The sequence below is a fragment of the Vigna unguiculata genome, chromosome 10 (genome assembly GCF_037176805.1).
Source record: "Vigna unguiculata cultivar grain cowpea cultivar isolate G323 ecotype 2 chromosome 10, ASM3717680v1, whole genome shotgun sequence".
NCBI classification, from domain to species: Eukaryota; Viridiplantae; Streptophyta; class Magnoliopsida; order Fabales; family Fabaceae; genus Vigna; species Vigna unguiculata.
In genome coordinates this window covers 5260366-5332454 of record NC_140801.1, presented here as the reverse complement: position 1 = coordinate 5332454, position 72089 = coordinate 5260366, and the positions used below count along the sequence as shown (strand labels likewise).

General features: G+C 30.1%; 2 protein-coding genes across 2 annotated transcripts; one reads left to right on the top strand and one right to left on the bottom strand.

The window, feature by feature from the left end:
* Positions 1 to 22104: 22104 nt before the first annotated feature.
* On the bottom strand, positions 22105 to 25527 carry LOC114166974 (transcription factor bHLH62-like). Its single transcript, XM_028051857.2, has 8 exons — positions 24264 to 25527; positions 23872 to 24087; positions 23716 to 23781; positions 23553 to 23621; positions 23366 to 23437; positions 23035 to 23265; positions 22636 to 22738; positions 22105 to 22510 (listed from the first exon to the last, which is right to left on the bottom strand). Exons 1-8 carry the CDS (start codon positions 25185 to 25187, stop codon positions 22473 to 22475), a joined length of 1719 nt encoding a protein of 572 aa, XP_027907658.1. The 5' UTR covers positions 25188 to 25527; the 3' UTR covers positions 22105 to 22472.
* Positions 25528 to 40496: 14969 nt separating this feature from the next.
* On the top strand, positions 40497 to 44754 carry LOC146882037 (uncharacterized). The gene is made up of 2 exons (XM_085667855.1): positions 40497 to 41490; positions 44687 to 44754. The coding sequence occupies exons 1-2, from the start codon at positions 40905 to 40907 to the stop codon at positions 44752 to 44754; spliced, it is 654 nt and encodes a 217-aa protein (XP_085523981.1). The 5' UTR covers positions 40497 to 40904.
* Positions 44755 to 72089: the final 27335 nt, after the last annotated feature.

Below are 72089 nucleotides of genomic sequence, written 5' to 3'. Positions count from 1 at the left end.
TCATAAGAGTTTCAGTATATAAATTATCCAAATTCAATTTATATAAACCATCATAAAGTGTACCAGATCCAATCATAAAAGTACGCTTAAACAAACTGAAACAACCATTCCCAAACTTAAAAGAGTATCCAGCAATATCAAGTTTAGACAAAGAAATTAAATTCCTAGTGATACTAGGTACATAAAAAGTATCCATAAGGTCTAAGTGATATCTAGTGTCGAGGATTAAACGATAAGTCCCGACCGCTTCCACTGGAACTTTCTCTTTATTGCCCATGAAGACAAACTTCTCATTTGGGTTTATGGTTCAGGTTGTAAGAAATCCCTGCATCACATTAGAAACATGAGTCGTACATCCAGAATCAATCCACCACGTATTATGGGGAACTTCAGTTAAGTTTGATTCAAAACATACGTAAGCATTATGCTCACCTTTCTTTTCGAACCAAGCTCTACGCTTTATGCAGTCCTTCTGGAAATGTCCAGACTTCCTACAAAAATGACATTTGTCATTTTTCTTCTGGATTTTGGTTGAGGACTCGTCAATCTTCAGTGGTCCTTTGCCTTTTCCATGTTTCTTTGCAACTTTCTTTTCAACAGCTCCTTGATTCTTCACATATTGAATAGAGTGGTTTTCTAAGTTCTTCAGTCGGGTCTCCTCCTGAACTAGCATACTGTGCAATTCATGCACATTCCACTTGTCTTTCATGGTGTTATAGTTCATCTGGAACGGACCATACTCAGACGGTAATGAGTTCAGAATGAACTGCACGAGAAAACCTTCATCCACTGCCATTCCTAAAGACTTAAGTCTTGCTGCGATATTTGTTATCTCGATCACATGCTCATGCATGGTACGTGAACCGTCAAACTTTATAGTGGTCAACGTACTCATCAGTGTCCCAGCGAGAGACTTATCAACAGTTTGGGAGCATTCTTCCACAAATTTCATAAATTCTTTTTCGTCATCAGTTTTGGGAAGAGCTGACTTTATATTGCTTGCTATGCTCATTCTCATAAACATTAAGCTAAGTCTGTTTGATCTTGCCCAAGCTTTGTAATGGGCTTTCTCTTCATTGCTACTAGCATCCGTGATAGTAGCCGGCTTTTCAACTTGAAAAGTTAGATCAAGATCCAACACACCTAAGTGAAATTGGACTTGCTCACTCCAGTCAGGGAAATTCAACCCATTAAAGACTGGAACAGACGAAACATGCGAATGTAAAGATACCGGAATAGAGACTGCAATTAACACATGCCTAACATCAATGCTTTGAGTCATAAAACTAAACGTAAAAACAGATTCAGATATAAACAATCATTCTATGCATATTAATGTTCTCCTTTGGGAGATCCAATAATATACAAACATAAACATAATGATGTTAATCATATTATAACGTTATTGATAATTAAAATATGCATCAACTAGAATCACCTACTACCTTTGGGTATATAAATAAAACTAGTGACACATACAAAATTATCTACAATCATGTTCATTAATTATGAGAATAATTAATCAACCTTTGGACGATCCTTAAATGTCTTATAATTAATGAATTTTAATTAACCTATAAATTTAATTATTCATAATTTAGCATCCATACTATGGCTAATTAAAATAAAAAACATTAATAATTTGAAATTATATAAACTTTAAAATTTTGGCCATTTTGGTGACTAACAAAATTTATCATACTTAATTTCAAATAAATAAATATACATACATTTAATTGCTATAAACTTTATATAGCTTCCTCATTAATTTTAATTTAACAATAACAACCATAAATATTATTGCAAATTAAAATAAAATTATTAATTATTTATATAAATAAAATAATTAATATTAATTTTATTGGTAACGTAAACCAATAAAACATTAAACTTTAATCTTAATTAACCATGTTCACACGGTATGAAATATGGAAAACTTTCAATAGGCACGTTCACACAATAATAGCACACGTTCACATAGTTTTATGCCATTCACTTGCATTCATTCCAAATCCACATGCACAACAGGAACGGTTTTCTAGACTTTCATTTACTTCATTCCAAATTAAATTAAACACTTTCATACTATACACGAAACAGTAACGACACAAATTGTTTGTGGCAGCAGCAGAACAGGATCTTTAAGAGTAACAGTAACTCAATCAATTTAAACAAAATATTCATAAAGCATTACAATTCCAAGCAGCAGCGGATGCAATATTTTAATGGCAGCATCATCATTCATAAAATTAAATTAGGGTTTATAACATTAGGGAAAAACATCATAAGGGAGAAACATCACATAATAGGAGAATCATAAATCCTACAATCTTACTCTGATACCACATGTAAAAATTAATTAAGGATCTTTAAGAGTTATGATTCTCACTCGATAAAACATAATAGAGCACTAACCTTGATCCATGAGAGATCATGTGAATATGCGTTCTTCAATTTTGTAATCTTGTGTGCTTTTCAATTCACCGTTTCCCAATCTATCTCTTTGCCTTTCTTTCTCTTTACACACGTTCTTGATGGGTTACTGTAAAAAGAACCTTATGGCCAGAGACAGAACCCCAATTCTTTTTTTATAAACCAACGTCTATCAAGTTGGTTTTTATTTTATCTTTATCTTTATTTTATTTTATTATCACTTCCCATAATAATAATCAATAAGTCTTTATATTTTATTAAATCACAATTGGGCCCATCATAATATTTCAAATGAGACACTAATAGAATTAATTCGTCAATTAATTCTTACATTCTCCCACTTGACTCATAGAATTAATAAGTCTTTATATTTTATTAAATCACAATTGGGCCCATCATAATATTTCAAATGAGACACTAATAGAATTAATTCTAACAAAGATTGCATAAGCAAGTAGAAATCACTCCAGCAACTTTGTACAAGAACATGATAATGTTATGTTATATGCTTTATACATGTTCAATAATTATGTTAATGGTATGATGTATAAAAGATAAAATATATAAGTGGTGGATCATAGTTGAATCATGAATGTGCATGTATATGTGTTGATATATATGTATATAAGGTTTAATCTTAGAAGGATGACCTAAATTGGTGGTTTGCATGGCCCTTCATAACTATTGTTTAAGTTGGAAATAAGAAAATTAACTCATATATGATAACACGGAAAAAGAAAAGCACATCTTACCACAAACTTAAGTTCAACATCATTAAAGCTTTCAAAGATTTTTTTTATCCATGCACACTTTTTTGTCTAAATGATTGATCAAATCTACTAGTATAATCATTCTTGCACTCAACTTTGAAGAGATAAGTCTTATCAATTAGGACTTCAAACTCTTTAGGCATATTTCCAACAACAATTTTTTATTAATAAAATCTTATTAAAAAACTACTTAACTCAATCAAAACGCATTGCTTTAAATAACAAAGATCATTTAAATCATTCTAAAAGTAGTCCAAAATCTTGAATGTGAAAATATTGCTTATTCATTTGATTGAAAATGATACAAAACATGAAAGTTCAAAGGCAAAAAAGAACAATAGATTTTAAAGTAAACCTTATCTTGTGAGTCAAGAATATCAAAGCATGATTTGTTCAACATTGTAGTTCCGTCATGATCAAATACAACAAAAGTTGTAGAATCTGTAGCATCAATTACACGAAGTCTGAGTTTAACCTGATAAAAAAACATTTAAGACATTATAAAATTTTGTTCATATATTCATATTTGTATATCCATAGAAGCAGGATTGTGGGATATTATTAATATTACCTAGGTGTAACCTTAATCACATGTTTATTACACTTTTTCACATAAATATTTTGGAATCAGGATAGACAACTTTGTTGCAGATACATGCGTGTACCACCAATCATCATGATCCATAACGTGTTTAATAGTAGCCTTCACTACAAAAGTACTTTCCTAGAACATAAATAATGCAACACCATCAATAAACATAATCGAGTCTATTGAACTCAAAAAATGTAACTACAAGAGAAAGAAAAAGAATGAGACCTCTTTAAAATCTTTAAGACCTTTAATGGAGCTTTTAGGATTGATTTTAATGAATTCGTCTTCTAAGCTTGCTTTTGAAGACTGAGACAATTGGGTCAGAGCTTGTGAAGGAGATTCAATACTATCCCACATCCTATAACATACAAAAAACATTAGTAAATATATTAAACATAATATGAACAGAACAAAATCGCATGTAAAATCTACTTACCTTTTTTTTTTCAACTTCACAACATCTTCATAATCATAGTTAAATATTATCTTGGCACAATTCATACAATTTTGAAGAGAAATTTTTTTCTACAAAATATATCAATATATTAATAACTTTTTATAAATTTCTAAAAAATGTAATAATTGGTGAAAGTGACATACCTTGGAAGGTCTTCACTTTGCAATAGTGTAGAGAAACGATAACATGTTAATCCTCTCTAGAGGTAAGAAATGCATTTAACATATCAACATGGTCTGCTTTGGTTAAGAATTTCAAGAAAAAAATTTGAAAAGCAACTGTGAAGGATACCTTTGACAAACTCAAAATTCATCAAAGGTTCAACCACACAACACACAATTTTGACACATATGCAGAGTTATTAATTGAAAATGGTAAAAATTAAAACTTTAACAAATTAAAAATAAATATATGTAAACAAAAAATTGGAAAATCCTTTTGCACATGCAGCCATGTTGTGAAAAAAAAGGAAAAAGTGGTAGACATGAAAAATAAATCAAAACCTAACAAACGTATTACTAACAAAAAAAAACAAATGTAACAAAAGTTACAATAAAAAGAAGAGAAAGAGTGAGAAGACATATTTGGAAGAACTTTGTGAGAGGAAGAACTTCAATTCTTGGTTTAATCCACTGGTGTGAGAGTAAAAGGAATGTTTTTGGAAAGCAAAGGAATGACAGAGAAGTGTGGGGTTAGGGTTTAAAGTGTAATAGTTGAAAGAGAAAAACTTGAATTACTACTACAATCGGCTGATTTAAGAGCAAAAGGATAGTTTTTGGAGATGAATGCAATGGCTTACACTTAAATCATAACAGTTGAGAGAGAAAAACGTTAAAATATATGTTTGCTTTCGATGTTAAAAAGACATGCTTTATCTTGTGCTTTTTGCAACTTTTGCAACTTCAAAACCATGTGTAAGCACCACACTTTGCCATATATTGCATTTATAGGTGAGAAGCATAATGGTTTTGATACTACAAGTAAAAGAAATGAGAGTGAGTAGAAATTTATACTTTAGTTAATTTGCTGTGTTTTGCTTTTTGTGATTTGAAGAGATGAATTTTTTGCATTTTGTGATGGTTTGAATTGTAATATGTATAGACATCACTAAATCATTGGTATGTGTAGTAATGACTTTGATCTTCTTAAGGCATTTTCTTCATATTTTATTGATGAAAAAAATGTAGTTGAAAGGGGTTATTTCACTAAAAATAATTATCTAGGTTTTCATATAAAAATTAATAATTGATGAAGCACCATTGATAACCAAAAACACATAATTATATATGGATTTACGATTTTTTTTTATCTTTATCATTAGGATACTCTCATATTTAGAAATTAATGTTAAAACATTAAAATTTGAACTAAGCTTGTAACTTAATCAATCCAAAATAGTGAAAAATAATCGGACCAAACTAAAATAGTGAGAATAAAAATGTTAAATTATATTTGGAAGACTTTTTCCACAAACTCTTTCCAATAGATAAAACTAATAGAAAAAATTGATTTTTTTTTTTTATAAATTAACTTATATACAAATTAAAAATAAAAAAAATTATAAAACTATATAATAAATTTTCTACATTTTTTACAAAATAATTTATATATAAGTTAATTTCAATTTATGAAAAGTATATTTTAATTTTTTCCCTTATATTTCTATCTTATAAAGGAACTTGTGAAGAAGAAGCTCCTTGAATGATGCCCTTAACATTAAACTAGTATGTACCCTTTTGTCCCACCACTTTGCAAAATTAGGCTTGTATGTACTACCCATTTATAAGGAAGTGAGCCTACATATACCTAACCCTATCTACATTTTATTCTATGCCTCTCAAACCCAAACTACCACACCCTTGCATCATGCAACCTCATATAGCATGTGGATTATTTCATCATATTAATATGTATACAAAATGCAATATTATATAAATATATCCAATCATAATAAAAAGAATCATAGTAAATCAATAATTCTTTATATAAACCTTTAAATGAAATGAAATAATATCTCATTGTGATAAGAAAATAAGAAAATATACTATAATTTAATATTAGGTATTACAAAATTCACGAAGGAAATCCAACTCCTATTATATAAGGGATTGTCAACATCTTCGTTAACTAATGTTTGTAGTAAATGAGGGGGTTTTGGCCCCAAATTTTTTAATATATGTATAAATTAATATATAAACAAAAATAATATTTTAAAATTTTAGTATGTTATGTATATAGGCATCTCACAAATTTTGTATACCTACAAATTTTTTTTTGACAATTCCAATATATTATTTGAAGATTCATTACTCACCATCTGCAATCCAAAATTTTAAGATAAGAATTTATGAATCTTTTTTTTATAAGATGTTTAATTTTCTCATCTTTATCTAATGTGAAAGTTAGGTTCATATTTTGATTCCCAACAAATTTTTACGAGTAATTACATGAAATATTTATTGTAGTAAAGTTAAGATACATGACTTCAATATCTAAAGGATTAATTAGTTGACAAAAATACATTGAGTTTAAAATCAAAACCTATATTTACTTTTTATTTACTTTTTGCAAAATATAGAGAAGTGTGTGTGTGATTAATCCAAAATCGAGGATTAGTGTGGTCTAAACGATTATTGATACTTTTGGGAATACCTCAAGTTTTATCAAAAAGATAAAGACCCAAATTAAGGTGGTTATGAAAAAAAAAATGACTCAAGTGTTTTGGATAATTCAGAGTTATAAGCTAAAGAATTCAAAGTTAATCAATTTCACTTTAAAATGTGAAGTAATTTGTCATTTAAACAATAGTATGATAAAAAAGAATGTTAATATGTAATTGTTTTTAAACATTTATAAATGTCTCGTAAGTTGTCCATCTTCTTGTTCATATTTTATCCTATTACGATGGAATAGAATAACTCTTAATAAGAATATTCTTCTCCAGTGACGAATATTCTTTTTTCCCTCTTCTTGAGGTTGATTGGATTTGAAATTTAATATACTCCTTTTCATAACGAAATACTATTGCCTTTTGCTAAGACTTTTAAATTATATAAACAAGTTTCGAGGTATTCAATTAATTTAATTAGAAATTTTTAAGGAGGAAAAAAAATTCCATCATATAATAAATTATCTTTTAAAACTAATAAAAAATATGTCGGTGGTCAAAATATAAAAATTTTGATTGGTTATTTTCTCTTAGAAGATTTCGTAATCTCCTTGTATTCGGGTCTTAATAAATAAAATAATTAGAGAAAAGGAAAGATGGAAGAGAATAAGAAAAGTTATAAAAAAAAATGGATAAAATGAAAAGGACAAGTAAAGAATGATAGAATAAAAAATTAGAAAGGAAAGAAGAAGAGGAGAATATAAAATAAGAAAACGATGAAGGAAAAAGACTTGATTAAAAACTAAAAATGAAAGGGCGTACGAAAGATTATAGAATAAATAAATTAAATAAAAATACAAAAAACATAAAAAAAGAAGAAGAATAAAATAGCCTTACTTGATCCCCTCACAAATTTAATTATTTAGAATTTCACACAACGAGTATACCAAATATTTGATGCATGAGAAGACACATAACTGGAGCAAAGAAACTTAAATTTGGGCTTAAAAACTCAAAATTTAAAAATTCACTTTGGGGTGTCAAATAGGAAATTGGGTGATAAAAAGAATTTTATATCGAGTTGTTGTCAGTATTTTAAGGTGGTGCAAATAGTAAATACAAACAAAAAAATACTCTAACCCAATTAAGCTTGTGTGGACTGAAAATCGATGAAGTAGGCTTTTACTTCCTGCTTTCCCACAACATCTTCGTGCACCCTCACAAATTTTCGAAATAACCATTTTGCCTTTCGAAAAAGTGATTTCCATATTACATATTTTGAAAACTTTTTAAAACAAACTTTTCGAAATTTTTGGAATAATATTTCCAAAACAAAATTTCTTGAACAGAATTTCTGGAACAAAATTTCCAAAACGTATGATATGTGTTTCAAAATAAATGTAAAAAATTGGACTCGAAAAATACACCGTAAATATTTCTCGTAAAATTACACTTGAAATATACAGTTTTATTTTATTTTTTAACTTTAACTTTGTGTTTGGATGGAGCATTTCAACAATGCTTAGAAATTGAAATGCTTTGCATTTGAATTGCTTGCAATTAAATTCCATTCAATTTTAAATAATTTATTTGGATAAGGAAATTAAAATACCTTACATTTCAATTTCTTGTTTGGAAAAAAAAATTGAATTTATTGTGAGATAAAATTTAATTTTAACAATATTTATTTTAGGTTTAATTATGTTTTGAGTTCATGATAAATTTGGAAACTCGACGATCAAGAAGGGCCCGACGACACAGACGAGTCTGGCGACCCGGACGGGCCCGACGACCTGGACGGGTCCGAAGACCTAGACGGGCCAACGACCTGGACAGGTCCGACGACTCGGACGGGCCTTCCAAACCGTCGGGCCCATCTAGGTTGTCCGGATAGTTTGACTCGTCCGAGTCGTCGGGCCAATCTGTGTCGTTGGGACCGTCCATGTCGTCGGGTTTGTCTAGATCATCAGGCTTGACGGTTTGAAAGGGTTTGTTTGGGTTGTCGAGCCCGTCCAGGTCGTCGGGCCCGAAGGTTTGGAAGGGCCCGTTCGGGTCGTCGGGCTCATTCGGGTCGTCGGGCCCATCTGGATCGTTGGGCTCGTTCGGGTCGTCGGACCCGTCTGGATTGTCGGGCCCGTTAAATCATTGGTCTTGTTCGGATAGTCTGCGCCGTCCGAGTCGTCGGGCCATTTTGGGTCGTCGGACCCGTTCTGGTCGTAAGGCTCGTCCGGGTCGTCGGGCCCGTTCGGGTCAACGGACAGGCTTGTCTTGATCATCGAGCCCATTCAGGTTGTTAAACCCATCTGGGTCCTCGGGCCCGTCTGGGTCGTCGGACTCGTCTGGATTAAGGGTGGCAAACAGGCCAGCCCCGCCCGTTTTGGCCCGACCCGTATGTGGCCCGTCAAAAAACGGGCCGGGACGGGCTGGCCCGTCAAATAGAAATGGGCCAATAGTCACAACCCGTCCCGTATAGGACGGGCTAACGGGCCGGGCCGGGCTGGCCCGTCTAGTTTTTTTTTTTAATTAGTTTTCAAATTTTTTAATTTGTTTTATTTTTTAAATTTGTTTATATATACATATAAATTATTATTAAAGTCATATTTAATCAAATAAAATATTATTTTAACTTTTAATTGATTAGTTAATGTTTTTAATTAGATAAGTTAAAATAATTATTAAATTTACATATTAAATTATTCAATTATAACTAATAATTCAAACTTAATTTGTAGGTGTTAATGATTTAAATTACAATACTATTATATATTTATACATTTAAAATATATAATCTAAAAAATTAATCTTTTTAATTATTTTTATTTTATTTTATTTTTTTAAAACGGGCCAACGGGCCAGGATGGGCTGGCCCGTACTTTGGCCCGTCAAGTTGACGGGCTGGACGGGATGGGCCAGAACGGGCTGACGGGTTGAAATCTTCAACCCAGCCCGTTCCTTTTAGCACGGGCTGACGGGCTGGCCCGTTGGGCCCAGCCCGTTTTGCCACCCCTAGTCTGGATCGTCGAGCCCATTCGGGTCGTTGGACTCGTCTGGGTCGTCGGACCCGTCTGGATCGTTGGACCCGTCTGGATCGTTGAGCCCATTTGGGTCATCGGACCCGTTTGAATCGTCGGCCTCGTTTGTGTCATCGGGCCTACCAAAGAGTCTAGAATGTGAGGTTGAGTGAGAAGAATTTCAAATTCCACATATTTTAAGGGTATTTAAATTTCTACTAATTTAGCTTATTGAAATCCCTCAAAAAAATGTTTGCATTTGAAATGCTTTTTAATTTTTGTTCATTACAAAGTAATCTAAATTCTTCAAAAAAATGAATTACTTCATTAAAATACTCTATCCAAACACACTCTAAGTGTTTTTATACTTAGATGTTGTCAATCTAAATTCTTATTTTTAAACAACACGTTGCCTTACTTGATCAAAGAAAAGTGCTATATCTTTTAATATTTCTTTTTGTTATTTATCATTACTGAAACATCTCATGAAAATTTTCATGATTCTACCTGAATTTTTGACTTAATTTCTTTTAAGAATGGATAGATTATTCTTATTCAAATAAAAATCTCACTACTAGTTCATAATATATATATATATATATATATATATATATATATATATATATATATATATATATATATATATATATATATATATATTATTTTCACAACTTTAAGATAGTTTTCTACACTCACATATTACCATCCGGCTCATAATAAACTTCAATACATTATCATTCTCACCCAACATATTTTTCATTGTATAGACATTTTGAAGAGTAACTCTAGTTGTTAGGAAGTCTAAAGAGTTCTAAATATTTATAAGAGGTCTTTATTCGAGATACCATGTCATTTAGAAATAAAATCAAATTATAATATATAAGTGTATGTAAATTTTATTTTACAAGCTAATTTTAAAGGATTGAGATAAATTTAAAATTTTTCTTTTTAAGATTGTATCAACTTCATTTGAAACATGTCTTGAAAAGGTTTGTTGTTTGTTAAGTGTATCATGTCATATGCTATTAAATCAATCATTAATAACTAATCTCTTACTAGAAATATTTATTAGTGCAGAATTTTATATGATTAAAATAAACTTAAAGTTGACTTTGTAATATCACATTTTAATAACTTAAAACTAATAAAATAGAATACTTCATCCTAATATATGAAACAAATAATTCAATGTATAAAGTATATTAATATAATTTTATAAAAGATAGAATTATAAAAATATAACATTTATACATTGAAACTAAACCAACAAGTTCTATAAAATACTAACCGCTTACTAAAACTTCCTAATACCTTCCACTAGTTTAACTGATGACTCCTTATCCCCTAGAGGTGTTTCTAAACCTATAATTTCATCTGCTCAAACCGATAAGGTGATCATCGTAAAATAAAAGAAGACAAGACAACCAAGAAAACAGATAGATAGGGTAAGCTAGCTGAACAACAAGAATACATCAACAACATATAACAAGAATTATAATTCCGATTCAATAAGGTCAAATAACCCAAATCATACCAATTTAGATTTGTCAATCTAGGCAAATGCACTGATAAGTGTCTAGAATATGTAAAATTTCCATATAAACCTAACACTTATCATGCTTTAATTGATTATTTTGTAAGTAAACAACCATTTTAGCTTATAATTACTGAATGAGGTACTAAAAAGAAGAAAAATAAAAAATTGATGATTTTATAGTAATATCTCGAAGAATTAAAAATGATGCAGCTAAGCCCCAAAATTCACGCCTGAGCTCTAGTAAGGTGGTTAAGAAAGACTTTTGGAGCTGAGCCACAACAAAATGGTGCTCAACACTCAAGACAGTGCATAACTGAGGCACAAGAGATGTGCTTAACACTTAAGGTGGTGCATGGTTGAGCCATGAGAGAATGTGCTCAGTACTTAAGGCGGTACATGACTGAGCCATAAGAAAATGTACTTAGTACTTAAGGCGATGCATGGCTGAGCACCAAAAGTTGAGCTGAGCACCGCCCAAAAATTTCTATAAATAAAGACCTTGGGTTCTCATTAGAAGCATTGAGTGGAGGCTCGAAAACGTAGCATTAGTATAAAATAGGGTCTGTGAGGCACGAGGGAGTTGCTCTTATTGTAAATCTTATGTGTAAATGCTGTTGGAAATGCATTGTAATATTCTATGAGTAGTTGAACTCCCTTGTGCCCAAGTTTGGTGTAATCAATTCTAATTCTATATACTTCTACTTCTTGGATATTTATCTTTGCTTTCATTCAATTGTTTATGGTTTGATTTATACTTAATGATGACTTGATCACTCATCTTATTTCACAAGTTTGATTAGAGTTAGAAGACTGGTCTCAAATTATGTAGATGAATTGATGACTCATCCCATTTCACTGGTTTGGATTGAGTTGAAAGACTGATATCAAACCAAGGTCCAATCAATCATCATACTTGTACTGGTGCTTATTTAGTAGCCAGAGGAGATTCTGGAGGAGAGAGTCTTGCACATTAAAGCAAGAATTCATTCTATCAGGAGTTGAGGAATCACACTGGGTTTGAAGTCCTTAGGTTCTAGTGTATCAAGGATGGTCCTTAGGAATCCCATGACATTAAATGATTTGCATGATAAGTTAACAAGATGGTAATGGTATAGTAGAAGAAGATGAGATGAAATTAATTCATACCCCCTACTCCACTCAATCTAATTACTACTATCTATTTTTACATGCACTCTTTATCACAAACCAAAAACTCAAAAATAAAATTACCAATATACTTGCTAAATACCTATGGATACGACACTGGTTGATATTACTACGCACCAGTGCACTTGTTGAGAAATGGTTGTTAAGAAACAATTATCATGCACAAATCAAAAACACTTATTTAAACACAAGTTTAAGACTAGCTTCCCTTACCTTACCAAACTGCACGAATAGCCCTAGGACAACTCAATACCTTTAACTCCACAAGATGCTCTATCTACACATAAACACATCACAAAGGTGATCAAGACATACCTTTATGATCATTGATCAACATAGAGTCATATTGATGACTTAAACGACACAAGTAATCAAAAGAAGGATTCCATGCAAAAATAAAGAAGATTGGACCAACAGAAAAGGGTAAAAAACTAACGTAAACGAATAGAGGAACTAATTGGTCCAAATTGAAGAACTCGTCATAAAGATCACTCATACAGTCTCGATTTTTCAATCAAACAAGTAGAGAAGAAGAACTCATAAAGAGAAGTCATAGAAGTATAGAAAAGTAGTTTATAAAGAGATGATGTGTTATAAAATAATGAAACTCGTTTATAACAATTTTATTTATACTAAAACCTTTTGATATTAAAATAATCAAATCTAACTATTTTTAAATAATTATCACTTTTAAAATGTCATTTTCTAGAATTTTACATACTTTTTAATAATCTTTGAAATTATGAGAAAATTGGAGTCTTAAAAACTCTAGAAATGTCCCTTCTTAAGAAAAATTGAAGAAGCAAAATCCAACACCTTTTTCTTATTTTCTCTTTTTATCATGTTGTCTCCATGCGCGGGGCGGAGATGAACTTTGGCTTTCAAAGTTCTTATTCTTTTTTAGAATATCTTTAGTAGATAATTTTGGTGACCGAGTTGGATAAAAAACCTTTTTTTTTTTTTTAAATTTAGTATGAACATGTTTGAATATTGTTTTGGTTTGTTTTGCATTACTGGTTAATGACATATATATTAATTTAGTCCTCGAATATGATGAATCTATCAATTCTACTATAAATTAATTCTTTTTTAGATTCGTTAATCGTTGATAAACGTGTATGAAATAATATCAACGCAAACTTTCAATTTTTTCACGAGTTATTTTAAACAAATTATATTAGATTCTTTTTATAAATAAACTTTTGCATTAGATAACTTTAATTAGTTTATAAAACAAATATTGATTTCTTTTTTTTTTTTAGTTTTCTCTCGTAAGAAATATTCAGAAAGAAAATCACCTCAACATCATCAACTAAAGTTAATCTTATTTTTCTTTCTTAGAACTGTTGTAAAGAATCTTTCTCGAAACATTCTCTTGGTCAATAAAGAACACACTTTGGCATTATAATATTGTGATATGAACACTATTTTTTTTTCTGGGTGTATCTTATAAATTACAGGCTGCTAGAGTTGATGTTGGTTGAACCCATGAATTTATTGTGCCATTTTTGCTGAAAAACACGTTTAACGAAGCTGTTTACAACTCTTGCCAAACAAAGAATTTCAGTTCCAATTTTTTATTTTTCCATTTATGGAAAATGGTGTCCATTTTCAAAAGTCTTGCCAATGGTGTGAAACCAAGTTGTAACGTGTGAAATATTTATGTAAGGTTAATAATTAATTATCATTCAAAATTTCATTAAAAGGTAATCATTAGTTTCATATAATTAATTTAGTCAAAATATTACATTTACCCAAACAGTATTTAGATTATTTATGTTCTTGAAATCAATTTTTGTTACTGAACCATATTAATTAGATAACACAAACTCTCCCTGATTTTCAAATGTTAAAGAAATTACTCTGATTAAGTAGTGCATGTTTGAATACTAATTCTAGTTTCTTAATCATAATAAAGAATTGAAAAAATATTATTATTTTTGTTTTGACTTTGAAAGAAAATTAGAATCAATTATGAACGAATGGAATCTAGTCTAAACACATATTAAATATGATAGATCTAGACTTTGTGAACGAAAAATTACTTTATTCTTTTCAGATTAGTTAATCTAATCTAGTGTGTGTTTTTTTAATAAGAATAAATTTCCGTTTTAAATTCTATGAAAAAATTGATAATAAGAATTGGTTTTGTTCTATATTAAATTATTGGCTTCACTCCGTTTATACATTTTTTTTTTCATTTGTTTAATCATGATAACTTGAAACTTTGACTTTATATGGGATCTGGAGGCATTTTTTTAGAAACTTTGGTTCTTTGGATTGACTATCGGGATGCTTATAGATAATTTTGAGAATACATTTTCTTTTTTTTACATAAATTAAAATTATTTTATGTATAATTAAAAATCTAATTATTTTTTGAATGATCATTTTAAAGTAAGAACCTACAAATTACAAGCATGATGTTTCACAAACTAATTAATTTGGATATTTATTAAGAAAAAAAAAAACTCCAAAATGAAATATTCTCATGTAATGTTGGTTCAATGTGTGTTTGACGAAATGCATTAGATGTATATTCTAAAATTAATGACATTAGTTTTATATATGTAAAATATTTGACATTATTTTTACACAAAAATCTTAAGATAATAGTGTTATAAGTTTTTATTCTTATATAGCGTTTAACTAATAGTGTTATGAGTTTTTATTCTTTTATAGCGTTTAACTTTATTTTTTTATCTAATGTAAAATTTTTGACTTACACTTAAACTATTCGTAACATGAAGTACAATTTTTAACATCTATTATGAGATTCTTCTTCCTCATTATTTTCCAGCTTTTATTCTAAGACTTGGACGCAAAAAACTTCAAAGAAAGTTTATGCTTTTGATGACCAAAATGTAAAAGAAGAGGAAACTAGGTAAATTAATTTTGGTATAAAAATGTATCTTAACTCTCGACTTTTGTATCATAATCCAGATATAATGTGTTACTTTCCTAATGAACCATTAAAAAATATTTATTTGGGATGAAAAGACAATTTTTAAAACTAAAAAATTAAACAATGTCTAGAAGTTTAGAGTACATGGGCAACAAAATATGTAGTAGACATATATTCTAATTAGGTAAATAAATCCAATTACAATGTTTAAGCTAATGTGGTAGCATGACTCTTTTACAATTTTTAAAAATATGCTTTAACTTAAAAGTCATAGAAAATATTAAAAAATTCCAATTTTAGTAATCACATGTTATTTTGAAGCTAAAAATTAATAAATTCCATGCAACTATATAACTAAAAATAATTTCAACAAAAAAAACTATGATCAAAATAATAAACAAATATCATATTAGTTAAAAATACAAAATTAAAACATATGAAACGCAATTTACCACTACTTTTAAAAGGATTAAAAATTGTAAATAAAAAAAATGTTCACAAATATTTTTTCTCACAATATGGAAACAATATATAAATTCTCTATTGAAATTTTGATATTATTTTTCTGCTTTGTCTTCAAAACATACAAATTTTGATATTTTAATTTTTTTAATATATTTTAAAATATTAAAATCATTATATTTTTAAAGAAATAATTTTCAAATTCTAGAACAAATGCATCAGAAATTCAATGATATATATATAAACTCTAACATATATATATATATATATATATATATATATATATATATATATATATATATATATATATATATATATATATATATATATATATATATATATATTCCCATACACGCGTATCATAAATAATGCACGTAAATGACAGGCTATTTTCTTTAGTAGAGTTTGTATACGCGTACTTGAGTTGGGTTCATTTCTTCCACAATATAAACATGCTTTCATTTCCTCATAATTGTTTCAAGCTTTTTTTTCTTTTATTTATTTGATTTTAACATGTCTTGCATGCTAAGGTGCTAAACAGACAAATTTAAGAAAATGATAAAATATGTTAAAAAAGTGCAGCGGAATGATTAGCTTTTGGATAAAAACAAAAGGATGATAAATTAGGTTCTTAATAAAAATTGTACTCTTAAAATTTTTCTCTTTTTATATTAAAGTTCAATTAAAATTCTTTCTTTTATTATAATAAACACAATATAATAAGAGAATAAGAAAGAGAAAATTGCACAAAATATTTATACTGGTTTAGATCAAAAGACCCTATGTCCATTTGTTAGTCTCTAAAAAATGAGATTAACTCAATCACTAAAATAAACCAAACTTATAATAAATGATAAGAAAGATTAGGATTAGAAAACATCTCTCTTGAATCACACAAGAGATGAAGACACACTGCCCTTCAAATCCACGAGGGATGAAAACACCTTCCTTGAATCACACAAGAAATGAACACCTCCTTTGAATCATACAAAGGGTAACTGACTTCTCATAACAACAGCGACAACACTCAATCACTCAAGATCCCACTTGATGAAAGTTATCACTCTACCCACACTAGCTTTTTCAAAGTCTTCCCACAATGAGTTCTCAAGTATTCATAGTTCTATAACTTCTGTATTTTGAAATGAAAGCCTACCACTTTATTTATAGAAGCCTATTTAGAAATTAGGTTAAGAATATGAAAAGTTAAGTCGCAACTACAATAGATAATCGAGTGATAATCGATTATCACATAAACTTTTTTTAAAACATTTTTCTCGTTGTGATAATCTATTATCAGCCAGGATAATCGATTATCAGCAATGATAATCGATTATCACAGAGACTTTTCTCAAAATTCAGCTTTAACTAAGATAATCGATTATTTTAATGATAATCGATTATCACTAAGAATAATTGATTATTCTAGTGAGTTTTGTAAATAAATAATATTCTCTTGGTGCTCTACTGCTTGGGTTTTGCATTTTTGACTCTTGACATACTAATTTGACTATTTTAAATAACATACACATATTACAAGACCTAAACAACTAAACCCCTAAGTCTTCAATGTATCTCTTGAATCAAAACATTCTCTTAAGTCTTCAACATTTTTCCATACCTCATCATTTAGTCTTCCATACTTCTTCATAAGTCATCATCATTATCATCAAAACTCCTTATTGAAGGAAGATGTCAATCTTATTCTTTTTGTCAACAATCTCCCCCTTTTTTATGATGATAAAAAATCGTTGAAGACTTGTAATATGTCCTGTTCTTAATAAACAACTTCAGAGAAAAGAGTAGTTAATCCAAATAAAAGATAAATAATCTTTCTCTCTCTTTTTTAAACATAAGGTATTACAAGACATCAATAAACACATTTCTTCCCCTTAAAGAGGTACCGGTTATCACAAGATATTAAGACAAATATATCTCCCCCTTTTTGATCATAATCAAAAATGAATTCTTTAGACAACTCCTCCCAAATCAGATAACTTAAGTTCCCCTTAAAAAAATTGTTTAAGATATAAAACTCCTCCTACATGTAATATTTCCCCTTTTTGATAAACACAAACATTTCAAGAACAAATACTCCTCCTTAATCAAAGACTCCCCCTAAATGAAAGAGAGACTCTAAAGATTAAAAAATATGGGTTTAAAGAAGGAAATGTTATATTAACAAAATGAGTACTAATTTGCATTTATGAAATACCTAGTTATTGCTCATAGTCTAAATTTTTGAAAAGCTCACTTAAATGGTAGAAACATTTGATAATATGTGTCCTACTATGCAAGATAATATATTACCAGCTTAAGATAATCGATTATTACCTGAGATAATCAATTATCCCAACGGAGTTTTTCGGAAAACACTAAAATTAAAGATTTTTACCACTTTTACACATATCTAATATTCCCAAACCCCTTATAAAATCATAAAACTTACCAGGATACCAAAAGTTTGATGAATATATTTGAACATCCAAAGAGACTTTCTTGATTTTGAAATAACCTGCGAGGCAAAAAACAATAACATTTTGGTCCCCAATAAACTTATTTGGGTCATTTGAGGTTAGAGACAAGTTACTTTATAATAGGAATCCAAACATATCTTTCATTAGGAACATCAAAATGTTTAATTCGACATTTATTTGAAGTGTGCCCCTTTTGCATACAATAGATACATGTTACACTTTATATTCCTAGAATTAGGCTTACCTTTTTCTACCATACCCTACAAATTCTTTTATTTTTATTCTTGAGATATTTCTTTGTTGCATCTTCAAGTTGTTTTTCAAGAATATTTAAACCAAACATGTAACTCTTGCAAGATGCACACTCAACATTCTTAGTCTCTTTATTTTCTAAAATTGAAATTTTAGTTTTCAAAATTTCTTCTTCTTTTTCAAGAGATTTTTCAAACTTTGTAAATCCTTAAAATCAGATTTTAATTTTTTATGACCAACATCTAATTTACTGGATTTATGAAATAGTTGTTGAAATGTATCATACAAAGAATCATAATCATTGTCATTACTACAAGAGCTTACCTCACTATTAGAAGAGTCATGGTCAGCAATCAAACATAGATTTTCTTCCTCATCATATTCACTAGAGCTGGATGAGCTTGAAGAAAAACTTGAAGAAGAACTTGAATCGTTATCCTCCTCATTTCTTTTTCTTGAAAAACTTTTTCCCTTTCTTCTCTTTACCCTTTTTAGCATTTGGACAATCCACTCTTATGTGACCTGTTTTACCACATCCATAGCAATTCAAATTTGAAACAAAGTTTTGGTTTTCATTTTTATACCTTTTATGACGACCTCTATTTTTGCTTTTCATAAACTTTGCGAATTTCTTTATCACGAGACTCATATTCTCATTGCCAGAGTCATCATCTTCTTTGGGGATTTTGTTTTTTTACAATATCAGATTTGAAAGCTATGTTCCTTTTCCTTCCTTGGTCCTCTTCTTCATTTAAATGCCCAAGTTCAAGTTCATGCTCTCAATTTACCAAAAAGAGCCGCCATGGACAATGTTACAAGATTTTGAGATTTAGTAATCGTTGTAACCTTTGGCTGTCATGTTCTGTTTAAAGCTTTAAGAATTTTTATATTTAATTCATCACTATCAAAATTTTTACCTAACCCAATGAGATGGTTGACGTTGTGTGTGAATCGCTTCTGCACATTATAGATGGTTTCTCCTTGCTACATACGAAACATTTTATATTCTTGGATCAAAGAATTCTTGCGTGCCCTTTTTACATCATTTGTTCTTTCATGAGTCACTCGCAAAATATTCCACATCTAACATGCACTGGTGCAAATATAAATCCTATAAAATTCATCAAGGATCAAAATAATATTTCTTGCTAAAAAAAAGTTATGTTTAGTCCTAAATAACATTTTAAGTGGAATTGCACTTTTTTTTAAGAGAATGATATTTTAAAATAGACTAATCTCCAACCTACAAAAACCAATCTAACACATAAAAATTAAATTGCACAAAAGGGTTATTTCAAAAAAAAAAATGAAACTAATTAAATTTGGTACCTGCTAAGAACTACACTCTGAATGTTCCTTGTGAAGATTATGTTTGTTGTTTAGTTAGTAGCATTATGATTGGCATAAATATAAAACCCAAATACTGAAAAGAAGAATAAAACAGCATGGAGAAACGAGGAAGATGATAAAAAAAATAACAGAAGAATCAATTCCCAAACACGTCGTAATATGATTGGGCGTTTGTAGCTTTTGGAGACAACACTGTCACACTAACATTTTCTATTCCCATTTCATTATCTTCTCCACAAATAAGAAACTTGCTATCATTATTATACAATAAAAATATCTTAATACATTATCATGCACAACTGTTCTGTCGCAGTACTACATTCAAAGCATCTTTCTAATTATTAAATCACACTAATCTACACCCCAATAATACACTCCAAATAAAAATAAGTGGCCATCACTGCAACTTATTAATGTTTTATTTGGGTATAATGTTATTCATATAATACTTTTTTATTATGTCCATTACTTTATTTCATAGTTTACTTTTTTTATTCATACTTTATTTGTACGTACATACAATTTTACCAACATGTTTGTGGAAGTGTTATAATTGAGTTTTCAACATGATCACAATGGTGTAAATAAGTATGTTTGGAAGAGTTTTGTATAACTATTTTTAAGAAAAAAATGATCTTTTTTTATAAATTAAGAGACAATTTTGAAAAATTAGTTTAAATGCATAAACTAATCTTAATTTAGGTAAGATGTAATTTTTTTCACATGAAGAAATTTGTCTAAACATTATCTAAAGCAAATAAAAAAACCCATTTTGATGATTTATATTTATGTTGAAAAACACTATTCTAATTACCAAAATACTTTCTTTTAGAAATATATGTATATATAAATATAAGTTCTGGAAACTTATTAAAGTGAGTTTGATAGTTGATAATTTTGGATGATGTACATGAAGTATTGAATTGAATGATGAAAGTGATGAAAAAATTTCTAAAAATCTAATGATGACCCCTAAAAACTGGATTTTTTCCTTACAGAAAGAGATTAGTCAAATATTTGAAGTGTATCTTTCCAAAGGTGAAGTCCACTAAAAACCCCTTTTCCTATTCACAAGTAAATAGCAAAAGTTGGTGAGATTATAAAGCTCTATGATTCATTGGGCCTAGTCAGAATCTCACCACTGCCAACCTGGGATTCTGTTTATGCTCACATAAATTACTTTAAAATATCTGTTTTCTTCAAAAGCCAACTTCTTTCTAACCTCTATATATCTACCTCTTACATTTTTCTATGCTGCATAGTAAACTCACAACACAAAAATGTATAAAGGTTTTCTTTCATGGTAGGTTTCACTCTATACTCATATATCTTTATGTAATGTAAAAGGGAATGAAATATGTTTCTCATCGTTTATAATTTCATCTACGATTTGGTTGGGATCTGGCTTATTTGATCTCTACTATAGAATAATTGATGTCACTCGTAATAATTTCTCCTTTATCAATTGTTCACAAGAAATTGAACTCGTGATCTTGGTTCTGATACCAATTATTAGAATCGAACACTTACCACGAGGTCAAAAACTATAGTCATTAATTAGAGTGCAACATTCTTTTTAAGAATGTAACATAAATCCAAATATCACGATTCGATTGTGATCCAGTCTACTTGACACGTGTCAATTGATGCCATTTACAGTACTACGTAGGTCAAGATTAATTTGTTTTTTCTTGTGGGTGAAAAAAGATGAAAAAAATGTGAGAAATTTTGGTTGACTATGGGTGAAGTTAACCAAATGTCCTAATCATTTGTAATTAGAGTTATGAGAGAAAAGGGTGACCCCATTAATACAGCTGGTTACAGCACAAGTGAAATCATATCCACCAGATTTTGCGATTTAGCATGGGTTAATTGACATGACCTTTAACGAGATTTTAGTGAAGACCCACGAAAATTCATAGTGGTTTGATGTGATGTGCCAATTATTAACGGGCATACGCTAACCAAAGTTTTGGGATAAACAAATAATTCTTCTATTAGAAAAGAAAGAAGAAGGGGAAACAAATATCTGTTACCTTAAGAAATTCTCTGTCACTATAATATTGAGAGAGACAACGAAAGCTGGTAGAAAGTCTTTGTTTAATTAGCCATATATCTTACAGTTGGTGCCAGAATAATAATAAGAATTTGCACCACAGAATACAGAATCTTCCTAAGATTTTACAGTGAATAATTGTAAGGGGAAAAAAAAAATGGAAAAGACCTGCCCCAGAAGATCAGAAACTGGGATCATTGAAAGGAGGGAAGAGGGGTAAAAAATTCAGAAAATACAAAAAAAGGGTTCTTTTTGAATAGATCTTGATGGCTTAATAATAATTGATGGGGTTGTTGGAATTAAATCTTTTGTTGGTGTTGTTGTTGTTGTATACAGCAGTTTTCTTAATCTTCTGGGCTTCAATTGAGGCGTAATGAAGGGTGAGTCTTCACTGATCAGAGCTCAACTTTCATCTGGGTTACATTATTTGAACCTGTATTTTGCACCAGAAAACAAAAAAATAAAGGTGAATATAATAAGAATGAGAATAATGTCAATTTTGTTGTGCCTAATATTCAATTAACATGTCAATAATGTCTGACTTTTCTGCTATATTACCGTTGAAACTTGGTGATTGAATTGGTGTTTTCCAGTTTGCAGTTTGGCCAAACCCCATCTGCACAATGGTGTGCAGATCCTCCTCACAGAATGTCAATGGAAACTGAAAAACCATCACACACGAAAATTAGAGACAGAACCAGAATTTCCTTTTAAGATAATAGTTATATGTATTTGTTATAATCCCATGTTTAAGATTGTTGTTTACATGTATTACTGATAAGGGTGTTTAATGTAACTTTAAGGTCACTGTCATAAACAAGTTGTAATGCATAACAACCTAACAATAATGATGATTTTACATGTAAAAAAGTAAACAGAGAATGTAGTAATGCAAAATGTACCATTTTTCTTTCTTTATTAATTTATGGAGAAAAAGTGGAAGAGGGTTATTATTACCTGAGAGGCAACTTCATTAAACCCATTTAGGGAGGGTAATTGCATTGCAAGATTTTGGCACAAAGATGTGTCTAATGGGTCCACTGAGCAGTGGGTCACCGTTCTGTTCGGTATGTTATTATGGATAACTGGGTTTTGCTGATGCTGGTGCCCATAAAAGGCTTGTGTTGAGGAATCTAGAGGGAATGTTGGATTTGGGTGCGTTGCCAAAGAATTATTAGATTGAAATACCTGAAAACATCAAAAAGCCAAAGAACCCCATTTCAGGAATCTTCTTAAAAACCTCAAAAGCAACAAAATTTGTGGAGAAAAAGTGAACCATGGAACATACATCTTTTGAAACAAGGCTGTCAATACTAAGATCCATCCTTGTGTTAACAGAAGCCAACTTCATAGACAGAAACTGTTCTCAGAAAAAAGAAAAAAAGAGAGCATAACTTAGTGAGCAAGAATACAAACACACACACATGATGACAATCATTTGAAAATTGAGATGCTTATTTGCCAAGATTGGTTACCTCAACTTGACGCTGCAATGACTGAACATAATTTATAATTTCATCTAGCATAAGTGCTTTTCCAGTGACCTATGAGGAATAAAGAAAGAAACAATTGATGTACCCAAGTTAGTAAAAGTGCTGAATTTACATTTACCAACACCACAAAAGGTTTTTTTCTCACCTTGTTGCAACCTGGTACAAGATCTTGGAGCAGCTTCATCCTCTCACTGATTTTCTCCCTCCGTACCTGTTTCATGGTTAATTAAATGTCAACATGAAAGCTACACACGTTTTGTTGCAAGTGTCATTAATAGGAACCTGAAGCACTGATTCTTACACGTTCTGCTAGACTATGGCTGTCAGTGGCTTGGCCTCTTCTTGCTCTCACATGAATGTAATCTTTTGGTGGCTCAGGAGGTTTTGTGTTGCTTTTGTTCTGTTTCTCTTCCACTGCTTTGGACTCTTCCTCAACCTTCACTGGTCCATTTTCGTTTCCCTCACCCTCGTTTGGCTTGTTTCGCTTTGAGTTTGAATCCTCACTGACTTCCATACCCTGAATTGAAAAGGACACAATTCAGATTGCATATTTAGAAAATGATATCCTTCACAAAATAACTCAGTTTCTCGAAATATCAAGAAATGAGACAAAACCAAAAACATGACCATAGTTTGAAACTTTATGCAGAATGAAAAAACCATAACAAAATAGAAGTTTGACTTCTTTATTACCTTGATTGTTTCTCTGGTTTTTCCTTTGGAAGATGCTTTTCTTTTCCTGGAATTCGTCATATCTTGGCAATTTTTCATCCCAATTTCTCCATTTGGTGTTTGCTCAGATATGGTAGATTCCTCTTGAGAATTGGCAACCTCCACTTTCTCCTGGTCCTGAATTGCTGAATTCTTGTTCTCTGCGGTACCCATTTGAGATCCAAGTGTCTTGAGCAAAGGACTGCTAGAGATTCTAGATAACTTTCCACCATTTTCCACCACTGACGCAGATCTTTGAGCCAATTCACCATTGTTCACCCCCAATTGGACATTCCTACCATTGAAACTCCTGCTGCCAAAGCAAGAAAACTTTGCAGCCCGCTCAGCGAAGCCAGGGTCAGCGGAGAATTCAGCCACACTGGAATTCAAAGCCACCGACTTTCCTCCCAAATTCGCCAACCTCTCATTCACCAAGCTCTGCACAGTCTTCACCTTGGGAGGGGAACTCAAAGGGGTGGTGTCGCAAGAAGCATTAGGGCTGTTACTGCCATTATTGATGTAAGTAGAAGCCACAACCAAAGGGTGTGGGATCTCATCAGAACTCCCAATAGCTCCCAATCTCCCCACCAATTCCCTGATGATGAAATTGTCATTGGACATGTTGCTGCTGCTGGTGGGGTAGGACGATGCTGCAGGAGATGAGACCATTGAACTCAGTGCTGAGGAATCAAAGTGAAGTGCATGATCTGTTGTTGACTTTTCCCAATTGGGGTTGTAAAAGCAATCCTGGGTCTGGTCAGAGGCACAATTCAGAAGTGTTGGTTGAATTCCCATGGCGGGTGAGAGTGATTGCCAAGAGGGCACCGAAGAAGAGGAAGGTGGTAGTGGTGGTGGTGGTGCAGGTTCAAAGTGAACCCCAGAATTCATAAAGAACTGATTTTCCATTGGGAGATGAATGACAGAAAGAGGAAACAACAGAAAGGAACTGAATTTGGAAGAGTTGGTTAAATTAAGGTTTATTATGTCCCTGGAACCTGAAGCAAAATGATTGTGATTTTGGGAAATTACATTAGGAAAACAAGGAGAGGATTTAAAGGAGGAGTGTAGCAATGTGGGACAAGTGTTGTGTGTAATTGGAGTGATTAATGAAGTGGGTTGGGTTGGAGTTGAGAAGAGAGAGAAAGAGAGAAAGAGTTTGGTGTGAAAAGGGAAGTGTGTTTGGTAAATACAAAGATGGAAAGGATTGAGAGAGAGAGAGAGAGAGAAGAGAAAGGAGGGGGAAGAAAATGGATGGGACTACAATGGGGTTAAATAGACCCAAAAGAAGAGAAACACTCAATTGACCTTTTCTTTTTTTTAATTTCATAATGGGGTATTTTTGATGTGTCAAATGCTATAGTAAATAAAATCAAAAGGGAAATTTTTTTTTTATCAAAACAAATGTATTTGTTATATCATCTCTTCTTCTTTTGTATATGTAAAATGAAAAATCACTAATGTTCGTTGAGAAGTAGTTTATTTAGGTTTTGAATCTTTAATTGATGTGAAATGAACAAAAAAGAATCTCAAATGTTTTTTGATTGCTTAGATTGGTAAAGAAATGGTATATGGTACAAAACAAAACAATATAATCAAAACTTATGTAGATTTTAACTTTCTTTTTTATAATCTAAACTAATTAAATATATTGTAAATGAATTTCAATGAAATTATCACAAAATTAATGTAAATTTACAATAAAATAATAATGTAAAAATTCCTTACACGTTTAGTACATCTAAATTAAGTTTTATAAAAGTATCTATAAAATTATATATATTTTTTTAAAAATTATTGAGGTAAACTAGTTTATACAATGACTTAATAATAGTCCATTCATGAAAACCATTGAGATACCCATAATCAGAATTTTACTTTTTTATATCAAATAAAGCTTGAGTTAAATTTATCATATCATTAAAAATTGATCTCAGTTTTTCAAAGGTTTTACCTCATATTAATTTGATTCAAAAAAATCTAGCAAAAGATTATTTACATTAAACATTAAATTTAGAAAATAGTCAGTCAATTAAATTTTCAAAGTAGAAACTATATATAAATATTTTTCCAACACTAAACATTCTCAACTAAAACCAAATCACATATTTTTAATATATACATCTGCGATCTCTTCATTCTTGTAAAAAGTTGCTGAATAATTAATAAAGTTGATATAAAATATTTGATTTTAGGTTAGGTAGTGGGGTAGAGAAGAGTAGAGTGAGTAGTCATTAGTAAGTTACAGTCTATTTGTTAGTTTCTTTTTCTCTATATTTGAATTTCGAGTAAATTAATTGTCATTTTTATTTTTTCAAATTATATTCATATTTACTATTATAATGATTTTATCTGAAGTAGGAATTGTTGATACGAGAAACAATTATCTTCCACCTTAAGAAATCTATGTTTGTCATACTCCCACTAAGATGTTATTTCTACTAATAAAAAAGTTATATAAATATATTTTTACAAAAACATTCAATTGTATTCTTTGAATTGGAATATAAAAAAGAAGATAATGAATAGAAAAGACAATAAAAAGTTAGGTTGGATTGAATCAAAATGACTGGAACATGATTTCCTTTATTTGTCATTAATAAGTTTATTTATTCTTTTCAGAAAAAAAAACATTATAGATAACTTATAATTAATTATTGATGCATATAACATTTCAATATATATATATATATATATATATATATATATATATATATATATATATATATATATATATATATATATATATATATATATATATATATATTCTTTTGCAATAACGTAGTTGATCATGTGATCATGTGTCCAACATAATAAATTATGTTGTATCTTTATATAAATTTGTTGTCTTTTTATTTTATTTTTTCTCACATGTCGCTTGGTTCTTTTCACCATTTTTTTTCACTCATTTATAACATACAAATTTCTCATGTTTCCTTGTCCTTTTGAGATCAATTAAGACTAAAATCATTTCGTCATTAAAAGAGAACTAAAAATGCTTTTTTAAAGAAACTGATATAATAGTTCTAAAATTGAAAAAATAAAAAAGGAAATGGTTTTAATTAGGAAAAATGAAAGAAGAAATGAATAGTATGTGTCTATCTCTCCCCGTAAAAGACGGAGGAGGGTGTTGGTTGGGCAGCATTGGACGTCAGAACACCAAAATGTGTCGTCGTTTGCTTTCCTTTTCTTCACACTTTACGGATCTAATGGAAGCCAGGAAGGATAGACAGCTCTACTAAACTTATTCTATTTTTTTTTCATTTTTTTTATTAATACTAGAGTACACATAATCGCGAATTGTTCTGTGTGTACGCATTTTTTAAATATATGTGATATTATATTAGTAGGTGATGATTATATAAAATAAAATTATATTTATTAAAAATAAAGTGAAATATATCAGAAAAGATGATAAAATAACTTTTGATAAATAGAACAAAAGAGAAGACAGAAATAAACAATTTTATAAAAGAGCTTTTAAAAGTAACGGTCAATTTTCAAAAATTTAATAAATAATTATATTTTAAAAGTTAAAATTGGTATTTTGAAATGTAATCACAAAAGAGAATCATCTTTATATATTATTATAAATACTCCAATTACTTACAAATTCTTTTTTTTTGTATTTCTAAATTAATATGTTTCAATTTGGATTCAAATCTCAAGATATTGTCTGTTTTATAATGTATGATTCATCATGATTTTATTTTAAAAATTATATCAAACATGAAAAAAAAAATTTAACTATAATTAATCTCGACTTTAAAAGATTTAAAATTTATTAAGTGTATCGAAACATAATACTGTATTTATGAATATATTATTATTTTAGTATATCAATATGTTAAGTCCTTGCCGAAGAGATTTACCATCAATGGATTATGTATAATATATACAAAAGAATTAAAGTTTATTTAAGATAACAGATATATATATATATATATATATATATATATATATATATATATATATATATATATATATATATATATATATATATATATATATATATATATATATATAATTTTTTTAATCAATAAATATGTGGACAATTTTTTAAATATTGAATGTTAATTGAATATGTATATATGGGATAAGCATTTTAATAAAAAAAATTAAAACAAAGAGTGATATCCTTAAAATTAACTAGGTTATCTCTAAACTAGAGATGTCAAAATGAGTTTCAACCCGTGAGTCAACCCGGCTCACCACGGGTTCGAGCCGGGTTGGGTTGAGAAAAATTCAACTTTTTCAAAAGTGGGTTGAACTCAACCCGGCTCACTTAACCCACGGGTTCGAGCCGGGTTGAAGGTGGGTTGGCCCACTTAACCCACCAACATTTTTTTACAATTTTTTTTTTTAATTTTTTTTTAATTTTTTTTTAATTTTTTTTAATTTTTTTTAATAATTATTTACTATTCCTATTATATTTGTTCACAATTTCATATTTTTAAATGCTAGAATATTGCTTAATTATATTTGAATAGTTTAAATGTTTAATTAATTTGATTGTCAAGTTATATATATGTTGATACTTTAATCTTTAACTATAATTTTTATAGTAAATTATTCAAGTAACCGTCTTATAAACAATTTTTTCTAAATTAGCATGAAAAAAATATATAGTTTTTTTATTTATATTTTGTTGAATAGCATGACAGAAAATTTGTAATATTAGTCATGCTTCCTTAGACTAATGGATACTTTCTTGGATATTGGTGGTGAGCATGATCAAAATATTGGTTCTTGATTTTACTATGATTGTCATTTCATGGGTTACTTAAAAATTTATTTAAATATTTGAATACTAAAAAAAAAAAATTTTAGGTGGGTTGGTGAGTCAACCCACTTAACCCACCAACTCGTAGTGGGTTGAGCCGGGTTACAGAATTTCTGGCTCACCAGAAAGTGAGCCAGGTTGGATTCACTCATTTTCAACCCGGCTCGTGGTGAGCCAACCCGTGTGAGCCGGTTTATAAAAGTTTATCTAAACATACTTTATAACGAAAAAAAAAATTGTGATTTACTATATGGATATAAAAAGTATAACGATTTTGTCCTTAGAGATGATTTCAACTTGGTATCAAGTTAGTTCTGAAAAAAGAAATACGTCTTTTTCTGATTTTTTTTTAAATTTGAATTTAATGTTAAAATACTGAATTGTTATAATTTTTAGAATAAATGAAAATTTTCTTTTGTTTTTTAATGATTGGTTTGCACCAAAAATATCACGTGCCCTTAAATTAAAGGAAGTTGAAAAGGTTTTTGAAAATAGAAATGGGCCCTACATTATTTATAGACTTATTTAATTTTAGAAAAAATATCTAATTTTTCATAATTTCTTAAATTAACCTAAGCAATGTTTATCACTTTCTGAAAGTAAAGCACTCTTTAGTCATTTAAAAATATTATATCCTTAGTCACATATGCTTTTATATTTTCGGAAGCTTGAGGTCCTTCCAGCTAATTCAGCCTATGTTTTTTTCCTCTGGAGATTTCTAGTTTTCTTTAACTATACAATTCACAAAGATAACAAAAAAATATCTTATTGAAAATATCGATTTGTTTTATTTACCATAATTTTTTCTCGTCTAAAATTGTCGGTGTATTCAACATTATTTTGCTTTTGGTCAAATATTATTTAAACGAAATTAAAATGTTGGATTAAAAAATTGTGCAAGTAAAGTAAATGAGACGGCACTAATTTTCCTCATACTTGTAGAAGTCTCGGTTAATTAGTTTATGATAATGAAGAGAAATGTTTAATTTAATAATAAAATTCAAATTAGTTAATTCACTATAGGAAAAAGTCGTTGTAAATTCACTATTTGAATTCTATGTACTAATTATCTATCATTTAAGTTGTGAATTCACCATTTGAATGATATGTATTACACTTTGAGTAAATTTATGTTACTCACAGTCATTATATTTTTTGACATATTTAAGGAAAGAGAGTTAATTCAATTTTTTTTTCTTTTTTAATGTTCATGCTTGAGAGACTAATTCTTTGTCAAGAAATAATATTTTAACTCTTTTTTTGTTGAAGTGATGCATATCATTGTATCAATAATATGACTTTTTCATTAAGTTACTAGTTTTAAAGACTCACATCACGTTACTAACTTTTTATCGTTTAATTGACGAAAATTTTATACGAATGAAAATTGTTTCAACATCTTTTTCTTTAAATTTTAAGTCGTGATGGTAAAATATTATTGCTTAATTGACTAAAGATGATTGGACTGTAATAATCTATCTTAGTTAGAGTTGTCAATTTGGTAGAGTTTACATGACTTGACTCTAACTCACATGGATTAGAGTTAAATTGGTCCACAAGATAAAAAAACTCAGAAAAGCCCCATAGGTTAGAGTCGGTCCATGACTTCCTTTTTAAACATGAAAAATATACTATTTTTCAAAATATATTATTAAACTTTCTATTTAGGTTGACCTGTCTTGATAATCGACCTTGGCCCATCCATCTCGACAATCGATTGTCTCGGCCTTTGACGACTTTAAACCCATGCTGGCTTGTCTCAGCCTTTGGGTTGGGCTATCTTGACAGTGGGCTTGGCCCAACCCGTCTTGTTCATAGGCCCGGATCGGGCCGTCTTGGCCTTGGGCACGAGCCATACCGTCTTGGTCGTTAGCCCGGGTCAACCCATCTTGACTGTGGGCACGAGTCCACCCATATTGGCTATTGGTCTAGCCCGTATTGGCTATCGGTCTGACCTGTCTCATTCGTCAACCCGTTCTAGCTTGTCTTGACCATCGGCCTAGGTCGGCTCATCTTGGTCGTGGGTCCGGTATAGCTTGTCTTGGTTGTGGGTCTGATCTTGACCTAGTTAAAGTATTTTATTGGGTCAAACCCACCTTAACCCACTTAAGAGGGGACTTTAGGGGCTAAGGCTATGTTTTAGCCTCCTCATTTGGGCCCGCTCAAATGAGCTTAAGAATGAGCAAGTTAAAGTTGACCCATGGCCAAATTGACACTTCTAATCTTAATAATGGGTGTCACCATTAAGTGTCACTTGAGCTAAAACTCAAATTATGTCTAAAAAAAATACCTAAACACCACAATTGAACACAATATACATTCTAACTTTGTCATATAACTTTTTAGTACATAATCCTATGATATAACTAGATTTACTTCATATGGTCATTCAAAACCAAATAACATTTTGAATTTCTTAAAACATAAAACTTTTGTTTCAATTAATTCTTTAACATTTTAAAACATTCGTTCAATATTTAATTTAATACCAAAATCATTCTCAATAACCTTTTATTCTAAGTACACAATTTTTAGTTATTTTTTTATATCAAGGTAGTTTTTCTTATTTAAAGGTAACTAATTAAGTAAGAAAATTTTCACTATAGTTGGTTAAACATCCTAAAGAACATAAAGAAAATGTAGAGAGTTTCATAATTGGAAAACCAAATAATAAAAAGAAAATCATAATAACTTGATCTAACTAAAATTTTCTATTCCTAGTATAATTTGACCTATAGGGCAGGGTCCATCGAAACATACTTTGACCTATACATCATCATCCCTCTTCATTGTATGTGGCAAATGAGTGACAAAGTCCACTAAAAATAATCTCATTTCCACACAAGTATATTCAATATTGTAACATGGCTTTAAGTCTTTGATGTTAAGCTTTTGACTTTTTACAAGTCAAACGAGCTAACACATACCTTGTTACATCTCCCTTTATCTTTCTTAATTGAAAATCATGTGACACAAAACTCTATTTCGGAATCTAGGAACATCATTAGATCCCAAATAGAATTCCTCACATTGATTAACACCTAACAATTTTGTGGTACATGTAAAACAAGGATCCATTAAATTTTTTTTTCTGTGACCATATCAAGTCAATCATAATTAACATTTTACAACTAATGAGGTTAATGGATATTGTCACACCCAAAATTTAGGTCCTTTTCAGTCAATTTAAGCTCATTTATCATTATAGTTGATACTTGAACTATTTTTTTTTCTAGTTAGAGCTTTTGCTACCACATATATTTTCGAGTTGGTACATCAACTAATAGTCATAATCATTAAAGAACTTTATCTATAACCTATGTCTCATATTAAAATCCTTCTATCTAAAAAAGTATGTCACCACTCTATTAATCTCTGAACACATCAAACTAAAACCATACAAGTAATATCTCTACATGTTTAAAGAAAAAATAATTATAGTCAGTTCTAAGTCATAAGTCAAATAATTTCTCTATGTACTTTCAACCGACAAAATCATCAACAACAACATTCTTCTTTATTAAAACGCATCGCATACCTTAATAAGAAACATTATAAAAGGATTTAAAAGACCTATTTTTATTAGGGATTACCAACATGGATGCATTAGTCAAAATTTTCTTTAGCCATCCAAACTAACAAAACTTATTATTTCTAAAATTGTTTTGGGAGTTTGCATTGAGGAATTGCCTAAACTTTTGAAGGATCCACTAATATTTCATCAACTGATATGACTTGTAATAAAACTATACTTTTGGAATGCAAAATTTGTATTTACATAATTTGACATACAATTTACACAAGGCTATCGCAAAATGTTCCTCATGATTCTCATGAGTGCTAGAGTAAATCAATGTCATATATGAATACAACTAAGAGTTAGTCTAGGAAATGAAGAACAATTTTCTTCATATAGTCCATAAAGATAATAAAACCATTAGTCACTCCAAAATGTACAATAATAAACTCATGATGATTATGTTTAGATTTAAAAGTTGTTTTCAAAACATTTTCAACTTTAAAAAGAATTTAAGGGTAACTTGGGGAAATTCAATTTTAATAAAAAAAATAGTACATCGTGTAATTGATATATCTAATAATCTATCCTTAGAAAAATATACCTAGTTTTTATATTGAGCTTGTTTAATTTCCTATAATCAGTATACAAAATAAATGAACCATGATTCTTCTTAACTAATAAAACTATAACATCCTATGGAGATACATTTTGTCTGATTTATTATTTTTCCAAAAGATTTACAACTTGACTCTTTAACTTGTCTAATTCTATTGGATCTTCTTTTAAAAGGAAATTAGCCTAGTAATTGATCCATCAAATAAACAATATTAGGAGAAAATGCCTAAATGTTATGAGAATTGGATGGTAAAACTAGAGGCAAAACCTTATTTTTGGAGTTTCTTAGGCGGTACTTTGCCTCATCTTTAGCGCTAAGCCATAAGGGGTTTGTTCATAGGTTGGTTTTCTTCTCAGATCAGCCCCTTGTCCTGGTGCTCAACATTGAGCTTTCCTTCTCAGGATGGTTTTCTTGGCTACTCAATCTTATGCCTTGATGTTCTAACTTTGCTTGCAAAAAGGATTTCCTTGTTTGCCTCAACTCATTTTTGTTGTGCTCAGTCAGAAAGTCAAAATATGATGTCTTTTCTTTTCTACTTTCATGGCTCTACGCTAGTGGCTTATTTGTACACTTGATATTTCTCTCATTTTCACTATAAAACAACAAAATATCATTAAAATTTAAAGGACTCCAATTCTCTATACTTCATCCAATATTTTAAGTCACATAGGGTTGTTTTTCCTATAAAAATAATCATTTACACATGATAAATGTCTAAATTGATATGAAATTCAAGGTATCCTAGACTTTTATTAATTAACATTGTGCTAACTTTTTAAAATGTAAAAATCATTACTTTTACTTGATTCAGAGATGAGAGACATAAATAAACATAAATCATAACAATTATCAAAAGAATAAACAAATTATTTCATACTAACATCAAAATTCATTAAAAAATTACAATAGAATCAACCCTAGAGACTTATTACTCCATGGAATATAAAAATAACATAAAAATAGAAGAAAATAGAGGGGAGGACATGGAATATGGTGGAAAGGTTGAAATTAGGTCGCTCAAGGGTTCTTGAGCTCCCTTAATGTGTTTCCCTAAGTCTCTTTATATAGAAATTTGATTGGACTTTGTTTCTGTCTTTCTTGTTGCTATAATCTTCTTTCTGATAATGTAATATCCTCAAATTATCTTCTAAATAGATTAAATATCTTTAAGACATATTTATTTCTTGCAAGACTAAAAATATGTATAAAGGCTCCATAAGAAGCTCTTCTCCGCTCCTTTCGATCTCCAACCTAAAATAGTCTCAAGCTTCGATATCGTCTTGATCCGAGAAAGAGTGTCTACAAAAGACACTCTGACGCTCAAGTCATAGGGTGCGTCAAATGATCATAAATGTTGTAATAATGAACACATAATTAATTACCTCGTGAATAATGTTATTTATATTATGTTTATGGGCCCTTAGTTGGTTGGGCCTAGACCACATCTGCTTAATAATCTTGATAATACATTTTAATTCTTAACCTGTTAACTATTGTAATGTGATGAGACCAAGGTGATGTCAGTCACCATAAACGAGCTGATATCAAGTGTATGTTGAAGTCTGATTGAGATGGTTCTCTCTAAGTACAAGCTAGGATCATTTTGGTTAGATGGGAAGAAAAATGATCTCAATCATTATAGATCAAGATGACATCGAGTAGACTTAAGATATCCTCAGGCATATAGGCCGAGATGATCTCGATTATATACCGTACAATTTGGTTGTTATGGAAATTTAATAATATTTAAGATCTTGTAAGATTCCAAAAGATTTGAAAGTTATTATCTATTGATATTTTCTTATATAATTAAATAAGATAATTATTTACAAATATCAAATAAAATATAACGATGTATTGGCCACAAATGATCATTTATCTTAAAAATTGTTGAATTATCAAAGCCCTTTTTGTGGAAAAAGATAGAGAACATCACAAGGTTTAATTTTTGTTGTGTGTTCCCTCTTCTTGGCTTAGCTGAATTCGGTTTGACTTAGCCAAACTTCACTTTTTCATGATTTTTTTGTCTTCTTCAAGCAATGCTTGAATTTTTTTTTTTTGTGATTTTGATTATTTGTTATTCTTGACTTTATCTTTAAGGTGTCGTGAAATTTTAATTAATTTAGTTTCACACCTTCACGAGCTCAACTTAGCTGCAGCTACCTTAACACACCTTAAAATATCCAAAGAAGATTAGTGCTACTAAAGAAGTATTTATCATGATTTTGCTTCACAAGCTCAATAAGCCTAATTATACCAAATCCTAATTATAACAATCTTTTAAGCATAAAAACCAATTAAGAATCCAAAATTAAAGGTTAAATGAGGACATGAATATGCACTCATCAATTAGTTATTGAAATAGGTTTCCAACTTAGAAAAATGTATACAAAGGAAACCTTGTGATTAGAAAACTAAAACAATTCAATTCCATAAAAATACTAATATACAAAAATTATGAAGATCACACATGAATTTATACAATTAAGATATTCAACAAGCGGAATATCAATTGATGTATTCTGAAAGATTCATATTAAGTATGTGTCGTTAGATACGAACATTTGATCCAATACATAAGACTTAGATTTACAAGTGAACCTAAGTAGTATATAAGGGTAAATTCATTATAACTCAAGCTGCACATTTACATATGTCACGGTGTGCAAGAACTTTTCCCTCGACTTCTCAATACTTAATGTCTCAGTCGATGTGACTTAAGCCATGAGTGAAACAAGGGGTCTCTATTACAATATTCTTGTTAATACTTAATACAAAAATCAATCAATGGTTCACATATCATCCTAAATATGTTACTACAAATTCATATAATTTTTATGACTCTCAAAAAATCATATTCGTACATCATACATCTTTCTCAATAAAAATTATTAGTAAACATACAACAATAATTCATTTAAGCAAACTACAATTTAGTTGCTAATAAATTACAATTAATTTTTCATTACACTAAAATAATATTCAAATATATTATATTGATAAAATTTAATAATATAGTGAATAATAAACAAAGTTTAACATTTTGAAACATTTTAAAACGTGCCTATTGTTTAAAAAAAAACACTCTTTCCCACAACTCACCTAATAAACTAAGTACATGTTGCACTTCATGCCAATGTTTTGCTCACCAAGCTAAAAGCATCACCATGCCAAGTGAATTTTAGTCGCCCAAAAAAATTTGTGGTACCCCAATGAGCAAAATATTTGACTAGCAAGTACACCATGATAAGTGTCTGCATAACATCCATTTTGCATAACAAATTAGACACTTATCTTAGGTAGAGAAGTACTTTTCTCAAGAAAACAAGCCTTCTTTTGCCCAAACATCATGCCTCCAACTTTTTGGAGATAAATGAGAAATCTTATTAACATCACCAGTGCAGGAAGGGCTTTTGGCAGCAGTTATTTTTTATGTTCTACACCAGTTCCCGAACCGAAGCATATTGGGGCTCGGGTGTGACCCGAAGCCATAGATCCACGTTTATGCTTCGGTTATCCTGGAAATCGAGGCCATAAAGTCTCTAAATTTTTAGAGATTCACCACAACGAACCTCACCACTATTCGCCGCAACAAACCTCACCACCATTGCCTCGTTGCGAACTCCATCGTAGTGAACCTCACCACCATTCGAAACCCTAATTGCGAAAGATCATTGCGCTACCTCCATCTTCAACACAAGAGCGATTCAAATCGTGCATGAACCACCTTTGCACCACAAACAGAAGAACGCGAGTCATCTGCAACCAACATGAAAACCCAAAGCACGAGTGAGGCGCTGGAACGAACCAAAGCTCCTCCACAGCAGCACCTTCAAACCTTCCTCGGAGCAACCACAGCAGACCATTGCGGCAACAACCCTTGAACTGCATAGGACCTCATTCTTCTCTGCCATGAACACAAACCCGCTGGAACGAACCCACCTTCCTACATCGTTGACGTATAGCCACAACGCTGCAACAAAGTGGCACGGAACAGTGACAACTTTCGTCGGAGCACAGTGGTGGCTGTGATGGACGATGGCATAATTGTGCGATGGAGTGTGGTGGAGTTCGCGCAAAGAAGAACCACAAATTCGAGTTTGGGACGAAGATGAATAGTGCTAGGTTCATGAATTTGGAACCCTAAATAAGAGATATGGTCTCGGTTCAATTAATAACCAAGGCATAAAGTGGAATAGGCCTCGGTCCTATTCCACCCGAGGCCAAAGCCTCTGTTGTCAGTGGTAATTTTGAAAATTTGGGGAACTTTGACCCATTATAGGCCTCGGTTAAGTGATAACCGAAGTATAAAAGCCCTTATAGGCTTCAGTTGGATTGGGACCCGAGGCAAAAAAGTTTGAAAATTTTCAAAAATGCCACCGCGTCCTTATAGGCTTCGGTTCTACAATAACTGAGGCCTATAAGGCGATGTAAAAACACGATTATGCACTAGTGCATGTCACTCTTTTACAGAAAAGCAAAGGTAAAAGGTATCTAGTGGCTAAGCCACGCCAACCCAACTCAACCATAATAGTTAAAGATACAGAACACAGTCAAAAATCCTGCTGCTAAGCCAAAAGAACGTTATTAAGCCACAAACTTGAAAGTAGACTAGAGAAGAAAAGAAACCAATGAACTCAATAACAAAAGTATCTCAACACTGGTCTAAACTTGGGCTAAGCACAAACAAAAAGGAAATCTAGGACATGAAGATTGTGTGGCTGAACTTGGGAAAACTGGTTGAGCACCACCCACACCAGGCTATAAAACAGCGACCCCTCCTCCTATAAAAGGCAAGCAAATTTGTAGAGAATAAGTCTCTCTTGTATTCTTTCTTCCTAAAATTTCCATAGATAAATTGTATAAAAGAGAAGAGGAATGAATAGTTGTGATTAGAGAAGATCCATGTTCACCATGAGTGGCTAAGACATTAAAGAGGAAAGGTTGTTTGTAATTTAATTCCCTTTCTATTATTATGAATTTATCATTTGTTGTATCACTTACTGTTTAAGATTATTTGGCTGCAAGTTGTTTATTTAAATTGTGATAATTTAACTAGTTTAAACTAAGTTGAGAAACTAGTTTAAATTATGGTCCAACAAGCTTGCCAGACCTGTACTAGTGCTAGACTAAGTATCCAAAAGAGAAGCTGGATGGGGAAAAGGTGTAACATCCATAAATTTTATAATACAATCTATTAATATCACATTATTTAGAAATGTTTTATTTTATTAGAAATAATGATAGTAATATATATATAGAATAATAATAATAATAATAATTAATAAGTAATACTATAACGATGATAATAAACATTTAAAATGAAAAAAATATAAAGGAAAAAGAAATTAAGATAATTTTTTTTTCTAAAAAAAAATAATAATAATAAAATAAATAATAAAGAAAATTTATATATATATATATATATATATATATATATATATATATATATATATATATATATTAAAAGAGCCATGCGTCGTCGTGTATATATATATATATATATATATATATATATATATATATATATATATATATATATATATATATATATATATATATATATATATATATTATAATAGGTTTTAAGCTTCCAGATCTTTATTAAATGAGCGTACGTAGAATGTTATAATATGAATATATTATATGTGAGTTGTATTTCTTTGGATGCAAAATGCAAGGAATATAGTAATAGCACTCATGCTTGGCTAATCACGTTGAACGTTGTTGGATAAACCTTAAGTACATAATGTCAGAACATTAAATGTTGGGAGCTTCGGATAAATGGAGATAACCCAAATCACAATAAAATCTAAGAGCAATTGAATGCAAAATTATATCTATATGTATAGATTTAGATGGCTATAAATAATGGAAATTCAAAGCTGTAAAAAAAAACAAAAGACAGTGAGAGTGAAAGGAAGCAGAGAAGTGAAAGATATACAGAAAGAAAACAACGAAGGCGTTAAAAAAAAGAGTGCTACAATCCGAGTGTATAAAAAGGAGAAACATGCATTTATCTTTTTCAATCTTTGAGGTAAGGGAAGGAGACATCTATCATTTTATCTTTTTACTTTAATTATTTTTTTTTACATATTCATAATTATTTTTATCTCTATATTTACCTTAAGTGAGGTGTCCCTAACCTCATTCTAATTTATATTTAGTTTCCATTCCTATTTATTTATTTATATTCATCTCTAATTGTGCACTAATCCTATTTATTCAATTTATATTTACTCTCATTTACTTATTTATATTTATCTCTAGTTATGTATTGACCCTTTTTATTTATTTATATCTATTTTAATTATTCATTGATCCTATCTATTTATTTATTTATTTATATGGTTTAATATTGAAAAAAAAATTATGATAAATAAAGATTTGATTATTGTAGTTGGAGGTATGACCTTGGGGATTTAAACGAGTTAGTATTATTCAAAATGAGATGTTCTTGAGTTATTTTTTTAGCCATGAGCTCTTTTATCCTGACTAGTCACTACAAAAATTAATCAATATCTTTATAAAGTATAATAAAATCCAGTTTTATAAATTTGGGAGAATTTTCATTTCACTTTATTTTATTATGATATGCTGTAGTTTTTTTGTGTGATATCTGTCTCACTTTCCTATTTTATGATTGTGTGTGAAAAACAAAATTTTATAACATTATCATAGATGGCTGCTCCAAACATGCCTGATCCCTTCTTCGCCGACATTGTTGCTGTTTTTCCGGGAAACGCATGGCAAACCAATGCAGTAAACAATTCTGTAACATTTCAGGGAACGGGAAACTCTACCATTACTTTTCTCTCTGCTCCGAATGCGCCGATTGTCATCGAAGGACAAATCGGAGTTACCTTTTATTTACCCCCAACAGTCCAAGTGAACCCTATCCATAACCTTTTCCCTCCACCTGTTTGAAAGCCAGTATATAAGGAGAAAACTGTAAATAAATAATACTTTTTCCCCTTGTAGTATAGGAAATATAAGATGTACTAAACAGTACAAATATAAGATGCATATAGTATTGTGTGTGTGTGTGTATATATATATATATATATATATATATATATATATATATATATATATATATATATATATATATATATATATATATATTTGAATATTTGATGTATAATTTTGCTTTTAAATTTTATTAGTATATTATAGGAAATAATAATAATAATTAAAAAAAAAATTGTCGCCACATTAGATGGTATCAGAGCGACGTTTCATGCGAGATCTGTGAAATGTGCTCATTATTTTTTTTGTCTCTAACTCATATAATTCCAAATGGCAAACATTAGGAGGAACAATGAATTAACTGAAGCAATGCAAGCTATCCGAGACATGGCTGCTGCTCTAATGAGGAATCAAAGACCTGAAGGAAACCCTGAATCACAAGGTTTAGCTAAATTTAGGAGAAACAAACCCCTACAATTTTCTGGAGGATACGATCCAGAAAAGGTTGAGTTGTGGATTAAGGAGATAGAAAAACTATTTCGAGTTATGAACTGTGCTGACAACCAAAAGGTGAATTATGCTGTATTTATGTTAATAGGAGAAGCTAAATATTGGTGGGATGGTACTAGGAGATTACTTGAAGGAGGAAGAATAATTATTACCTGGGATGTATTTAGAACAAATTTTTTAGAAAAATATTTCCCTAATGATGTGAGGAGAGCAAAAGAAATATAATTTATGCAGTTGAAGCAAGGAAGTATGACAGTAGGGGAATATGCTTCCAAGTTTGAAGAGTTAGGAAAATACTCTACTTTCTTTTATCACCCAGAGGAAAGGATGAAGTGTATAAAATTTGAAAATGGACTTAGAGATGAATTGAGAAAAGCAGTAGGAATACTAGAAATTACTGATTTTCCTACGCTTATTAACAAGTGTAGATTTTTGGAAGATTTTGAGAACAACCAAAATATCAAACCAAAGTATTTTGGACCCCAAACAAATAAAAATAAACGCAATGAGGAAAAACCTTACAATCGCCCACAATGGAGGACCCAATCCAACCAATCTTCATCAGGAAATTCTAGTAGACCTATATATGATCATATTAGATGCTTTAAATGCGGACAAGGTCATCATGCTAAAGATTGTCGCCTTAAGGGACCAGTCTGTTTCAAGTGTGGGAAACCTGGTCACCTATTCTCTGAGTGTGGACAACAAAAGTCACATTTCAATCCAAGTGCAACCAATACAAGACCTACCACAACAGGAAAAGTATACACCATGACTGGAGCTGAAGCTGCTGAAAACCATGATCTAATTCAAGGTATGTGTTTTATTAAAGGAAAAACTTTAAATGTACTGTATGACTTAGGTGCAACTCACTCATTCATTTCCAATTATTATGTTCAACATCTTAATATGTCGACCTCTTTTCTAAAAACTAGTTTGGTTGTTTCAACTCCCACGAGTGACTCAGTAATTACCAATAGAGTTTGTTTAGACTGTCCACTGTTCATTGAGAATAGAAAATTCCTTGTAAATTTAATATGTCTACCTTTATCTCAATTAGATGTAATCTTAGGTATGGACTGGTTATCTTCCAATCGAGTCCTTTTGAATTGTGCTAAGAAATTAGTGATATTTCCAAACTCTGAGAATCTTCTAAAATCACCTACCAATTCAAAAAATGAGCCTTTAAGGAATGAAATTCAAGGGTACTTCTTATTATCTTCTATGGAAATAAAAGAGGAAGTTGAGTTGAAAAATATAGCAGTTGTTCAAAATTTTCCTGAAGTCTTTCCCAATGATATTCCTGGTTTACCACCTAACAGAGAAATTGAATTTTCCATAGATCTGATGCCTGGAATTGGACCAATATCTATGGCACCATATAGGATGTCACCCTCTGAATTAGCAGAATTGAAGAAACAATTAGAAGAGTTACTTGAAAAACAGTTCATTCGTCCTAGTGTGTCACCTTGGGGAGCCCCGGTTTTGTTGGTTAAAAAGAAAGATGGAAGTTTTAGGTTATGCGTATATTACCGTCAATTAAATAAATTCACCATAAAGAATAAATACCTCCTTCCTAGGATAGATGACTTGATTGACCAATTGAGAGGAGCCTCTATATTTTCTAAGATAGATTTAAGGTCAGGATATCATCAAATTAGAGTAAAAGCAGAAGACATACAAAAAACCGCTTTCAGAACTAGGTATGGTCATTATGAATATCAAGTGATGCCTTTTGGTGTGACCAATGCCCCTGCAATATTTATGGATTATATGAATAGGATCTTCCATCCTTTTTTAGATCAATTTGTAGTTGTTTTTATAGATGACATTCTTATTTACTCTAAGACTCTTGAGGAACATGAGAAACACCTTTAGATTGTCTTGCAAATATTGAAAGAAAAGAAATTGTATGCTAAATTGTCTAAGTGTGAATTCTGGTTAGAGGAAGTGAAATTCCTAGGACATGTGATTTCCAATAAGGGAGTGTTAGTGGATCTGACCAAAGTAGAAGCAGTTTTATAATGGGAACCACCAAAAATAGTGACTGAGATTCGCAGTTTTCTCGGTTTAGCAGGATATCATAGAAGATTCATTGAGGGATTTTCTAAAATAGTTATGCCTTTAACCCAACTCACAAAAAGGGCCAAGCTTTTGTGTGGACAGAAAAATGTGAACATAGTTTTCAAGAACTCAAGAAAAGATTAACCACTTCTCCTGTTTTAGCATTACCTGATCTTACTGGACACTTTGTTATATTTTGTGATGCTTCCAAAATGGGATTAGGTTGTGTTCTTATGCAAGATAGAAAGGTAGTGGCATATAGTTCTAGGCAACTAAGAACACATGAGAAAAATTACCCAACCCATGATCTAGAATTAGCTGCCATTGTTTTTGCACTTAAGATATGGAGACATTATGTTTATGGTGGTAAGTTCGAAATTTTTAGTGATCATAAGAGTCTCAAATACTTGTTTGACCAAAAGGAATTAAATATGAGACAAAGGAGATGGATGGAATTTCTAAAAGACTATGATTTTGAATTACATTACCATCTAGGAAAGGCAAATGTAGTGGCAGATGCTTTAAGCATAAAATCTTTACATGTCTCTTCACTAATGATTCATGAAATGAATTTGTTAGAAAAATTTAGAGACATGAATTTGTCGGTCACCCTAAGCCATGATAAAATGCAATTAAACTCCATTCAAATCACTAACAATTTACAAAAGCAAATCCATGAGGCACAAGAAAGAGATGAGTTAATTAATAAGAAAAAGAAATTGATAGGTCAAAGGGGTGGGGAGAATTTTGGCATAGATAAAACCAGAATTTTGAGATTTAAGGACAGGATGTGTGTACTCAATAATGAGGAAATTAAGGAAATGATTCTAGAAGAAGTACATAAAAGCAAATTAAGCATACATCCGAGCACAACAAAAATGTATCAAGATCTCAAGAAAATGTTTTGGTGGCCCAAAATGAAAAAGGAAGTGGCACAATATGTAGCAAAATGTCTAGTTTGTCAAAAAGCTAAAATAGAACACCAAAAGCCAGCAGGAATGCTACAATCCTTAGATATACCTGAATGGAAATGGGATAGTATAGCAATGGATTTTGTAGTTGGCCTCCCACGAACCATTCAAAAATTTGATTCCATATGGGTTATCGTGGATAGGTTAACAAAGTCTGCTCATTTCTTACCCATTAACATTAGGTATTCATTGGAAAAATTGACTGAATTGAACATAAAAGAAATTGTCAGGTTACATGGAGTTCTAACAAGTATTGTGTCTGATAGGGACCCCAGATTTACTTCTAAGTTTTGGGGAAGCTTACATCAAGCCTTGGGGACTAAACTCCATCTTAGCTCAGCATATAATCCCCAAACTGATGGACAATCAGAAAGGACAATCCAATCTTTGGAAGATTTATTGAGAGCTTGTGTATTAGAAGATTCTGGTAGTTGGGATCGATGCCTGCCCTTGATTGAGTTCACCTATAACAATAGTTTCCATTCCAGTATAGGTATGGCACCCTATGAGGCATTATATGGAAGGAAATGTAGAACACCTTTGTGTTGGTTTGAGACCGGTGAGAATTCAGTATTAGGTCCTGACATGATTCAGCATACGACCGAGAAAATCAAAATGATTAGGGAACAATTGAGAACAACTCAGAGTAGACAAAAAAGTTATGCTGACAAGAAAAGACAACCTCTTGAATTTCAAGAAGGTGATCATGTATTCTTGAAAGTAACACCAACCACAGGAATTGGTAGAGTGATGAAATTAAAAAAACTCACTCCCCGGTTCATTGGTCCTTACCAAATTCTTAAAAAAATAGGTCTTGTTGCTTATCAAATTTGTTTACCCCCGTTCCTTTCCAACCTTCATAATGTTTTTCATGTGTCTCAATTAAGAAAATATATTTCTGACCCGACTCATGTGATAAGACCTGATACAGTACAATTAAAGAATAACCTTACATTTGACGCAATACCTGTATAGATTATGGACAAGAAGGTCAAAGAATTGAGAGGCGGACAGATCCCTCTAGTGAAGGTCATGTGGAATGAAGCTAATGCAGATATTACATGGGAATTAGAAGAAAAAAATACGAGGAATTTATCCTTATTTATTTTAGTAAATAAAAGCAAAATTTCGAGGACGAAATTTTTATAAGAAGGAAAGAATTGTAACATCCATAAATTTTATAATACAATCTATTAATATCACATTATTTAGAAATGTTTTATTTTATTAGAAATAATGATAGTAATATATATAGAATAATAATAATAATAATAATTAATAAGTAATACTATAACGATGATAATAAACATTTAAAATGAAAAAAATATAAAGGATAAAGAAATTAAGATAATTTATTTTTTCTAAAAAAATAATAATAATAATAAAATAAATAATAAAGAAAATTTATATATATATATATATATATATATATATATATATATATATATATATATGACGACGACGCATGGCTCTTTTAATATATAAATATATATATATATATATATATATATATATATATATATATATATATATATATATATATATATATATATATATATATTATAATAGGTTTTAAGCTTCTAGATCTTTATTAAATGAGCGTACGTAGAATGTTATAATATAAATATATTATATGTGAGTTGTATTTCTTTGGATGCAAAATGCAAGGAATATAGTAATAGCACTCATGCTTGGCTAATCACGTTGAACGCGGTTGGATAAACCTTAAGTATGTAATGTCAGAACATTAAATGTTGGGAGCTTCGGATAAATGGAGATAACCCAAATCACAATAAAATCTAAGAGCAATTGAATGCAAAATTATATCTATATATGTATGTATAGATTTAGATGGCTATAAATAATGGAGATTCAAAGTTGTAAAAAAAAAAAAGACAGTGAGAGTGAAAGGAAGCAGAGAAGTGAAAGATATACAAAAAGAAAACAACGAAGGCGTTAAAAAAAAGTGCTACAATCCGAGTGTATAAAAAGGAGAAACGTGCATTTATCTTTTTCAATCTTTGAGGTAAGGGAAGGAGACATCTATCATTTTATCTTTTTACTTTAATTATTTTTTTTATCTATTTATAATTATTTTTATCTCTATATTTACCTTAAGTGAGGTGTCCCTAACCTCATTTTAATTTATATTTAGTTTCCATTCCTATTTATTTATTTATATTCATCTCTAGTTGTGCACTAATCCTATTTATTCAATTTATATTTACTCTCATTTACTTATTTATATTTATCTCTAGTTATGTATTGACCCTTTTTATTTATTTATATCTATTTTAATTATTCATTGATCCTATTTATTTATTTATTTATATGGTTTAATATTGAAAAAAAAAATTATGATAAATAAAGATTTGATTATTGTAGTTGGAGGTATGACCTTGGAGATTTAAACGAGTTAGTATTACTCAAGATGAGATGTTCTTGAGTTATTTTGTTGGCCATGAGATCATTTATCCTGACTAGTCACTACAAAAATTAATCAATATCTTTATAAAGTATAATAAAATCCAGTTTTATAAATTTGGGAGAATTTTCATTTCACTTTATTTTATTATGATACGCTGTAGTTTTTTTGTGTGATATCTGTCTCATTTCCCTATTTTATGATTGTGTGTGAAAAACAAAATTTTATAACATTATCATAGATGGCTGCTCCAAACATGCCTGATCCTTTCTTCGCCGACATTGTTGCTGTTTTTCCGGGAAACGCATGGCAAACCAATGCAGTAAACAATTCTGTAACATTTCAGGGAACGGAAAACTCTACCATTACTTTTCTCTCTGCTCCGAATGCGCCGATTGTCATCGAAGGACAAATCGGAGTTACCTTTTATTTACCCCCAACAGTCCAAGTGAACCCTATCCATAACATTTTCCCTCCACCTGTTTGAAAGCCAGTATATAAGGGGGAAACTGTAAATAAATAATACTTTTTTCCCTTGTAGTATAGGAAATATAAGATGTACTAAACAGTGCAAATATAAGATGCTTATAGTATTGTGTGTGTGTATATATATATATATATATATATATATATATATATATATATATATATATATATATATTTGAATATTTGATGTATAATTTTGCTTTTAAATTTTATTAGTATATTATAGGAAATAATAATAATAATTAAAAAAAGAAAATTGTCGCCACAAAAGGCTCGAGCAGTAATGTAGGGGTCTATGCTTCCAAGAGTTGAGAGATCACCTTGGGTTTAAATTCCCTAGGTTCTAGAGAGCAGAGATGCATCTAGATCTATCAAAGAAAGTGCTTCCAGAGCAAAGATCCTGAGAAGTTCGAGATAAAAGAAAGGAAATTATAACCTAATAGATAAGGGAAAGCAAAAGCAATCAACCTTGCCCTCTAATCCAATATTCAACTCGTAAAATCTTTTATTAAAACTTAAATCATAAGAGTGTAACAATTGTGATCTAATTGTTGTTAAACCTTTGCAAGTCCCTGTGGAGATGACTTTATATTACAATGAAACAGTACACTTGCTATAAACAGGACTGTTAATAAAACCTCATCACACCACTAAGAAATTTATAAAACAACTTGTTGGGTGAGAATTTTCTCACTTAATGACCAAAACTTTCGAATTTTCAATTAATTAATATTTTGTCAAACACTTTATTTTTCCTTGCCTAATGACTTTGCTTAATTTAGAAAACACACAAAATATGACAAGGGTCTAGTTGGTTGAAATTGAAAATTTTCCTTCATTTATTATGTTTGACATAAAATATTTTGTTCCAAAATAACAACAACTTAAACCACTTTGGCTCTATTGAAATATTCTAGCTTTCCATTACTCAACACATAAATCTTTCATTTTGAATTTTTTCTTTTGAATAAAACAATTTCATTTCAAATTCAAATATTTATATTCAAACAAGACACCTTCCTTTTGTAAAGTTAATTATTATAATCATATCATCTTCACATCCAGATAATTTATCTTAAGGTTCTATAGACATATAAATATTCCCCTTACATGTAATTTTTTATCACAAAAAAAAGTTATAGACTAAATAAGAAAACTATTCAAAATCTAGGGACTTATAGCAAAATATTCAAATATGATCAAATTTTAGTACTAGTTTAAACTCACACAGTCACTTTTCTCAGTTGATTCCACTAAGATCGATGGAAAAATCATAAAAAATAAAAAAATAAGAAATATTTAGAATATGTGAGAACTTACCCTGTTTAAAAATACAATCAGGTATAATTGATCTTTATCTATTGAGCTACCACAATAATCAAATCCTTGAAAAGGATAACAAGTTGAAGAAGAAGATTAGAGAAAAGAGAGATAAAATATTTGAGAGAGATGGGGAAGCAAAAGAAATGAGAGACCATTCCAAGTTATACATTATATTAAATTTATTTATATTATACACCATATAAAATATTTTAATACTTAATATATATATATATATATATATATATATATATATATATATATATATATAATTTAGTATACAACTTTAAAATATAAAAACACGTAAGAAATTTTTAATTTTATTCATACTTTTAATAGAAATTAGCACAATTAATTGATATAAAATTTAATTATTTTAACGAGTTGAAATTAATAAAAACGTATATTTAAAATATTAATCATACAATAACATAAAAGAACTTGAATTATTTTATCTCTTTGTACATGTTTACGCATGAGAATACTCTGAAATTCCCGAAATACATTGACTCGTGTACATGAGTGGCATGTTACGTTTTACATTTGTGATATCTTAACTTTGTTAGAACTGATTGAAACTTCATCTCATATAAATTATACATATCAAAATTAAATATACATAAATTATTTAATTATTGTCGTTTAATTTTAACAAAATTTTATCATAAATAAACACAATAATATAAATTTATAATTAATCGGTTTCATCAGCATCTTTATGTTTTTAAACAAGTATGAAAGAAGTGTTGTATTTCCTTCTAAAGTAATATTATATTTATTTAATACTACTTAATTATTATTATTATTATTACTATTGTACTATATGGCCTATCGCCATCCCTAGCCAGACCATCGGTCAGGTGGCCAAGGATAAGCGGCCGCAGGCCGCCCGCTAGAGGCGAACCTTTTCTTGGACTGTTGATGTGGCAATATCTCTAGAGTGCTTTAAGGGAGCTCGCGACTGAATGGCCTCCACATTCATTCTAGTTGAACTTTGTTTCCACATTTATGGAGACAACCGTCAGGACGTATGGTCCTCCGGTTAGGCGGACGCACAAAGACTGAATCAGTAGGTTAGAAGTAAAATAAAGTAATACAAGTCAATAACCAAGTTTAAAAAGCAATTGGACCATGATTAAAAAAATCCTAATCAGATGCCATACCAAAAACTATAAATAGGAGCCCAAGGTAAGTTGGTGAGGACTTTTACTCGCATTTATTACATTATTAATTGATATCTCTCGATCGGACTAAAACTGACTCAAGCATTCGAGTCTTTGAGACAGGTACCCCGATTGTCCGACCAACCGAGCATGAAGGACCAAAGAAACTGAACAAGAGAAAGAATAAAACAGCTAGCAGAGGAGAACATCAAATAGAAAGACTTAAGAGTAATTTGAGTGTTGAAAATACCCTATACCTGAAACAATTATTATTTTACTAACATAGTTCAACTAGCATTAAACCAGACTCGAACTTGAACCAATATCTTTAACAGGTTGCACCATATTTCAAGTTCAACAATGATATTTTAACTATTAAATTTTAACAACTTTCTCTTACAATATGAGGTGTCATCTTCTAAATGGTATTGGAATATTGAGAATGAAAAAATAGAAAACTAGTGAGCCATTTAAAAAATGTCATCTAAAGTTGTAAGAGAAAGTTGTCAAAATTTAGTAGTCAATTTTTTTTTTTTTTAAGTTTATTGAACAGTGTTTCTCTTGCCATTTTTTTTATCCCCAATCGTGTGCTTCCCGTGTACGTTTTGCGAAGTGTTTTTGATGACTCCCACGTCAAATGCTCAAGAACTGCAATTTCCATGTTAGATTTTGTGCTTTACTTTACGTTTCCACCATTTTATTTATTTATCCACTATAATAAACTTTTAAATGTCTCTTAAAGTAAACTTTAAATTTAATTTATCTTACAAAATCGAAAATAATATTTTATATTAATTTACATATTATATAAATTTACCTTATTTTTAGTCGAAAATAAAATATGAAATACATTCATTCGTAAATGATTGTGTCTAATTAGTTATTGATATTTTAAAAAATATTTATTTTCCATTATTACTTTTATTTACAAATCGAAATTATTGCTTCCAAAAGAAAAGAAAATTTATAAAATTAGTTTATTTTAATTTTTTAGTTTTGCAATAATAGTTCTTTGATGTTGCACATGTATGTCGACTGCAATGAAGAAAAAAAAAAGTTATATATTTGTTTTTGTTATGAATTAATGATTGTCCATTGATTTGATACAGTTACTCATATGATTTCATATGATTGATACTCATATGATTCATTACTCTTTATGTAAATATTTGTATTAACTTGGTTGATTTGTTTCCTTTATGGATTACATGTTGTATCTATAAATAGGACTCTTCCTATCAATAAGAATACACAGATGAGTTGCTCCCTATTCTCTCATTCTATAGTCTCTCTTGTTTCTTCTCTTCTCTATGATCTGTCGTCATTCTCTATGTTATTCGCTTTATTTCATAACACGTTATCAGCACGATGCTTCAACCAATTGAGGACTAGTGGAAGCTTTTTCTCTATAACGACAGTGTTATGCGTGTCTCAATTCAGGCTCTTTCTAATCCTTTCTCAAATTATAATTTTAATTTTACCTTATATTCTTCCTCTTGTGATAAGAATTATTTAACTTTATCAATTTTCATCTTCGTCTTATTATTTTTATTTTTATTTTGACGGTGATTATTATTATTAATATAATTATTTTATGTGCTAGTTCTAAACACACGAAATGTTGCAAAATTTGGATTTGTGACCCTTGATATTACAAGGAAGAATTCCTTATATTGGATTTTAAATGTTGAAATATATTTAGATGCAATGGATATTGGGATACAATTAAATATAGAAATAAAGCATCTAAGCAACATGACAAAAATATTGTGAAAAGAGATTTCACAAATATTGTGAATTTATTTCATACCTATGTATGGCTGGTTGGACAAAGCAATAAAGCTTTTGATGAAAAATCATGAGATCCGCCTAATATGCTCCATTCCCAGAAGTGAATGCAGCAATCAATATTATGAATTTATTTCATGCCTTTGTATGGCTGAACAAAGCAATGAGCTTTTGATAAAAAATCATGAAACCTGTCCAAATTGGTTCTGCTCCATTCCCAGAAGTGAATGCAACAACATTTTATTTATATTTTCATGATCGATCATGATCTTGATTTTGGACATGGTTATAAAGAAAATTTCAAAGACACATTTTGTCACCAGAAGTGGCACGATAATGTGAAAAAAGGAAAAGGAAAATGTGAAAATATTGACAAAAAGATGAAAGTATATATTATCATTACGATGGTAAAGGCCATTTGAGTTGTACTTATTGTACACCAGAGCATCTTACAAATAATGAGAATAACATAGAAACACACTTTGCTTATGAAGATGGTGATTCTGATTATGGCCATATGGATGCTACTCATCTTGATCACCTAATTGATTATGAGAGTGTTGAAAAAAAAAATCTCATATTGATATTTACGTTTATATGAAAAACGAATGTTTTGCACTAGTACCAAAAGATATGTGTCTTATTGATTGTGCAACAACTTATACAATTCTCAAGAGTAATAAATTTTTCTCTTGTTTGATAATGTGAGACATCGATGTTAGTATTATTTATAGTACTACAAATATATTTGAAGACTCTAGAAGAGCTATTATACTTCTACCAAGAAGTTGAATAGAAACTTATTAAGTTTCAATGATATTTGTCTAAATGGATATTATATTGAGACAAACAATGAAAAAGATATGAAATATCTTTATATCTCTATGATTGAGTTGAAAAAGAAAGTGTATTGGAGAAATTATCAACATTCTCTTATAGTTTGTACTACAAGTTTATTAGTACAATTTAAATGCATGTCATGGTAAACTAGAAGTTTACAAATCAAAATGATTGCCTTGTTTGACATGATTAGTTATTATGATGCGAAAAAAAAAGGGTTGAAAAACTCATGTGAACACGTTTGAAGCGTAGTAGACCTATTGGTTCCAAAGATAAAAACTCTTGAATGAGAAAGAGGGCTAATATGCAAAATAACCTAATCGAAAAGGTTGAAATCCCAAAAGATTCATTTGACATAATTAATGGTTCGGTTCCAGAAGAACCTCAGTTACCTGAAATGGTTGAAAATGATGAGATCTCAATAAATTATGTCATGAATCATATAATATGGAACCAAAATGAAGTTAACATTGACGAAACTTTTACTTATAACATAGCGATGAATGTTATGAATGACAATGAGGATCAATAAGCAATGATCAACAAAAGATTGTCGGCAAAGAAAAAATTGGCCAAAATGAAAATATGCAAAGAAGCATAATTATATTTGTTTGCTAAACGAAAGGTTTTTGGACGTATAGTTCGCACTCCTGAAGTTGTGAAACCCATTGGGTACATATGGATTTTTGCGCAAAAATCAAATTAAAAATGATGAAATTGTTAGATACAAAGCATAATTGGTTGCTCAAGGTTGTTCACAAAACCTTGTATTGATTAGTGAAAAAAAAAACATTTTCACTAGTATTGGATGCAACAACATTGCAATATTCGATTAATCTAGTTGCACAACAAGGTTTGCATTTACATCTAATGAATGATGTTACAACCTATTCGTACGGTTCTTTTGAGAATCATATTTATATGAAAATCCCTGAAGGATTTTATTTGCCCAACCAGACAAATTCTAAAGAGGGTTATTCAATAAAATTGAACATGCTCTTTTATTGATTAAAGAGATCAAGATGTGTGTGGCATAACCGTCTTTTTGAATACTTATTAAAAGAAGGATATAAAAATGATCCTATTTGTTCTTGTATTTATATGAAAAGATCCAAATAATGAATTTGCCATAATTATTGTTTATGTAGATGACATAAACATCGTTGGAACTCCTAATAAGCTCACAAAGGCAATTGATTGCTCAAAGAAATCATTTGAGATGAATTATCTTTGAAGGGCAAAGTCTTATTTGAAATTAGAAATTGAGTATTTAAATAAAGGTGTTTTTATACGTCAAGAAGCTTATATAATTAAGGTGCTTAAAATGTTCTAAATGGACAAGTCATGTCCATTATGCACTTCAATAGTTGTGAGGTTGTTAAATGTTGATAAAGACTCTTCTTAGACCTCAAGAAAATGACGAAGATCTTCTTGGTCTAGAAGCACCATATCTTAGTGTCATAGAAACACTAATGTATCTTGCTAATTATACTCAATCTAATATTGCATTTGCTGTAAATTTGTTAAGCAATATATAGTTCTTCAACTACAAGAAGAAAATGGTTTGGAGTAAAATATATACTTCGTTACTTTAAGGGTACTACGAATATGAGCTTATTCCATCCAAATGATTCAGATTCAGACCAATGGGTTATGGATATGCATGTTATTTTACATATTCTTACAATGTCACAATGGTTGATCACACACAAGATGTTTGTTCACATGTGGTAGCACAATGGTTTCATGAAGGTATATGAAACAAACCATAGTAGCAATATCATCTAATCATATTATGAGGAAAGTTGTGAATGTTTGGCTAAGGTTTATTATTCAACATGTGCAAGAAACTTGTGGCTATCCCCAACAAAGATGACCATATATGAAGACAATAGTGTATTGAAAGGATGATATAGATATCCAAAAGATTCATTTATGTAAAAATTTGGCAGGTTTATTTATAAAGTCTTTGCCAAGAAAAACTTTTGAGCAATTAGTCCACAAGATTGGACTTCGTCATCTTAATGATGTAAGTTTACATGAGGGGGAGAAATAGAAGATGTAAAGAACATTATTATATGGGTTAAATATGTTTTTGGTCCTTCAAGTTTGAGCGAAATTTGGGTTTAGTCCCTCATCAAAACTTTTGACCAATTTAGTCCTTCATCTTCTAAAATGCGTGAATTTAGTCCTTTTAACCAAATTTTGTTAAGTTTATCTGATATTTCAAGCGCATTTCATGATAGTATTTAAATTATTTATACTGTTTAACACATTTTTGCTTCAATGTTAACTTAAATACTATCATGAAATGCGCTCGAAACGTTAGATAAACTTAACAAAATTTGGTTAAAAGGACTAAATTCACGCATTTTGAAAGATGAAGGACTAAATTGGTCAAAAGTTTTGATGAGGGACTAATTCCAAATTTCGCTGAAACTTGAGGGATCAAAAACATATTTAACCCTTATTATATAGAATGATGTACTCTTTTTCCTTCACTAGGTTTTTATCCCAAAGGGTTTTTGCTAGTAAGGTTTTAACGAGGCACATTCTTTATCAATGGACACTCAAGGGGGAGTGTTATGAATTAATGATTGTCCATTGATTTGATACAGTTACTCATATGATTTCATATGATTGATACTCATATGATTCATTACTCTTTATGTAAATATTTGTATTAACTTGGTTGATTTGTTTCCTTTATGGATTACATGTTGTATCTATAAATAGGACTCTTCCTATCAATAAGAATACACAGATGAGTTGCTCCCTATTCTCTCATTCTATAGTCTCTCTTGTTTCTTCTCTTCTCTATTATCTGTCGTCATCCTCTATGTTATTCGCTTTATTTTATAACAGTTTTGAAAATGTTCGTGTATCGTTGAATTTCAATTAAATTCTTTGTTACACATATCAGCCGTGTTTCATTAAAACATTACAGTCTATTTTTAAATATTATAAACATATTTTTATCATATATTCTTACTACTCTTACCGATCTTTCTAATATCGTATAAAATATTTATTAAGTAAACAGTTACTATAATATTGAAAGTTCGAAATGCAATAACATTTATTTTTGCTTTTAAAGTACTTATTGTTTTAACTTTACCTCTATTAAGGACAATAATAATATTTGAGGTTGTCATATAGTTTTATCAAGCATCTCGAACAATTAAAAAAATAAAATATACAAATTATTCTTAATCTTAATTCTTAATCTATGTAAAAATATTGAACCTACCAAAACACTAATTATAAAAAGAAAGATAATTACAAACTATTACTAAGCATCTTTGCCAGTCCAACAATATTAATATGATTTTCATCAATATTTTTTTATTATTAAATCTTTAATCAGTTAAAACTCCTTCTTTTCTAAAATATATAATATATTCTCTAATCCCTCCATTATCTATAAAAAAAATGTTTTGAATAAAAAACTACTCTAATATTGAAATTTTAAAATCCACTAAATTCTTCTCCATTTATTAGATAGAAAGAATCATTTACGGATTTAAAATTAAATGCACGCTTAGTATGTATTGCGCTTTTATAGTATTAATTAAGAACAGAAAGTCTTACGTAAAAAGTTTATTGACACATCTTTATCACAAATCCCAAATATTCATACTATAATTTTCTACAAACATTTTTTTTGTATTAAATTTTGACTTAATTATTATGTTTTTAGTCGGGAATTCAGTATAATTTTTTTTTCTCCTAATGTAAAACAAAATCAATTTAACATCTCAAATTCGAAAAATATAGCTTAAATTTGTAAACACTATAAATTAAAAAAAAAAAACGATTTTTTTTAAAAGCTAATTTTAAACTTCCATATTCAATGTTTATAAATTAAATCACATTTATCTAATAAAATTCAGAATGAAATAAACCCTTTTAATCTAAGAAACCATAACCAGATTCTCTGAAAACGTTTCAAAGTAAAAGCATTATTAAACCTATTGTTTTTTTTTTAATAAGTGACAACAGTGATGAACACAACCCTCTTTTAAGTATCCCCTTCTAAATTATGGTGATAAAAAAGAGTTTAAAATAGTAATATTTAAGCAAGACAAATTTAAAATTTGGCAATGATTGGAGTCAACATCTTGGATCTGTTCATAGGGAGAAGATAAATAAAAGTCAAAGCCAATATAAATAGGTTCTTGCATTGGACGGTTAATACTCACCAACATTACACCATATATTAAACACAAACAAATTAAAAAACCATTTTTCCCTTCATTAAAAAATTGTTTCATGTTTGTTCTCATAGTCAATGATTGCCTTTAATGCTGAATTTGGCGTTTAACCCGGTCATTGTCGGGTTCACATAGTTCCTTCATTTACTCACACAAACCCAAACAAATACGAAAAAACCCTAATCTTTCTGAGAAGTGCAAGAAAAGGTTATCACACGTTGCAATATGTATACATTTATGTGCCATAAATTATTTATGGGTGTTTCCTTGAAATAAGGCATTGAAAAACACATTTTCTTCACAATTTTATTGTCCATTAGATTTTGGCTATGCAACTTGGTAACTTCTGTTATGAGAATCAGTGAGATATATGCCTTCTTTTATTGCATGGAGTTGTTTTAGTTTATATTTCTTCCAACAAAATGTACTCTACCAAGTGTTGTTATACAATAATACTTTCGCATAAATAAAACAGGTTACAAAACTAGGAATGAGATCAAAAGTTAAAGAAAAAAGAGAGAATAATAATCTAGAATTATTTTCTGAGTAAATTTTAAGCAACCAGCTTCTACATTTAGAAACATAACTTGTTGGAGAATATCTTTAGCAACGTTTTTTAACCAGGGTGTTTTCACTAGCTTCTTATATCTTTTAATTTATTTTTAATTTTGTTAACTTGTGTAACGTTACATTTAATGTACTAGTTGATATAATAATTCTTACTGAATTACATACTTTTTAATTTTGTAAATTTTTCTACTATGGTCTTTGTCTTCAAAATATAATGATGACCATTAATTTTAAAATTTTATAATATATTAAAAAAAATTTAATATAGTGATATAGTATATTTTTAATACTCAACATCAGTAAAAAAATTTAATGAAAAATCTATACTCTACATATAATATATAATGTATATTATACAACAATGAAAAAGTTTCTTGAAATATATACAATTAGACCGATAGAAATAAAACATGATTAACTCTCACGATCTCCACATTTTTATCTGCAATACCATGTCTCTCCCATATACATACTTCAAGTTTCCAACTTTTCATTGTATGATGTCTTAATATACATGGATGAATCTTCACTATTAAATTTGGGAGAAAAAAATAATATATTCAAATTATATACTTTATCAGTTCCAACAAAAATGAATATTTATTTTAATATAATATTATAACTATAAAGAAATTATATATATATATATATATATATATATATATATATATATATATATATATATTCTTTTAAATCATTTATATCCATTAATAATTAAATCAAAACTAAAATTTTTAATTATTTTGATTTTAAAGTAAATAACCATATTGTGTGCATAAAATTTATCTCACATTTCATTTTGAAATCTTGCTTTGATAAATCATTATAGAAAAAAAAAATTCAGTTTAAGTAAAATGTAGTTCTCCTTCTTGTCAGACATAATTCAAATATAGTGGATAAATTCGTTAAATTTAAATGGTTAATAAAATTCACAATAAAATAGTAAAATTGAAATTTTAAACAAGTTTTCTTTTGAATATGATATTGACAACTTATTAAAAAGATTGTTAAATAATAACAAGTGAGCAAATAAGTAAAAAAGTCATGATAAATATTTTCATCTTCATATTTTCAAATTTAATAGTTGTCTAAGAAAAATAATTTTTGACTACTCATATTTTAAAACAATAAAAGCATATTATATATATATATATATATATATATATTAATGAAAAATGTATATTAAAACAATAAAAATATATTATTCTATATTATATATTAAAATAATAAAAGTATATTATTATATTTTATATAGGGGTTGCACATAGCCCCTGGAATATATTTGACATCCTTTCAATTCCATGCTTGTGATGTCTAAAAATCATCTTCTGCGAGACAAACTTTGCCAAAATTTTCAATTCTTAAATTTTTCATCAAATCTTTGCAAGGAAAAGCATGGAATTAGACATGTCAAAGTGAGCCAACTCGGCTCACATAAGTTGATTCACCACGAGTCGGGTTGAAAATGAGTGAACCAAACCCGACTCACTTTATGGTGGACCAAAAATTTTGCAACCCGGTTTAATCCACCACGGGTTGGTGGGTTAAGTGGATTGGCTCACCAACCCACTTAAAAAAATATTTATTTATTTATTTTGAAATATTCAAATACTTAAATAATTTTTTTAGCAATCCATGAGATGACAATCATAGTAAAATCAAAAACCAATGTCTTCATCATGCTCACCACCAATATATGATGAATTGTTTCCAAAAAAGTATCATATAATTCAAGAAAACATGACTAATATTACACATTTTCTGTCATGCTATTCAAAAAAATATAAATAAAAAAACTACACCAACGGACCAAACAAGAATGATCCGTATTTTGACCTGTGAAATCAACAAACTGGATAGATCAGACCAAAACGAGTTGTTGGATTGAAATCTTCAATCCAACCTATCTTTTTAACACAGAACTGACAAAATGGCCGTCGAATTTACTATTCTTTTGTAGTAGGATTAAAAAAAACACTTGTATTCAAATAATGTCTCAAATTCAGTCATGTCAATGAAAATAAATGAGTTTAAAAATAAAAACTAAAATCCAAGATAAAATATTGCCTTCTTTTTGTCAGTTTCGAAAACATCTTGTGTTAATCTAATGTGTGCTTTCCTAAGTTCTAATACTAAATGTTAGAAACCTCAAACGAACAGATACTCTACAACAACAATTAGTAAAAGAAAAGCACTCTTTGGTTCTGCTTTCCATCAAACCTAAAAAAGAAATTTATTTTGTAAAATTCTTTTTCTTTGTAATCATTTCATTTGTAAATCGATTTTATTGATGATTCATTTTAGTCTAAGAATCTAGTTAGTAATGTTTTGTTGAAGTTTTCTTTCAATTAATTTTTTTCATCAGTAAGTTTCGAATTCTAAGACCTTATTTGGGAAATTAAATTAAATTCAGATCAATATGTTCTCAGTTAAAATTCTAGTTTCAATTGTAAAACACTAAAAAAGTGATATTTTAGAAGGGATAGTGGTTTAAAAATAGTGAGATTTGATTAGTTTAATATTAAAAAGTTTTAATATAAATAGAATTGTTATAAAAGAGTTTCATTATTTTAAAACACACCATCTCTCTAGAAACCACTTTCTAAAGTTCTCTGACTTCTCTCTAGGAGTTTTATCTCTCTGATCATCAGATTGAAGAACCATGACCGTAGGATTTATCATCTTAGCGAGCTCTTCAAGTTGGATCAATCAGTTTCTCCATTCACATAAGTTAAGTTTCAGACATGTTTTTGGTCTATTTTTGTTTTCGGTCGCATGTGAGTCCTTTTTTGCTTGTATGCGTCGTTTTAATCATCAGTATGAGTCTCTGTTGATCAATGATCCTAATGGTAGGCCATGATTATTCTTGTGATGTTTCTATGTGTAGATAGAACATCCTGTGAAGTTATATGCGTTTTGGTTTTCTTTGAGTGGTTTAGGTCTATATAGTCACTTTGTCAGGTAAGGAAAGCTAATAGCTTTTAGAGTGAGTGAGTCATATCTTGTATGATAGTGAAATGTCAAATATGTTATGATGAATTATTGATGGTTGTGATTGTGGTATATTGATCTTTTAAATGATTAAATTGAAATTGATTGCATTGTTGATTTGAAGGTATTTGAGAAGGATGGGTTTTTGGTCATGGACCTAAGTGGTGTTACTTTCCACAATCTAAAACCCTTTTAAACCATTGTTTATAGCAAAAGAACCAATTAGAGACGTGAATCAGGTCCAGCTTGCTCAAATACCTAAAACCAGGATGCATTATCTTTTGGTGTGGCGCTAAGCGACAAGGTTGGTGCTAAGCACCGGTATTTTGCGAGGCATTCAGTGCTAAGCGCTATATTGAGCGCAAATACGAAACGATCAGTCTTGGGCAGTGCCTAAATGTTGGGGACCCCTGCAGATATGAAAATGATTTAAATCCTAGAAGCTAAGTGGTAGGATTCGACACTAAGTATTGGGACCTGACGTTGAGCGCTTAGTTGTTCTATTTCACTATTTACTGTTTTTATCTGTGTGAAGGTATTGAGTATGATTAATTTGGATGTTATAGCCTTTATTACTATGATATGGATTGAATATTTAGTTATGAGTATGAATTGTGTTTTTAGTGAAAGAGTTTCAAGGAGAAACACGGTGTGATGGTATTTTAGTGTATGCAAGGACATAAGGACTCATTATTGATTGGTATCCTAAAATTCTAATAATCATTCACACTCAAATAAAGTAGAATGAATTATGTCGTGAGGAGTAGCAGGAGGTCTTAGTCATTGGACTTGATCAAGTCTTGGGCGCGAAGGGGATTAACCTTGTGAGTGGTTGTAAGACCTGTAAAATTTAATTAATTAAATAAATACTTAATTAATAAATGCGGGTAAGGAGAGCATTTATGGTATTAAATTTTAATTTGTATGATGTGGAAAAGTGTTAGCTTAAGTGGTTGAGAGTACTTTGATTGTGTGAAAGGACTTGGGTTCAAGTTCTATGTATGACAATTTTGTGTTATTTATTTGCTATTATATTTTTAAGTATGTGATCATGTTGTAGAATAATATATTTATTGAATTGTATTACTTATCATGAAATATGGGTTCAAGTCTTGGAAAACCCAAATTAAATTTTATTTTTGCAAATTTTGGTTATGGGTTTGAATGTGAAGAGTTGAAGGAAACCCTAGATGAAAGGGCAGCCTTGAGGTGGCTGAAAAACAAACCATAAAGGACCATTGAATGATAATTAACATTACCATTAAGCCATTTTCGTTTTAGGTAATTAACTTAGCTTTAAGGCACCATTTAAAAAGCAAAATTGGGGTAATAGGAAGGGTTTTGCAAGGCTGGAATCATACTTAGAAACAGAGCATGAATTTTGAGAGTTGGTGAGGTTTGAGTGAGGCTTTTGAGGGGTTGAATTGAGAGGAGACTAAGGAGGTCCTTGGTGAAGGGAGAATTTCAATTGCCAAAGTTCAAGCTAAGGAATCCAGGTTAGGGAGTTGTAACTCGTGGTCTTGTATTGTTTATATTCCAATGCTTGTTATTTCGTATAATTGTGCATGAAAATCCTCTGTCTTGATTGAATTTCGCGTTGCTGGAAAACTTCCAGAAACTACCTAGCGGGCCTGTTCATAGCTGCTAGGCGGCACATGTGTTTTTGGCCTGATTCTGGGTTCCTGAGTGAGGACGTGCTGCCCGGTGATGCGAGTCGTTTACCCATTTTTCTGGGTTCTGCTTGAATTGCCTGGCGGTGATGAACAACCGCCAGGCGACATGAGTCGATTTTGGCTCGTTTTCAGTGCTTTGGACGTTCTGAGTGATTATAATTGGTGGAAACAGTGTTTAATCCTTTAGATGATTAAATGGGAGAAAAATTATGGTGAAATTAGGAGCTAATGGAAGAAAAATGGGTGACTAGGGCATTATTCTCTTGCTATGGTTTGCGAAATGTAAGATTTGATTGTATGATTTGATTCAAGTAAGAATTTGACTGGAAGTGATGTGTTGTATTCTAAATGAGGGTTTGGGTGTAGTCGAATTTATTAGAGTTTGATGAACTGATAAATTTTGGGTGAAAGGGATTTTTATGGAGTTCTTGCAGGTGCTGAAATTTTGGAAAATTGCCCAGAATTATAAGTACCGCTAGGCGCCAATGTAGTGGCAATGCTATTGCGTGGCTGTGAAGATAGGCGCTGGGTTGGGTTTTGTTGCAGTTTTAGTTGGAATTGGAAAGACTGAATTCAGTGATATCTGGGAGAAATTGATGGTAGAGTTCTTGGGCATGAATTAGAAAGGTTGGGATTATCTTAGAATATAATGGTATTAGCCATTATAGGACTTGCATATATAATTATTGACATAGTAGGAAATTATTGGATTGGGACAAATTGGGTGCAAGGGGTTTAGAGACTTGACCTATTTTTGTGAATGGGAATTTAACTCAAAGCGAATTTTAGAATGGGAGTGAGTTGTGATACTTAAGAGGAGATGACTTGGAATGAATTAGGAATGGCTGTAATGACTAGAATCAAGGTTAAGACATAAGCAAAAATGAGTGTGTTTGGGTATGGTGGTAAGGAATAAGGTTAACTTTAAGAAAGACAATTTTTGTAAACTTGGGAGGTTGAACTTATATGGAAGTAGGAAATATTGATAGTAAGTTGGCCGTTGGGAAAGCAATTCCATTAAACTGGTGAAAGCATCGTGAGTTGTGGTGTTTGGGTTGAGGAATCAAAGTTGTGCCGAATTTGCTAAGAAACCAGTACTGTGCACGTACTGATATAGCGCCTAGCGGTGGTTTGTAGACCGTTAGGCGATAGCAGCAACGTTAGTGGAGTCTAGAAACAAGTGCGCCTCGCGATGAGGCTAGTTCCGCTAGGCGGGATCTGCAGTGTTGCTAGTTTTGAGGCGCTTGGCGCCTGGCAGTACGCGTCACCCGCCAAGCGGTTTGTAACCGGCAGCGCCTGGCGGTACGTGTCTCCCGCTAGGCGATTTTGCTGCAGCAGTTTTGGGTTGTTGGATTTCTGCATGCGCGATCTACAAGGCTTTTAGTGATGCTTGAAAGATGGGATTGCTAGTGTTCCTTGAGTTGAGCTCAGAACGTATCCCTTGAGTTGTGGCTCGGGATAGTGGATTAAGCACGTGGTATTCCTTGAGTTGTGGCTCGGAATAGCATCCCTTGAGTTGTGGCTTGGGATAGCGGATGAACACGAGGAACTCTTGAGTTGTGGCTCAGGTTGGCGAGTGTTGTCAGCGTGAGTGTGCTGGTTTGGCCAGTACGAATGGGTCCAGATAGATTGTCCTCCTCAGTTGTTGACTGACGAGTTTGGTGGCCTTGAGACGTTACGAACTATGTTCGTATTTGGGAACTCCACTTGGTGTTACGGTGTGTGATTCGTAGCAATGATTTTCCGCATGTGCTCTATCGGTTATGGCCGATAGGTATGACAGCAAGTCATCTTGAGGTAATCACTAGAAGATTTAGAACACAAGTAACATGGTTGTGGCCATGTGATATGGAATCGAATGAGGAATTATCTGTGAGTGCTTGTATGATATATATATATATATATATATATATATATATATATATATATATATATATATATATATATATATATATATATATGAAAATCAGTGTGTTTATATATGCGTATAAATAGTTATAAGTTTAATCTGTTAAGCTCACCTTATCTGCTTGTGTTAGGTGATGATCGTGTGCGCGGTACACGTGAGCATGATGTTGATGCAGGTGGTTCTGGTGGAGCTTAGCCACGGAGAGGGGATAACTAGGGAGTTTTATGCTTTTATTATTACATGTTTTTGGAAATAAAGTGTAAAGGCTTGTGGCCTGTTTGATAAAACTCTAGTTTTGTAATTATGGATTTCAGAGTACTTTATTAATTTAATAAAATTTTAATTTCCTCGTGTTTTTGGAAATGAGATATTATTAAATGCACGGCGTTTATTATTTTCTTTATTTTATTAAAAATTAGTAATATCCTGACGGGATGTTATAGTGGTTGGATGATAATCCCTTGAGGCCAAACTCTGTAGAGTTTGGGAATCACACAAGTGCAAGCCACCAAAAAATCTTATGTCACTTGCATGTATCCGGATAATTGAGTTTAGAGTCAATTGTATCTCCGTTTATATGTATGTGTGTTATTAATGGTAAATTGAGTTAAGTTTTCATATGAAGTTTCCTTGTTTACATTAGTTAACCCTTCTTCTGTGTTTTTGTTTTGTGTTGTTTGTCTTTCTTTTGCAATGATCACCTATTCGGTGGGAGCAGATGTGGTTGCAGTTGTTGGGGCACCTCTGGATGATGAGGAGTCATCTTTTAGGTTGATAGAAGATTTTTGTGGGAGCTGTTGTAAGTGAGTAGTCTGTACTTAGAATTGGTTTTAGTTAATTTGTATAAATGTTATAATTTTATAGTCCTATATGTTATAGGATTGTATTAATATACTTTATATGCTGGATATTTTGTTTTGACTACTATAATGAAACAATCTTATTTTTATTAGTTTTTAAGCTGCTAAAATTTGAATATTATATCAACTCTAAAAATATTTTTAAAAAGTTTGAATATTTAATTTTTTTTAGCTTGGTGTATAATTGTTAAAGTTTAAATTTATGTGATCCCAAAAACTTATCTTAATTTTAGTTTTAATATTAACTTAAAAATTTAATTAGAATTCAATCTCCCCATTTTTTTGTTCATTTTGGTTCCTGTCACGAGTAATATATCATCACACGTATTCTTTTTATAAACACTCTACAGTAACTGAAACCTAAAAAATAAACTTAGGACTAAAAGTCAAAATCTTAAAGTATACATATCAATAGTAAAGTTCAAACTAAACATATTTGGTTAATTAAGAACATATATCTATATACTAATTTATGATTATAATTCATTAATATTTTAGTCATATGAATTTATGTTTTACTTTTCTTCCATTATATTATAGAATTCCAGCAACACATGACATGTATTTTCCAATTTGTGACATTGTAAAACTTTACATTGTCATCACTTTGAACAATCTTTTAATAGTGTGAATAGCTGAATTTTGAATCATAGCTTGGCCTGAGTTTAAAGGCATCCAAGTTTCATGGGATTACTATTTCAACTTTGGAAAGCCATTATATATATATATATATATATATATATATATATATATATATATATATATATATATATATAAAGAAAGAAACTAGTTATTCTCAAAAGATTATCAAAATGAATAATATCTCTTATTTTGGCAAACAAAATATTTGGCCAGGGTTTGTGAAAACTTAATCAAAATATACGAGATAAAAGAAAAAAGTAATGGTGACAACCAAAATTTTCTTTATAACACATGGTTAAAAATAGACTTAATTTTTTTATTGAGTACTTAAAATTTTTATATTTTTTAGTCGAGTTCTTACTATTTAATTTTTTGAGGTAACATGATATTATCTTACCCTACCATCTTATTTATTTGTCTCTACTTGTTAAAAAAATTATATTTTATGGTTAATATAAAACGAAATTGTAATTAATATAAAATGATAAATAACTTTTATTATTTTCATTGAAAAATGTTATATATCATTATCATCTACATCAATGATAGTAGCGACAATAATTTCTTGATTATCCAGAGTGATGATATAGAAGTTATTAAAAAGTACGAGAATCTCATTATTTAACATATTTTCAATTAGAACAATAAAAATTATTTATTGTTTTACATTACTCACAATATCATTTTAAAGAAAAATAAATAAAATAGCAGAACAATATAACGGTGATATTATCCAAATTAACAGAAAAATTAAATTGCAAATAGTCAGTTAAAAAATATAAAAATATTCAATATTCAATAGATCAAACAAATCTAGTATATACTCAATTAGAAATTCTCAAACTTAAGAAATAATTAAAACGTAATTAATTTAAAAAAATAAAAAGCTAAGAATATAGTTAAAAATGTTGGCCATCTAGCACCATCTCCTTTTAGATGATGATTGATCCTATGAGCCCTTTAAGGCAAGTGTAAACACTAGCTCGCCATAGAACCCATGTCACAAAAGCAAAAGCTTCTCATAAAGTTTCATCTTTAAACTATAGGGACGACAAAACTACTACCTTAGGATGCCAACTTTACCTGCGGAATAGACAACTCAGTTCATAAAACACTCACAAATATTAATGAATTTACAAGTTCAAAAATAGTAACTTAAAATCATTTTTATAAAACAATTCAAGATCATGAAAAGAAGGAAGAAAGTCGAAACCCAAAGTAGAAAGTTTATTTATTTATTTATTTATTTTCATTTGTGAAGCTGATGACAGACAAGGCTAGTTTTTAACAGTAATCTTATCAATATTGACAAATCACAGATATTTTTTTAGGACGAGTGAATATTCAAATCATGAACATAGTTAATTTGTCAAAAGTACGACGGATAGGTTACTATTGCCAAATTGTGTTCACGTGTATTTTAATAAAAGGTATATAGGAACTGATTTTTTTCTTTTTATAATTACTCTTAACATGCACATATTGCACGTATTTCACAATAGTTTGAGACGAAGGATTTAAGAAATAGAAAATATGGCTGTTTTTAAGAATAGTTTGCACATTTATTAAGATTTTTTTAATGATATACGTAACACTTCATATAATATAATTTAATAAATGGTTTTGCAAAGAATAATTTCAAAACATTACTTAAACATATAATATATATATATATATATATATATATATATATATATAATATAGATATATACAAAATAAAAAAGTTTAATATAAAGATTTTATTGTGTTCCATATGTTGATAGTGCACTTACACTTTAAGAACATTCTCCAAAAAATTATTGGTTATAATTGGTCACTAAAACAGTCACTATTATAAATAAATAGTTATAATTAGTCTCTAAATTGACGTTTAAAATTTAGTTATCAAGATTTTGGTTACCAAAGTAATTAGTTTATAAATTGGTCACTAAACATTAACTATTTTTACTACCAAAGGAATTAGTTTATAAATTAGTGTCTAATTAATTAGTGACAACAAATTGTAATTTTTTTATTCATAATAATGACTATTTTAATAACAAATAATTTTTATTTTGTAAATTGGTATCTAAATTAGTTACTATAGTTACTAACAATTTGTAATCACTAAAATTGATATTATTTAAGAGTTTTTTTGTAGTGTTACATATGCTCATGCACATAATAGATTCTTAACAAGTCAGCACACACACAAAACATAAGGATAAGTTATTGAAATAACTTTCTAAGATAAGAAAATATATATAAAATAAAATAATTTTATTAGCAACCCATAAACAATCAATCAAACAACAACATACAAAAACCATAAAAATTACACATGGATTCTACACATCAAAGAATATTCAATAAATATAAGAATGAAAATACTCAATTATTTTTATACTAGTTCATATGATAACTCAAACTATGTCTAGTTGTCGATCAACAAATTAAGTTTTGCTATGCAAATTAGAGTTGCAACTTACAACATGTGTATTCATCTTGAAGCCACTCCTAACTAACTCGTATGAGTATTCTTTTGAAATGTAGTCACTATTGTCTATCATGTCAAGTATTCTTTAAAACATATTCTCTTCTAGCTAAAATCATTAGTATTTTTTTAAAAAAGAATCACTCTTGACTAAGACAAATATTTGTCTGAGATGTGATCTAAAAGATCATGTAGTTGGTCACTAGAGAGAGGTAGCATCTTTTGGCGTTTAAAAGGTTTAACTCTTTCTTCTTATTTGCCAATGAACACAACAATGTTCTTACAAAGATTTTAAGGCAATGGTTATTTTAATAGAATTTAAACACTTTGCAAATCAAACTCTTAGATAGGAATTGATGAAAAAAAGTCATTGAAAATCGTTTTCTAACCATGAAGCATCTTTATATCATAAGATCATCTTCCTTGCACTTGGGTCTAAGGGTGCATTACACACATTCCATGCGTGCATTAAATGTTATACTCCTTTTGAAGCAACATCCTGATAGTTGGTCGAACTTATCATTCCTTCATCAGAGTTCCTTTACTCAAAATTCTGTATTGATTTGTAGAAGGAAGAAAGTCTTTTCCACATTTGACAAAGTAAGCGTTAGGAATTTGTTGATGCGAAACAACTTTAGCTCATTTTCTAAGATATTCGTGATATGACATAAGCTTTTATAAGTATTCTTGGTAGATAAAGGAAATAAACATTCTCTACAACACAGAACAAATGAAGAGATATTTTCAGTAAGTACTACGTTAGCTTAAGACTATGCGCTTATCTTTTGAGTAAACAATTTTCTTATCAAAGACAAAAAAAAAATAGAATTCCCAATGTTGCATTATCAGTAGAAAAAACACTTGCATCTTATATTATGTGTTGTTAACAAAAATCTTTCATCTTACAAATGAAGAATGATCATGTTTTTTGTTTTGTTGTTTCTATAGCACTTAATCAAAACATAGGTTGTTGGACTTTTCTATAACATTGTGGTATGATGTGGAAACTAGTAGTTACCAAGCAATCCAATGTTAGATAAGTTAAATTAGAGCTTCCAACTTTTTTTTTCTCATGATTCAAGTATAATTTCTCCTTTATTATCATTTTATATCACCAAAAATAGATGCTTAGGTGTTGGTGGACATTTTTTAGATTGTTTTATTAATGTAAATCAGTGGTTGTGGGTGTTTCATGGCAATAGGTGCTTTTCTCAGAGGTAGGTGTTTTATATCTTCATTGTGCGAGATCCAGAAAATATGTATATCTTAGACTGGACATTGTGAGCTTTGAGGTTTAGACCTTAGATGAGTCTTAAGCTTAAAAGGAAAGGTTTGTGAGTGAGATAGGGTCTTTAGAGAGCCTCTTGGTCATGTTAGATGAGTCTCGAGTAGATGAGTCTAGCAAAGGGAGGAAGGTTTATAAACAAGTAGTTGTCTAGTGAGGCACCATACGATGTATGCACTAGATGACTAGACAACCGCAATCTATTAGATAAGTACTCTATTAGACGAATGGTTTATTAGACGGCTAGCCCTTGTGTGAGCAGTAGAAACTTCAAGCATTAGGCATTGCAAAGTCCGAGTGGGTTAAACGAAGTCCATTACCTTGAGATGTTGTGAGACTTAGCCTTTGCATTTCTTTGCTTTAGACGTCTACCAACCAAGCCGCATAGATTGTTTCCTCTCTTATAAACATAAATTTCCCTTCTTTCTGCTCACAGTTGTGGCATTAGGCCAGGGGTTTACACATTGTACTATTGAAGTTGAAACAACGATGGTTTTAAAAATCTCAAACACAACAAATGCATGAATATCTCCATTGAATTTTGTTGTATTTTTATGTTTTTACTATTCACCTAATTTTGTCAAAAAACATTAAAAATATATGGAAATTGATTTTTAACCCAAATTATTTTGTCAACCTACTTTTTTTTTATGTATCCAAAATTGTTTCTTGTAAGGATGACAAATAAACTTGTCATTGTGGGTATTGTTGGAATATGTTCCCGCTTTAAAAGGAATTTCCCACGTTGACTAGGTACGAGTATGGGTTTGGACAATACTTGATTTCTTCAACTGGGTATGTGATGAGGATGGGTATGCATATATTCACCTTTTTTCTGTCCTTGTTCTTATTCTCGTCCCATTTAATTTTTAAAATTTATATTTTGACACAATTCATTTAAATTTGCCTTTAAGAAAAATCAAATTTATTTGCATTAATATTTTGTTGAGTAGTTTGCTTTAAATTGTACTTAAAAATTATTTTTTAAAATAAGTTTAAATTTTAAAGATTTACTTTTAAATAACTTTTTTTACATTTAAAATATATATATATATATATATATATATATATATATATATATATATATCAATGAGTGTTACGGGTGGTAATATGGGCTTGGCCCGACGAGCCAGTCCGTAGACCCACAAAAAAATGTGGGGTGGGCTAGGATATTGAGCCCGCTGGCCTGTAGCCCGCGCAGGCTGGCCATCCTTAAAAAATGCAGAAAAAAAAAACGTGCACTTGTGTATATCGATTACTTTATTTTCTTCTAGACTTCTATATGAACATTCCAAATTCTTGTATGGTTGGAAAAGACAAGTATTATGTATTTTTGAATGTGATAAAATTTGAAGAATACATCGTGTATGGCAAAGTACGAATATGAATATGATGAGAATGTTAAATTATCAATTTATTATCCAACTCCCCAAAGTCTTTGCTTAATTTTGTGAACTTGTTAAAGTTTCTCAATTTTTTTAGCATTGAAAACTTTATGATAATTTTTAAAAAAATGAAAACAAAAGGCGGGGTGGCCCACGTGCCAAACTTTTCAGCCTACAGTTAAAATATGGGGCGGGCCAACCTGACCCGCATTTTGTGGGCCAAGTGTGAGTCGGGCCTAAACAGGTTGGGTCGACTCGCATTGCCACCCCTAGTGAGTATTAACGTACTTGTGGTAATGACAATGCGGGAGGGGCCATGCGGGATGGCATGTAGGACGGTTGAAAGAGTGCAGGCTGGGTTGGATATTTTTTCCCGTTGGCCCGCTTAGGCCTATCTTGCTTAACCCGAAGTTCATGCAGGCCAATGACGGGTCAATCTGCATAGCCCGCATTGACATAGATTCCAAAAATCCAATAGCACCATCAGAACACATCATGTGTTTCTTCTAAGCAGCTTCTCATTGTGTTTTTTCCTCAATCCATCCAAAAGTAGTTCGTTCATTTGCGTTCAAAAGTGGCTCCCTCATTTTGATTTCTTCCCTTGTTTCAAGTCCAACTTAAAGTCATTCTTATTTTCAATAGACTCATACTTAATAAGTATAAATTATAAAATTATGAATATTAGTTATTTTACGGAATGTGCTTATAGATTATTATTTCTACTAATCTAATTAAATAAAAATAAATTTACTAAAATTCTTATCCAGGTCGTGAGCCAGTCCATAAATCCATGGGCCAAACATTATGTGGGACGGGCTAGAGAAATTGGGATGCGTTTCTTATACAGGATGGGTTGGGCCGACCTACTTTTTGTGCACTAAATACGGGATAAGTCAAAACTGGGCAGGTTACCCCGCATTCCCAGCCCTACATACGGGTGTAAAAAAACCCACGGATAATTTCACAAGTGAGTAACGGGATAAATTTTTTCAAACAGGCCTGGTAACAGGTAGATTAGGGATGGCAACAAGTCGGGTCAGGCACAAATAGTGTGCCCGCAACCCGACCCACAACACAAAAATCCACTTGTTACCCGCCATGTACCCGTTTAAAAAATAATTGCTAGTTATTTAAAATCTACAGTTAACCGTGGATATCCGTAAATATTTAAAAAATATATTTTATAAATTTTTAAAATAAAATTACAAAAAATAATAAATTAAATTTTAATTAAAATTAAAATTAATCTAATAAAAAATATTTTAATATTTAATTTTAATTAAATTTAACTTACTAAAATATAAATGAAATTTTAATTTTGTGCAGATAACAAATTTTCGCAGATACGGAAAGTATGATACCTACCCCCGATCCATTTATGAACGGGTATTAAAATACACACTATCCACATATACCAATTATCCACCACAAATTTTATTCACAAATACCCAAAAACACTATTATTTTTGTTATCTCTAAATACTATATGTCTTGATGAATAGGATAAGAAAGTTAAATATAAAGTATAGAAAAATTAAGAAAACACTTTTCTAAAACATAAAGATGAAAACATATTTACAAGGAGTTCGACCAGTAATTGATATAAGATTATAAAAAAATATAAGAAAAAATTAATGAAAAATACATGACAACTTAATACTTTAAATTTAATTGAGACTATAAGAGAATAAAGTAAAAATATTTCTCTACTATTTCTGAAGATACCTGAAGTATGCAAATTCAATATTTGTAAAGACTTAATATAACCATGTCAAAAAGAAAAGATAATTCAAGATAATAAAGAATAGTTTTTCTACTAGCTTACACCCATATTGAGCATTGCTCCGTTTTTTTCTTTCTTTCTCTTCTACACCTTCTTTACATTTAAATAAATAGAATTTTTTAGTTTCTTCAATTTTTAAATTTAAGAATACTTATCTATATAGATCACTTGTTTAATGGAGTTACTAACTGATGCTAAATTTAACAGATTACTTTTGTGAGAATAAAAGCACACAAAGGTTTTAAAGAAGCTAAAATTCAAATATTAATGTTAAGTTTCATGGTGAGTAAGATAAGAATCTTAAAATAGTTAATATAAATGGTTTGATATACTTCTCTCAATAAAAGATTAATAGTTGATCCTAACTTGGAAATGAAGTCATAATTTAAAAGGGACCTTTTATTTTTAAATGGTCCAACCTATTAAAAAAGGGTAATTAAGTGAATATTAAATAGAAGTACAATAGTCAAATACTCACTATGTCGACAGACTAATATTTGAAATGGATTTATACACTAATTGAGTAGTAATAATCAGATAGATCTTGAATATTGTTAACGATCTAGTGGGT

Coding starts and splice junctions, on each gene's coding strand:
- LOC114166974 (XM_028051857.2), bottom strand. CDS start 25,187: ATGGAAAATCAGTTCTTTATGAATTCTGGGGTTCACTTTGAACCTGCA. Junction 23,782..23,871: donor GCCATAGTCTAGCAGAACGT/GTAAGAATCAGT, acceptor ACCATGAAACAG/GTACGGAGGGAGAAAATCAG. Junction 23,266..23,365: donor ACAGCCTTGTTTCAAAAGAT/GTATGTTCCATG, acceptor TGATGTTTTCAG/GTATTTCAATCTAATAATTC.
- LOC146882037 (XM_085667855.1), top strand. CDS start 40,905: ATGCAGTTGAAGCAAGGAAGTATGACAGTAGGGGAATATGCTTCCAAG. Junction 41,491..44,686: donor AAACCATGATCTAATTCAAG/GTATGTGTTTTA, acceptor ATACCTGTATAG/ATTATGGACAAGAAGGTCAA.